General features: G+C 41.7%; 1 non-coding gene and 1 pseudogene across 1 annotated transcript; one reads left to right on the plus strand and one right to left on the minus strand.

Moving 5' to 3' along the window:
- The first annotated feature begins 11,688 nt into the window (after positions 1–11,688).
- LOC119513581 lies at positions 11,689–14,413 on the plus strand (annotated as a pseudogene).
- A 137-nt stretch (positions 14,414–14,550) lies between these two features.
- On the minus strand, positions 14,551–14,635 carry TRNAR-UCU. Its single transcript is given in 2 exon segments — positions 14,551–14,586; positions 14,599–14,635. It is a non-coding gene; the product is annotated as a tRNA-Arg (tRNA).
- Between the last annotated feature and the right edge of the window lie 57,454 nt (positions 14,636–72,089).

Raw genomic sequence — 72,089 nt, forward strand, 5'->3', positions numbered from 1 at the left:
CACATAGAATCAGCTGCAATAACTCAGTTGTATTCAGTTGACAGTTGAGCTGGTATGAATGGTCCAAGACACTTCCCTCACACCTGGTGCCTTAAAATGTTTTCTTTTAAAAGCATGATATCAACTGAAATTTCTCCTCAACTGCTATAAAACCAAAAAACAGCCCTCACACACTTGCATTTCAGTGAAACTGAAAGCCGTAGCATGGTTAAGAGGGCTCAGTGCTTAGTATTTGGGAAGTTCTACTCTTCCCCACTGGCCTTCCTGGTCACCTCTCCTAAGGAAAGAGGAGTTGCTAACCAAATTGATGTGAGCCCATGATATATTCATTGGGCCATATTTTTACAAATGACAGTATTGCTGTATTAACAGGTCAGAAATTATGCAAGTCACTCTTGATTTTCTAGCTGCTGCCTCTAAGCCTAGTAGAGCTTTTCCCGGTTAGGGACAGGCCCATCTCTTCCAAGCAACGTGGGAAATTGGACTCAGCTTCCCTGGAGGAAGGCCTTCTTAAATGTGGGAGATATTGGATGGAGATTATGGGAACATACAGTTGATTGTTGTTACTTGCAGCAGTTACGTTGTATAGAATCTCTGTGTGCCAGTTTGAATGTATTGCGTCCCCCAAATGCCATTATCTTTGTAGTCTTGTGTGGGGCAGAAGTTTCAGTGCTGGTTAGATTTGCTTGGAATGTGCCCCACCCAGCTGTGGGTGATAATTCTGATGAGATGTTCCCATGGAGGCATGGCCCCGCCCATTCGGGGGTGGGCCTTGATTAGTGGAGCCATATAAATGAGCTGACTCAGAGAGAGGGAAGGGAGTGCAGCTGGGAGTGATGTTTTGAAGAGGAGCAAGCTTGCTAGAGAGGAACGTCCTGGGAGAAAGCCGTTTTGAGGCCAGAGCTTTGGAGCAGACGCCAGCTGCCTTCCTAGCTAGCAGAGGTTTTCCGGATGCCATTGGCCATACTCTGGTGAAGGTACCCGATTGCTGGGGTGTTACCTTGGACACTTTGTGGCCTTAAGACTGTAACTGTGTAGTGAAATAAACCCCCATTTTATAAAAGCCTATCCATCTCTGGTGTTTTGCATTCTGCAGCATTAGCAAACTAGAACACTCTGCAAACACTGAATTAGTGAATACTGAACCACTGATCCTAGGAGAAATACAACGGTTAAGTTCCTCTGAGCCTCTGGCCACATTTTTATAATCACTACATAGTTTTGTTTTATGTATCTTTCTGCATAAAGACACCTTACTTAATATATATTTCTTACAAATGACTATATGCAATATTCCTGTTAAAATATATCAATTATAGTATTTTTGTATAATACAATCAACTGTGATCTTACTACTTTAACACTTAGTTGTACACACATACACAGTCCATATATACAGTGCTCACAGTAAACAGTACTTTCAACAATACTGCACACTGTACAGTACAATAATGCAAATAAAGTCCTACATAATTAAAGATTAAGCATTAAAAGTTTTATAAAAGCATTAACTAAAATCTTACTTTTAATGGAGCTGCAGAATGTGCAATGGGGCAGTGCACTGTGTGGTTAAACCTCTCATACTTGGCTTTCCCATAAAAACAGAGGGAGAGATTATTCTATAGAAGAGGAAGATATCAATGAGGGTGGCATGTAGACATCTGGCAGTTCTACCTCAGGAGTTTGATTCTCACAACTTGTTGGCAGTGTCAGTGATTTTCCCTCTGGAACTGGCTTAAAAAATTGCATCAGCTTTTTCTGCTTGGCTTTTTGCCTCAAATCTTTAAGCATCTCAGCATAGGGGGCCAATGCAATGGAGGTCAAGTGCTTAAATTTGAGGCTGCATTCAAGCATAGGGTCACATTCTTCCATGTCATTGAAAATTTTTCCAAGGCTGAATTCCATTTTGATATTTTGGCCACTGTGAGAGGAAAAATTCTTGGAACCTTAGGCCAATTTTCATCACCATCCTCAACATCGTTGACTCTCATGCTTTGTTTTGCCATCTCATCCAGGTCTTCATTGGTGGGTTCTACTGCCCTCTCTGCCAAAATTTCCTCCACATCGTCTTCCTTCATGTCATCAAAGCCTTCTCCACTTATTTGCCATGCAAGATTCATTATGTTTTTGACACTGTTCCTTATATTTTCTGTAACAACTTCAAAGCCTTCAAAATTGTTCACACAGTCTGGCCAAATATTTTTCCAACAATTGTTGAAAGTAACCTGCTTAATGCTGTCCCAGGCTGTGCCAGCATAATCAATAACATTGCGTATAGTGACAGACTTCCAGTATTCCATCATGGTAGTTTCCTTGTTGGTGTTGAGAGCCTCACAAGCCTTACCATAAAGCTCCCTCATATAGTATGCCTTGAAAGCTTTTATTATGCCCTGATCAAGGGGTTGGATAAGAAACAATGTGTTTGGGGGCATGAAAAGAACTTCTACATTGGGGTGGGCATTTTTGAGTTCTTCACGGCAATGGACTGGGGCATTATCCAAAATCAAAAAAACTTTGAAGGCAACGTTTTTGCCTTGGAGATAGCATTTAACTTCTGGGATGAAGCAGTTGTGGAACCAAACCCACAAAATGTCAGGTATCATCCATGCTTTTCTGCTCCACCTCCAATGGACTGGCATATAGTTCAGGTTTTTCCCTTTAAGTGCCATGGATTTTGGGCCCTGTACACCATTAGGAGTTTGCACTTAAAGTCACCTTTGGCATTGGCACACAACAGCAAGGTTACATGGTCTTTAAATGATTTAAAGCCAGGGGCTTTGGAGGCCATTTGTGTTATACAGGTTCACTTGCCAACATCCTTGTAAAATAAGCCTTGTAACGTCAGCATTGAAAACCTGCTCTTCCACATAACCCTTTTCCTGTATTACACTTAACAGGTATTTTTTTAAAATTTTTTATTTATTGAGATTGTTCACATACCATACAATTATCCAAAGATCCAAAGTGTACGATCAATTGCCCCAGAACCATCATACAGCTGTGTATCTATCACTACAATTAATTTTTCAATTTTTAGAACATTTTCATTACTCCAGAAAAGAAATACAGACAAAAAAAAAGGAAACTCAAATCCTCCCATTCCCCTAACTACCCCCCTCCATTGTTGACTCATAGTATTGATATAGTACATTTGTTACTGTTGATGAAAGAACATTAAAATACTACTAACTGTAATTAGTTTGCAATTGGTGTATTTTTCCCTATATGCCCCTCTATTATTTTAAGTTGCAGAATAGTATTTAATTTTCAGATATTTATAGTCATTTTATTTGATATCACAAAATAGTGGCCGTGATATAAATTTTACAGATGAGGATATTGTTGCACTATTCTCACCATACATAGGTTACAGAATAAATCTGAATACAGATCAATACGTCCCCTTCTTCTTCCTTTGTATATTTACAAACATGCCTACACATAACCCTTGCTATTCAAATTATTTTTATCTGAACGAAGGAACTAACTGCACTGAGATAATTTTGTTTTGTTTATAGGAATTCTCACTGTAAACTATACAAGCTTAGGGATCAGAGAGTAATTTTTTTTTTTTCCAAACCCTCTATCTGAACTCAGAAGCTAAAATGGTTCAGTACTTTCCATTAACTATGCAATAAATAGCAAATCTTGGGTCCACAATTAATGTTCCTTTGTTTCAGTGTATGACATAGAAGTTAGTAATTGCCATTTAAATCTAGTGGTTCAATGACTACAATAACAGATGTCTCTCCATATAAAATAGACATTTTTACCAAAACTGCTCCCTATATGCCTTTGCTCTATATATCCCAAGCCTATCTCCAGACAATGGCATCTAATCTACACCAACAAATAAAACATAATTGAGAATACATATTTTTCAATGCTCTCAAAAAGTATAAGAGTACTCTTTTGGATTTTCAAAAGAAGTCCATATTTTCAGACTTAAATGTAATAGTTTTTAATTATTCTTAGCCTAATTCCTGTTTTATCAATTAGGAAACTAAGAGTCATCTTACAAGTTAAGTGAGATGATCATTTACAATCAGCAAGTCAGAAAAGTGAGGCAAGTATCTTCATCTTCTGACTTCTAGTGTTTCAGAAAGAATGCCATACCATAAACCTGAGTTATCCATTTGAAATAGAGTGAAAGAAATGGTAGTATGGAATAGGATGTGATACCAAGTATGTTTTCTCCTCCATAATGTCACCATTCTGCAGCGTCTGTTTATTCCTCTCTGAGATATGGAATTAAAAATAATTTAATATAGGGTTGTGTCTTACGATGACTATGATGATAATAAAGCCAAACTTATATTCATTGGTCACTATATGGCTTAAAAAACACAACTTCATCTAATATTATGGAACCCTGCTCCATCTCTCTCTCTCCTTTCTTTGTTTCTCTGTCGGTAGGGCTCCCTTTAGTATCTCAAGTAGGGCAGGTCTTTTATTAGCAAAATCTCTCAGCATTTGTTTGTGAAAAATTTAAGCTCTCCCTCAAATTTGAAGGACAGCTTTGCTGGATAAAGAATTCTTGGTTGGCAATTTTTCTCTCTCAGAATTTTAAATATGTTGTGCCACTGCCTTCTCGTCTCCATGGTGGCTGCTGAGTAGTCAGTACTTAGTCTTATGTTTTTTCCTTTGTATGTGGTGAATTGCTTTTCTCTTGCTGCTTTCAGAACTCGCTCCTTCTCTTCAGTATTTGACAGTCTGATCAGAATATGTCTTGGAGTAGGTTTATTTGGATTTATTCTATTTGGAGTTCCCTGGGCATTTATGCTTTGTGTATTTATGCTGTGTAGAAGGTTTGGGAAATTTTCCCCAACAATTTCTTTGAATACTCTTTCTAGACCTTTACCCTTCTCTTCCCCTTCTAGGAAACCAATGAGTCTTATATTTGGGTGTTTTATATTATCTATCATATCCCTGAGGTCCATTTCGATTTTTTTTCAATTTTTTCTCCATTCTTTCTTTTGTTCTTTCATTTTCCATTTTGTTGTACTCCAGGTCGCTGATTCATTGTTCAGCTTCCTCTAGTCTTGTATTATGAGTATCCAGAATCTTTTTAATTTGGTTGACAGTTTCGTTTATTTCCATTAGATCATCTTTTTTTTCCTATTTACTCTTGCAATTTCTTCTTTATGCTCTTCTAGGCTCTTCTTCATTCCTTTATATCCTGTGCCATGGTCTCATTGTTTGTCTTTAGTTCTTTGATTAACTGCTCCAAGTACTGCATCTCCTCTAATCTTTTGATTTGGGTGTTTGGGTTTGGGTTATCCATATCATCTGGTTTTTTCATATGCTTTAAAATTTTCTGTTGTTTTTGGCCTCTTGGCGTTTGCTTAACTCGACACGGTTCTTTTAGGATATGTATGCGAATTCAAAGACTTCTCTCTAATTTGTCAGATCTACAGCTTGGTGGCGTGCACTTTAACCAACCAGCAGGTGGTGTCTGCAAGCCACCTATTCCCCTCAAGCCAGTTCTCCCCAACTTTGTCTTTGTGGTGTGTGGGGGGGTGTCTGATTCTTATGGGGTCCAAGTGGTGCACCAGTTTTACATGTGTAGTTGGTGCTGTCCACCCTGAATGTGGGGTATGTGTCTGAGCAGTTAGGGAGCAAGGGCGGCTTTAACAATCAAACCTCCCAGGTGTTCCTGGAGATTTAAGGCTGTTCCAAGAGTCTAAAAATTCAGTTTGGTCTCACCACAGACTGTCTCTGCCTCTGACCCACAAGTCCTTGGTATTGGCGTAGGGACCCTGGGATTTCCATGTGGGTCCCTCTTTCAAGTTGTGCCCTTATTAGGGCCTCTGCTGAAGGAAGGCTGTACTACATCACAAGTGTGTCCCAACCCTCAAGGGAAGTTCTGGGCCACCGGGCCATGTAGGAGCGTTCTCAGCCTGCTGAAAGGATGGCTGAATGGGGCATGTTAATTGCCCCCTTTTCGCACTGCTCTATGTTCCTAGCTCTGGGACAATTAGCTGCGGATGCTCGAAAGGCTACTGTCCACACCCAATATTGTGGCATGTGCATGTGATGCTGGAAACACTTCCCATCACACTGGGTTTTTTGGTGCGGCTCTGGGCTGTGGTGCCGGCACCAGTGCTGGGAAGGAGTGTTCCCAGCCCGCTGGGAAGATGGCTGTAAGGGGAGTGGGTTTTTTTCCCCTTTTGGCTAACCTCTCCCTTCCTAGCTCCAAGAGAATTAGCAGTGGATGCGCGAAAGGCTGTCATCCATGCCAGATATTGAGGCGTAGTCACAGTTGTGGAGACACCGTTCCTGCTGCGCTTCCCTGTGTGGTTCTCGCTGCCATATCCAAAGCCACTTTTGGGTTTTTAAAAAGAACTAGGCCGACTCCAAATGCCAACCCATGGTTTCCTTACACCACAGTGTGGCTGCCGGATATTCAGCTGGCTTACTCACTCATTTCAAAATGAAGACTCCTGGTTTCACCAAGTGCACGGTCCCTGTAGATTTAGCAGACATTGTCCAGCTGGTGCATCGCTGGAACTGGTGTTCTGGGTGACTTTCTGGCTTTTATCTAGTATTTTTCATGAAGATGTTTTTTTGTCCTGTCTCTCCTAACTGCCATCTTCTGGAAGTCCCAACAGGTATTTTTAAAATTCTTCCATAGCCTCCTGATCTGCAGAACCTGCCTCCCCAGGAAGCTTAACATTTTTCACACCATATCGTATTTTGAAATGTGCAAGCCAGCCAGCACTTGCTAAGGAAGGGTTTACCATTTTCCTGACCCTGGGTAACATGACTATAAATTTCCTTGGCTTTCAGACTCACAACAATACTGTCCACTATGCTTTTTTTATCAGCTGTCATCTCATGAATCCACAAATTTAGCTGCTTTTCTATCTTTTCCATAGCTTCATCATGTACTATCGATGTTACTTTAGTGCCTTCAGGAGCAGCCTCACATACAGATTGATGAATTTCTTCTTCCTTTTTCTGTAGGTACTGTATTGTTGATTCATTAACATTAAACTCATGGCCAACAGCACTATAACTCATGCCTGAATGAAGTTTATCTAACACGTATTTTGTCTCTAAGGCACATCACAGACTTCTTGAACTTAGGAACACTAGACAGCACTTCAGCACTACGCTTGAGGGCCATTTTAAATAGTGAAATTAGCAACAAAAAGCTAAAAAATCCAAAAAATGTGGCAGTAAATAGACTGCAAAAAGAATACCTGTTTACAATATGAAAGCTGAAAACAGAAGGTGAAACATTGCCTTGTTCAACCTCAACTGGGAATGTGCACATCAGGTGATTCAAAGTTTTCACCATTCTGCTCATGTCCATAAATGACAGCAAAAGTACTGTGAAAAATGATTTTGGGGATACACATAAATTTTGGCAAAGAGGCAAATTCACAAATACAGAAACCATGAATAATGAGGATCAACTCTATACTGAATTGAAGATAAATGAGGTTATAAAATATTTTTTTAAAAAACATGCTGATAGGTCCCAGTGTCAGGAGAAAGTTGAAATGAAACCACTCCTGGCTCCTGGTCCTTTAGAATCTGTGTTGGCCACAGAGGGCAACATGCTACCTTAAGATGAGAGTGTCTCTATGCTTTGAGGCAACTTCCACTTTTTGTCAATACCATTCTGGGATCCTGGGTATGTGAGGTGGAGCTGTAAAAGAAAGCACAAAGAAAACAGTTCTTCAAGAATGAATACCTTCAACTTTCCCTTCTCTGTTCTCATGCTTTTCCTTATCTCTGCCCTCTTCCTATTTGCCTCTGAAGAGCAGGCACTTTTGTGTCATTCATAAGCTAATCCTTTCACCTTACCGCCAGAACATGTTTGACCTTAAGTTTTTATTTGTAAAATAAAGACAATTCATATGCAATAGGATTTGGGGAAATAATTAAATGGCAAGGATTAAAGTTGCTGGCATAAAGCTGGTGTTCAGAAAAGTGCCTAAATATTTCCCTTTTCCTGTTGACTACTTTCCTGGAAGAAACTTGCTCCATCAATTCTCTGATCTTCTACTCTTGGGAATAACACCTCCTGGTTTTCTTCCTACCTGTGGCTACCTTTTCTTGATCTCTTTGAAGGAGCTGTTCATTCTTTCCCTTTTTCAAATGTCTATGCTCCAGGTTTTTGTTTCAGTCCTCATCTCTTCTTACTATACACTTTCTTTGCATGATCTCATCTACATCCAGAACTTTAATTGCCATGTGTAGGTTAATGAATCTTAAAAGCTCAAGCCTAGATCTCTCTCTGGAACCCCAGAACGTCTCTTCTCTTCCTTCCCTCTCTCCCCATGTACCTTCCTTTAGTTCTTTCCTTCCTTCCTGCATTGTTTCATTCAACAAATACTTATTGAGTGCCTGCTATGTAACTGGCATTGTACATCCAATTGCCAACTGTACATCTCCAGGATCTCACATAGAGACCTCAAATTCAACATATGCATGTCTGAATGGATCCCCCCTCCAAACCACTCATCTCTCCTTTATTTGTTGTCTCAGTAACTATTCCAGCACCCACCCATCGATCCTAAGCAGAAATGGCAGTCACGTGTAACTCTGCCCTCCCTCTCTCCATATATACAGCTCTTAATACATCAAGTCCCATCAGTTCTGCCTCCCTTAAAATCTCACTAATCTGTAACTTGTCCCTCACACCTAACCACCTCCCTAGTGCCAGCATTCAGCATTTCTTACCTATATGACTCCAACTGTCCCTGAACTCGTCTTCCGGACTCCAGTCTTGCGCTATTTCAGCCTGTTATCCATGTTGCAGCCAAAGGGGCAATACAAAACACACATGTAATTATGTTGCTTCCCAGTTAAAAACTATTCAGTGGCTTCCTACTGCCTTTAGAGTAAAGTCTACCCTCCTTAAATTGGCATACAAGACCTCAGGATATGGTCCTTGCTTGAATCACTCTGCAAAGAAATGTTTTGTTTACATTTACACATTTCTCCACTCTAAACAGGAAGAGCTCTTAGAGGTGTCTAACATGTGAACTCCTAAAGGGCTTTTTTATTACTGAGATCCAGCATATAGTAGAATGTTAAATCAAGTTTGGAAAATCCATGAATGTTACATCAAGTTTGGAAAATCTTTACAGGTAAGCAGTGTCAGAGCTGCCTATCTGAAAGTGATCTAAGGAACAGGCACAGACACTGTGTTTTCTTACCTCTTTAGCATTAGGATTTTTTTTTTCTGCTATACCTTTTTTTAAATTAATTTATTACCAGGATAAGAGAGGCTTATTATGGAAAAAAAATCAAATATTACAAAGAGGTATAAAGTAAAAAGGCAAGTCCCCTTCCTTTATAGCACTGCCCTCTTCCACTCCAGTGCTGCCCTGAAATAACCAGTTACCAATTTGTATAACCTTTCAGAAATTTTCTATGTACATAATCATAGTAATAAACATGTTATTACTATTGTTATTACTTAACACAAACAGGAATCATATTAAACATGTTCATTTGCATCTCAGCTTTTCTCATTATAATGAATCTTGGACTTTTTTCTATATCAGTATATATAGGTCTTCCTCATTTTTTAAAGGTCTGCATTGTATTCATTTATATGTCTCTACAACACCTTATTCAAAAGACCCTTATTAATAGACATCTACGTTATTTCCAGTTTGGATCCATTAAACACAGTGCTGCATTTTGCAATTCATTTTATGAGAATTGATCATTATAAGTGATAATAGATAGTTATATGGCAATCTTTCTAAATGTGCAAAAAGTGCAACTAAAATATTCAAATATTGAGATAAATATACACCACAACCAAGTCAGATTCATTTCAGGAATGCAAGAAGAGTTGAAAATTAGAACATCTGTCAATATAATGCACTATATTAATGGATCAAAGGAGAAAAATCACCAAAGATTATTGACAAATAGGAATAAATAGATTTTTGTAATGTGATAAGAATATAAGGATGTATGTGTGTGTATGCCAACCCAAAAGCCATAAATCACATTTAGTGAAACAGTATTCCTATTAATAGTGAGGAAAAAGACAAGGAAGTCCACTATCCCCACTACCATGAAAAACTATTTAACATTTCCTGGAGGTACTAGATGATGCTATTAGACAAGAGAAACAACTGAGGCATAAAAATCAGAAAGGAGAAGGTAAAATTATCTTTATTTGTGGGTGATATATTTCTAGACAATATAACTACGTTAACTGAAAAACTTTTTGAGATATAATTCACACCCCTTAAAGCGTGCAATTCAGTGGCTTCTATCTAATTCCAGAACATTTTCATCACTCCCAAAAGAAACTCTACCCATTACAAGTCACTCCCCATCCCTCTCTCCCCCCAGCATCTGGAACCACCAATCTACTTTCTGTCTCTATAGATTTGCCTATTCTGGACATTTCATATAAATGGAATCACATAATACATAGCCTTCTTTCACTTAGCATAATGTTTTCAGGTTCATCCATGTTTTAGCATGAATCAGTACTTCATTTCTTTTTATTGCCACTGTAAGACATACCATATTTTGCTTATATATCCATCAACTGATGGACCTTTGGGTTGTTTCCACTTTGCAAATATTATGAATAATGCTGCTAACATTCATGTACAAGTTTTTCTTTGGACATATGTTTTCAACCTAGGAGTGGAATTGCTGGGTCATATAGTAACTCTATATTTAGCTTTTTGAGGAACTGCCAAACTATTTTCCAAAGACACTGTACTGTTTTACATTCCCACCAACAATGTATGAGGGTTCTAATTTCTCCACATCCTTGCCAACATTTGTTATTGTCTTTTTTTTAAAAATTATTATAGCCATTCTAGTGGGTGTGAAGTGGTGTCTCATTATAGTTTCAAACTGAAAGATTATTTTGAACAGTAATATAACTCAAAAAGATGGCTGGATATAACATCATTATTTTAAATACCAAGTCTTCTTATATACAAGCCATAACCAGTTAGAAAGAGCTCCACAGAAAAGATAAACTATCTAGGAATAAACTTAAGAAAATGTCAGGATCTCCCCAGATTAGTTTATAAATGTAACATGATCCCAACAAAACTACCTCCAAAGATTAGAGCCACACTAGCTGTAACTAAAGCTCATATGGAAAAGCAACAGAGAATTATGCTTTTCGCCATAGACCCAACTTTCATGGATTCCTTCCCATTACTACTTATTACCTACATATTCTTGGACAAGTTAAACTTTCTGCATCTCAGATGCCTCTTCCTTGAACGGGGACAATAATACATATCTGCTAGGGTCGTCAGAAGGATTAAATGCCTTAAAATGCATAAAGCACTTAGAATAGTACCTGGTACTTAACAAGTGCTATTATTATTATATGGGAAAAATAATAATTCAAAAACAGACAGAAAAAATCTTTTTACAAAAAGTTATGAGGAAAGACTGGCCCTAGTAGATATTACAACAGCACAATTCTAGTGAATCAGAATTAAAACAGTTCTATGGAATAGAACAGAGAATGCAGAAACCCAAATGCAAATGGGACTTTAGAAATTGATAAAGGTGGCATTTCAAATTAATGTAGAAAAGGAGGATTGTTCATTGTCAATGATTCTGGGACAAAACTCCCACTTCATTCCATATACAAAAATACATCTTGGTTCAGTCGGATCTCAGCAGAAGCTGCAGCTTCTCTTTGCTGTATCCCTTTTGCTTCCAAGAAACATGGCCTCTGGTGTGGCTGTCTCTGATGGTGTCATCAGTGTTCAATGACATGAAGGTGCACAAGTCGTCAACACCAGACGCCTGAGCGAGGACAAAAAGAACGTCTTCCTGGAAGAGGGCAAGGAGATCCTGGTAGGTGACGTGGGCCATACTGTCGGCGACCCCTACACCACCTTTGTCAAGATGCTGCCAGACAAGATACTATTCTAAGTGCTATGCCCTTCATGATGCAACCCATGAGACCAAGGAGAGCAAGAAGGAGGACCTGGTGTTTATTTTCTGGGCCCCTGAGTGTGCACCCCTCAACAGCAAAATGATCTATGCTAGTTCTAAGGATGCCATCAAGAAGAAACTGACAGGGATCAAGCATGAAATACAAGCAAACTGCTACAAGGAGGTCAAGGACCGTTGCACCCTGGCAGAGAAGCTGGGGGTGGGGGAGGGGGAAGCGCCGTCATCTCCCTTGAGGGCAAGACCTTTTGAGTCCCTCCAGCCCCCTTGCCTGGAGCATCCAGCAGCCCCAGACCTGTCCATGGGGGTTGCAGGCTGCCCCCTTCCTGCCAGACTGGGGCTGGGGGGATCCCAGCAGGGGGAGGGCAATCCGTTCACCGCAGTTGCCAAACAGCTCCACCCCCACCCCCTGGACCTTCCTTCTCCCTCTATCCCTGAGGGTTCTGGACTCCCCAAACTGCTTTTGATCTTCTGATTCCTCTTGGGGTTAAAGCAGACCAAGTCTCCTTCCAGGCACTCCAGTTTGGGATGGGGGCTGTATTTTTTTTTTTTTTTTTTTTACGACAACCCCTACTTCCCATCTGTTCCTCCCCTTCCCATGCTGCCAACTTCTAACCACAATACTTACTCTGTGTTTGTCCGTTTAGTTCTGTGTATAAATGGAATTTTGTGGAGATGAACCCTCCCTGTGCCCACCAGTCCCTTTCCCCCTTTCCCCTGGTCCTGGCCACTCAGGTGGAAGCAGGACTAGTAAGGAACCCTCAATTAAAAACAAACAAACAAACAAAAATACATCTCAAATGATCCAAAGATTTAAATGTAAAAATAGAGCTATGAAAGCACTAAAATAAAACATGAGGAAATTATTTAATCTGATTGCAATATGATCCCATACCAGAAGTCTTAGAAGACTGATAAATCCAAATAAATGAATTTCTGTAAGACAGGAAAACAAAAACAAAATACCATAAACAAACATCAAAGGACAAATAACTGGGAAAGAATAATTGTACCAGATATTACAAATAAAGGTCTGGTTTCCTTAAAATGTAGAGAACGCCTACAAACTGTAATAATAATAATTAAAAAAATGACCAATGCAATAGAAAAAATGAGCAAAAATCAAGAAGAGATAGATCGCAGAAGAGGAAATACAAATTGTCCTATGTATGAAAAGATGCTCAACTTCACTCAAAAGACATGAATTAAACTAAACAGAAACCATTTTACACCTGTCTGGTAACATGTGAGCTGTGGGAAAATAGACATTCTCATATACTGTTGGTGAAAGTAAAGCAGATATACTTTTTATAAGGGCAATTTGACAATATCTCTAAAAGAATGTACGTAGTAAGAATTCACAAACCTTTGACCCAGTAATTCAACTTCTTAGGGATCTATCCTACAGATATACTTGCACTTACGTACAATAATATAAGAACACGGATATTCACTGAAGCATTGTTTGTAATAGGAAAATATTGGAAGCCTAAATGTCCAACCACTGGGGACTGTGAAATCATCACGACACAAATGTGCTATAGAACAAGGCAGCTCTACATGTATTAATAAGTGAAATAACCATGTATAGCATACTACCAATTGTTTAAAAGATGCATATGTAAAATGCAGACATGTGCATAAAATGAATCTGAAAATATATCCAAAAAAACATTATCACTAATGGCCTGTGGGAGGGAAATGTGAGGATATGGCATAGGAATAACAAGGATGTTCACTTTTCCCTATACCTTTTTGACTATCTGGATTGTGTATCTTCTGCTTGAATTACCTGTTTTTTGCAATGAATTAGAAAAATTCCATTCAGTTACTAATTTATTTATATTTAGTGAGTTGGACCCTAACCTTGTGTACAGATATGAGTTGTCAGGAGAAGAGTACAAGAGAGGTAGTAATTCCTGCCGTCCAGGAAGTGACAGGCAGAGCCTGGTAAAGAATGGACCTCGGACCTCCTTGCACAGTAATCAACGGGCAGGGGAGCTTGCCTATCAGAAATGTAGATTCCTGGGCCCTACCCCAGATCAACAGAATTAGAGCCCCAGGGTGACGCCCAGAAATCTGCATTTTTGACAGGATCCCACTGGACTTTCCAGGTTGTGCTAATCTTGAGGCCCAATGGGCTGGAAGGGCAGTCGGCCTGCACAGCGCATCGCAGATTGTGGGTGCGTTTCTCGTCCCTCCTTTGTCCACGGTCGCGTTCCGGGTGTGGAGGTGTCGACACCCGAGATTCCGGCCTTCCCCACGCTCACCTTTAAGCCGAAACCGCAAGGTGCTGCGGAACTAGACCCCTGCCCGGCATGGAGAAGGCGAGGCCTCGTCTCAGTGTCGCCTCCTTTCCTTTAGTCTCGCCGCCGCCCAGGCCGCTCTGCCCAGGACTCGGATCCGGTTCCCGAGTCGGCGGGCTGCAGGCCCAGACCCTGAATCACGGGGGCCCGCGTTGCTGAGGCAGCGCGAAATCCGCGCGAGGCGCTAAGGACGAAAAAGCCGCGGAGATCGACTGCAGTGGTGAAGGAAGGAACAGGAAATGGAAGCCGATTTAAACCGTTTAGGTAAAGGAGAGGACAGGGAGAAACGGCAAGGGTGGAAAATGGGTTATAGGGAAAAAGAACGCGACTCCGCCGGGACTCGAACCCGGAACCTTTGAATGCCTTCAGCCTCTAGAAGTCCAATGCGCTATCCATTGCGCCACGGAGCCACCTGTTGGAGCCCTCGCGCAGCTGCCACATTAAGCCAGAAACGAAGGCCCAGCGCCCTTCCGACTACTTGCTCTGCTGCCTCTAAAGCCGAGGCCGGGTCGCCGCGCTCAAAGCACTGCGGGCCTGTCCAGCCGCCGCCAAACACACGCAGCAGGCGCCCCTCCTCCCCCACCTACCGCCTCTTAGGTCAGCGACCCCCGCCCCGAGCGAACGGTGGCCGCGAGTCCACCGCATCCTGACTGGCCTGTCTCGGTCAGGGCAGCCGTAGCCGGGTCTCCCGCAGGTTTCGGGCACCGCCGCACCCGGCTTGGCAGTCAAATCACCGCCTCCCTCCTCCCTGGCTCCCTTCCAGCCGCAAGCGCTCCCGCCTACCGGGTCTCTACCGCGGCCGGCCCGCCCTGCCCGGGCCTGGGAGATGCAGAGCGCAGTCCCCTGGCCGGCCGTTGTACCGTTGAGCCGGGCTAATGACGCCGGGCACTTGCGTCGCACCTTTCAGCGGGCGATCACGAGCGGCAGCCTCTCGGGACCTGTTGGGCCGCGGGCTCTTCCCTGGCTGCCTGGGTCCGGCCGCAGCTGCTAGCTCGGGCTGCAGCGACTTGTGTGCGTGCTAGTGCATTTTATTTGCGCGGGGCTCGGGAAAATGGGGTTTGGGTTGCATTTCGCTCCCCACAGACCCAGAGCCGAATTTCTGAGGTATCCGGGCTCTGGTGGCCTGAGGGGGGCGACGCGCCCCACGCCGCACCACCCTCCGACAGGTCGAACGAGGGCTGGGAGCTGCCTTCAAGGGCGCCGCGCAGCCGCCCCCATCCCGCGCACCCGGCGGCACGCGGCTGCGTGGTCAGCGGCGCCGGTGAGTGTGGTGCCGCGCGTGGGAGCGCTGGGAGCATGCGTGTGCCGGGCGCGTGCGGCCGGAGAGCGCGCGCCCGAGCGCCGCGGCAACTCCCGGAGAGGGCAGCCGAGCGCCAAGGTAGCCCAAGGGGTCCGCGCGGCTGTTCGCAAGGGCGCGGTCGCCACGGTGAAGGGGTTGATTTGGGTGGGAGGGGAGGGTTCTCCCGTGCCCCATTAATCCGCATGAGCACGACCCCGGAGCCATTCTAAATAGTCTAAATCAGGGTAGTTACTATGCATCGGCTGGGAATACGAAACCCCTGGCTCCCCGGTCCAATCGGCTATTGGTTTTCCGAACCCCACCCATGAAAAAATTGCGGAGCTGTCTTTGTGCGATCGCTTGCTTAGGTTCTTCCACAACCAGGTCGGCTGCAGTCCACTCTATTCCTCGCTGCCCAGCGTTATCAGACATCAAAGCAAAGTAGTTTCTGACAATATTTGTAAAGAGGGAAAGGGAACGCACAGGAAGAGTCTGGCGTGATAGGGATTTTTACGTTTTTATTTCATTTAACATCTACAACAGCGCTATAAGGAAGGTACCATCGTCCCATTTATAAAGAATGGAAACTGCATCTAGGAGAGTTTAAACAACTTGTGCATGGACACCCAGCTAATAAGTGTCACAAAATGTGAAGAGTCTGAGATTTTACTCTACTTGCAGGGGACGACGAGCCCCGTGCCGAAGCATCTTCCAAGAGCTCAAACGAGAATTTTTAGATTTTCACAGTTTCTTGGTTGCTGACAGAGCACCCAAGACTCCTGGGTCAGAAATGAAAGACTATTACAGCAAAGCAGTAGCCAGAGTGTCAACATATTTCTGTTAGTTCCCTGAGCCCCCGTTCTCACAGATGGGTCCAAATGCTTGTACACAAATTGGGTTGCCTTACAGGAGAGGAGCACTGAGCTTTGGAAACCCACTATTTTCTAGCAAGGAGTAAGCAAGCCTGTTCTTTGTCGTGTAGGGAGACATTACCTCATCCCTCAAGGTTGCTTGCTGCAAACAGAACCCTGAGAAATGGCTGGAGTGAAAGTGTGGTCAGGGCCTTGCATTCTTGGCACACCCAACAAGAACACACATGGATGCTAAGGGCCCATGGTTGAATGCCTTTCCAGACAGTAAATAGCAGAGTCCTGATTAATGCCAGGCCTGTCTGTTTCATTCCACCATAATATAAATGACCATAAGCATTTCATGTATAACATTGTTATGACTTCTTTAAAATTAATAAAATAAAACAAATAAATTAAATGAAATAAAACATTGTACACAAGAGAAATTTTTATATGCAAAAATTTAGCCCTTTAAATAGGATATAATTTTAAATCATATTTATTTAAACAAATCCTTTTTTGAACTCTGCAATATGCATCTCAGAATCTCCACTGGTTCCTGGAGTTGATCACAACCAAATGTGAGAGGAGAGCTTGCTTATCAGAATACCAGGCAGAGGAACTCTAGATGGGGGCACTGGAGCCAAATCTCAAATGAGGAGTCATTGACGTGATTAAATACTACCACCTCATATATAAAAATTCTGGAAAGAGGGAATTGGAAAAGAAACTACCTGGTAAGGGAAGATGTGCCTGTCCTTTATTCCACTTATTGAACCAAACAAAAAAATTTTTTTAGATATTTGATCCCTTCTGCTAGTTGAGACCAAAAACCCCTTTTCTGTGTCTCAGAAAATATTGCCAAGACACAGGTTTAATGGCCAATATGGGAAAACCAGACAGAATTCTGTGAACCACTCCGTTAGCAATCAAGATTGTACTTTTAACCTTCTACAATTAAGAGATTGGAAGTCACTGCAGAACAAGCATTTGTAATTCATTGTTCTCTGACAACTAATAAGCAGTTTATAGTGAATCTGGATTCACAGGCAGCAATATTATCATGTAAAAAGAATGAAATGTATATTTGGTTACTGTCTGGGGAAAAAGATTCAGTGGGTTTTGCCTTTTCTTTTCTCAAGGGAAACAGCACAAGCAGCCATTATACAATCTGTCAAGAATTCTGACAAGTAAAATGTGACCTCTTCCTTCTCGCCAACAGAGGGAGCCAAAGGATGGGCTATAACCACCTGGCAGCAAGCTGAAGGCTACCCATTTGCAATTCGATTTTCCTGGTCAGTAAAGCTCTAAATTAAACACTACTTCAATTTGGTGTTTTAAAGTTCAAATCCATTATACACCTTTGGAAATCTACAATAGCATTTTTGCGTTTGTACAAAAGGATTTTTTTTGAACTTACTATGTTATTATGTTCTATTCCCAGTACACGAGAGTAGTTTCAGCCTTCCACAGATGCTCTAGAAATCTACCAGGCCACTATATTCTCACTAGTTTTGCTCCACTCTGGAGGGGTAAGGTTGGTGAAGTACCAGCTTAATTTCAATTCGGTGAGTATTTAAGGAGGATAAAGTTAGGCTTACTGTGAGAGATAGAACAAGTTTAAGACACAATCCCTACCTTCAAGGAGACTAAATTACTAGGGAAATATCACCTATGAATATGAAGCAGTAAGTAAATAATGCAAGATAGCATGCAAAAAAGTAACAAAATGTGATTGGATATTCCTACTAGTAAAAGTTTTTTGAGTATGCACCTTCAAATAACAAGAATTCACTACTGTACTAATTATAAAACATGCTCCAAAAAGGAATTTTTAAAGAATGAGATTTAAAAACAAACAAACAAATGAAAATCCTCTGGTAGCAGAAGTTAAGTATACAGGCTGTGGTTCAGACTTCTGATGTTCAAATCCTTGTTCCTCCTCTTATTTGCTGGAGAAGATCCTTCAATTCTTTGAGTCTTCTTTTCCTCATCTGAAAGTCATAAAGTTGTGAGGATTGCAGTTCATACTTGTAAGGGTTTACCTCAGTCCTGGCAGAAGGTAAGTCTATAACAACTGTTTGATATTATTAGCAAGAAACTCTCAAAAAAGGAATTCCACATCGGACAGGAACAACCCAAAGTTCAGATACAGCATCAGCTAAATTTGTTGTAACCCAAAAAGCATTCTCCACCTTCCTGCCCCACTTCAACTTAACTATGCATGGTGTCTGTTACCAAACAGAACACTTAGCTTCTCAGACTGAAAATGTCTACATTCAGGTTCATGTTTTCTCCACAATTCTCCCCTCAAGGTTCTTGGGTAGATTCTTGTTTTCATTTGTCCAACCACTTGGTTTTCCCAAAACAAGAGTGTAGTCCTCTAAAGGACTTATGAAGACTTGTCTCTTGCCAGAACAAATCTGCTCACAGTATTTAAATTATGGCCTTTTTTTTAATCCTAAAAAGTCTTAGTACTGAATTTCAGCCAGGCCACTAACCAAACTACACTAGATGGCAAGATGGGAATAGGAGAAGGAAAAGAATGATGTCCAATATATGAAAAACCCACAGCCAGCATAGTACTCAAAGCCTTCCCTCTAAGATCAGGAACAAGACAAGGATGCCCGCTGTCACCAATATTATTCGACATTGTGCTAGAAGTGCTAGCCAGGGCAATCCAGCAAGACAAAGAAATAAAAGTCATTCAAATTGGAAAGGAAGAAGTAAAACTCATTATTTGCAGATGATATGATCTTATATCTGGAAAACCCTGAGAAATCAACAATACAGCTACTAAAGCTAATAAATTTAGCAAAGTAGCAGGATACAAGATTAATGCACATAAGTCAGTAATGTTTCTATATGCTAGAAATGAACAAAGTGAAAAGACACTCAAGAAAAAGATACCATTTTCAATAGCAACTAAAAAAATCAAGTACCTAGGAATAAACTTAATCAAAAATGTAAAAGACAAAGAAAATTACATAACTCTGCTAAAAGAAATAGAAGCAGACCTTAAATAGTCCATCTTCATGGATAGGAAGGCTAAATGTCATTAAGATGTCAATTCCACCCAAACTCATCTACAAATTCAATGTAATCCCAATCAAAATTCTAACAACCTACTTTGCAAACTTGGAAAAGCTAGTTATCAAGTTTATTTGGAAAGGGAAGATGCCTCAAATTGCTAAAAACACTCTAAAAAAGAAAAACGAAATGGGAGGACTTACACTTCCTGACTTTGAAGCTTATTATAAAGCCATAGTAGTCAAAACAGCATAGTACTGGCACAAAGACAGAGATATTGATCAATGGAATAGAATTGAGAATTCGGAGATAACCCCCAGATCTATGGCCGACTGATCTTTGATAAGGCCCCCAAAGCCACTGAACTGGGACATAACAGTCTTTTCAACAAACGGGGCTGGGAGAGTTGGATAACCATATCCAAAAGAATGAAAGAGGACCCCTACCTCACACCCTACACAACAATTAACTCAAAGTGGATCAAAGACCTAAATGTAAAAGACAGTACCACAAAACTCCTAGAAGATAATGTAGGAAAACATCTCCAAGACCTTGTATTAGGCGGCCACTTCCCGGACCTTACACCCAAAGCACAAGCAACAAAAGAAAAAACAGATAAATGGGAACTCCTCAAGCTTAGAAGTTTCTGTACCTCAAAGAAATTTGTCAAAAAAGGTGAAGAGGCAGCCAACTCAATGGGAAAAAATTTGGGAAACCATGTATCTGACAAAAGACTGAAATCTTGCATATATAAAGAAATCCTACAACTCAATGACATTAGTACAGACAGCCCAGTTATAAAATGGGCAATAAATATGAAAAGACAGTTCTCTGAAGAGGAAATACAAATAGCCAAGAAACACATGAAAAAATGTTCAGCTTCACTAGCTATTAGAGAGATGCAAATTAAGACCACAATGAGATACCGTCTCACACCAATTAGAATGGCTGTCGTTAAACAAACAGAAAACTACAAATGCTGGAGAGGATGTGGAGAAATTGGAACTCTTATTCATTGTTGGTGGGACTGTATAATGGTTCAGCCACTCTGGAAGTCAGTCTGGCAGTTCCTTAGAAAACTAGATATAGAGCTACCATTCGATCCAGCGATTGCACTTCTCGGTATATACCCGGAAGGTCGGAAAGCAGTGACACGAACAGATATCTGCACGCCAATGTTCATAGCAGCATTATTCACAATTGCCAAGAGATGGAAACAACCCAAATGTCCTTCAACAGATGAGTGGATAAATAAATGTGGTATATACACACGATGGAATACTACATGGCAGTAAGAAGGAACGATGTCGTGAAACATATGACAAGTTGGATGAACCTTGAAGACATAATGCTGAATGAAATAAGCCAGGCACAAAAAGAGAACTATTATATGCTACCACTAATGTGAACTTTGAAAAATGTAAAATCAATGGTTTATAATGTAGAATGTAGGGGAACTAGTGATAGAGAGCAATTAATGGAGGGGGAATGATAACCCAATAACAACAGATAAGCTATCGTGGGTAAATTTAACGTTCTGGGAATGCCCAGAAATAACTATGGTTTGTTAATTTCTGATGAGTATGGTAGGAAGAAGTTCACAGAAATGTTGCTATATTAGGTTATTTTCTTGGGGTAGAGTAGGAACATGTTGAAAGTAAAGTAGTTATTTTATGTTAGTTGTCTTTTTTTTACTCACTTGTTATGTTATGATTTGTTTGAAATGTTTTTTTATTGTATGTTTTTTTAAATTTTTTTTTGCTATAGTTAATTTTTTTGAAAAGAGTTAATTAAAAAAAAATGAACAATATGCATATGCAGAGCCCCCTTGAGGAGCTGGTGGAGAATTCAAGGGTGTTGGGCTTCCCCACCTCGATGGTTGCTGATGTGGTCACAGACATAGGGGACTGGTGGTTGGATGGGCTGATCCCTCTACCACGGGACCTGCCCTTGGCAAGATTGGTGCTGCAAGGGAGAGGCTAGGCCTGCGTATAATTGTGCCTAAGTGCCTACTCCCGAATGCCTCTTTGTTGCTCAGATGTGGCCCTCTCTCTCTAGCTAAGCTAACTTGGCAGGTGAAATCACTGCCCTCCCCCCATGTGGGATCAGACACCCAGGGGAGTGAATCTCCCTGGCAACGTGGAATATGACTCCCGGGGAGGAATGTAGACCCAGCATCGTGGGATGGAGAACATCTTCTTGACCAAAAGGGGGAAATGAAAGGAAATGAAATAAGCTTCAGTGGCAGAGAGATTCCAAAAGGAGCCGAGAGGTCACTCTGGTGGGCACTCTTACACACAATATAAACAACCCTTTTTAGGTTCTAACGAATTGGAATAGCTAGCAGTAAATACCTGAAACTATCAAACTACAACCCAGAACCCATGAATCTTGAAGACGATTGTATAAAAATGTAGCTTATGAGGGGTGACAATGTGATTGGGAAAGCCTTATGGACCACACACACCTTTGTCCAGTGTATGGATGAATGAGTAGAAAAATGGGGGCAAAAAAAAAAGGGCACCCAGTGTTCTTTTCTCCTTGAATTGTTCTTTTTCACTTTAATTTTTATTCTTATTATTTTTGTGTGTGTGGTGTTGAAAATGTTCAAAAATTAATTTTAGTGATGAACGCACAACTATATAATGGTACTGTGAACAATTGTACGCTTTGTATGACTGCATGGTATGTGAATATACCTCAATAAAAATGAATTTAAAAAAAAAAAAACTGAAGAGGAAAAAAAAAAAAGAATGACGTCCAGGAGAAAGACAGAAAAGGACGAAGAGGTCCTGATGGAAGTTCAGTTGAGGACAAGGGCAAGAAGTGTCAGAGTTAATGTTGGGCAGATGGATTGAGGTCAGATGTGGCAAAAAGGAGAGGGGGCAAGCTTCATTCGGGATAAGGAATTGAATTTAATGTGACAGGCACTGGGGAGCTACAAGTTTCTTTTGGTGTGAGAAAGACTGTGCTTTAGAATGATTAATATGGGAGCAATCTGCAGGCTGAATGGAATGGGGCCTCAGGATCAGGGAGACTCCCACATCTGCTTAATTTGTTCTTGATGTTTTCCTATGACTTCTGCATCCCTTCTGCAAGCAGTGATTGTTGTGACCTTGGGGTCATTCAAGGATGAAAAAAAACGTGCCTGGCTTGTAGCCTAATAGAAATAATGATAAGTACAAAATAACTGTGATGCAAGGTAAAAAGTTTTCTTAGTGAGGTACAGGTGCCATGGTATGGCACTTCAGAGGAGAGAGACATTATATCCTGAGAGAGGGAATTAGAGAGCAAGGCTGCATTCAAAATGGACTGCCTAACCTAGGGCAGATTTGCATGCAAGGAATGCTGGGAGGTCAGCAAACAGACCGGGAGGATATACAGCAGGAAAGATAAGGCTGGGAAAATGGTGGAGGCTGAAAAGAGTGTCTAAAGGAGTAGAGCAAACTTGGTCTTGTTTTCCGCAGGTGCCAATGGAGAAGGTCAGTAGGCCCAGGACAGTGTTGACAAAGTCAGTCAAACATCAATCAGTTCCATGGTTCTCTGCCATCAGCCAATTCACAAGAGGACAAGAATCTCCGCTGAGAATTAAGGGAACACACTCCAGGCACCAAGAAGGGAAGAGCTGGGCAGGCTGAAAGTCTCAGATTAGTAGGCTGGTGTTCAGAGAAGGGGTCTAGTCACAAAGGGAAACTGAGGCAGAAACTGCTATATCATGTCTGAGGCAGGCAGCACCCCCCCTTCCAGGCCCTGTGACTGGTTTGCTGGAGCTGCTGACCAGGCTTTCAAGTCTAGTAGGGCTCAGGAAGGATAAAGGACTGTCCTGTAGGTGGCAGTTGCCTGTCTCTGCTGCCGTGACGGCTGGACCAAGGCTGTTCTAGTTTGCTAATGCTGCCAGGATGCAAAACACCAGAAATGGATCAGCTTTTATAAAGGGGATTTATTTGGTTACACAGTGACAGTCTAAAGGCCATAAAGTATCCAAGGTAACACATCAGCAATCAGGTGTCTTCACTGGAGGATGGCCAATGGTGTCCGGAAAACCTCTGTTAGATGGGAAGGCACGTGTCTGGCATCTGGTTCTGGTTTCAAAATGGCTTTCTCCCAGGATGTTCCTCTCCAGGCTGCAGTTCCTCAAAAATGTCACTCTTAGTTGTACTTAGGGTATTTGTCCTCTCTTAGCTTCTCCAGGGCAAGAGTCTGCTTTCAACGGCCGCCTTCAAAATGTCTCTCATCTGCAGCTCCTGTGCTTTCTTCAAAGCATCTCTCTTGGATGTAGCGCCTCTTCAAAACGTCCCTCACAGCTGCACTGAGTTCCCTCTCCCCGTCAGCTCATTTATGTGGCTCCACTGATCAAGTCCCACCCAATGGGCGGGCCAACACTCCATGGAAATTATCCAATTAGAGTCATCACCCACATTTGGGTGGGGCACAAAGAATAACAATCTAATTAACACTGATAGGTATACCCTCACAAGGTTACATCAAAGATAATGGCATTTGGGGGGACATAATACATTCAAACTGGCACAAAGGCCAAACTCAATCTAGGTCCCTAGGGCTGGACAGGTTTTGAGCCTGTCCAAATATTAATCATTAATGCTAGGCACTTTGCTAGTCTCTGGGGACATAGTGGTCAAGAAGACAAACACTGTCCTTGCTCTCACATACCTTAGAATCTTGAGGAAAATCACAGAGAAGGAGAGGCTGGGGTGGGTATAAGAAATGGGCTTGACTGACCCCATGGAAAGGAAGGGGCATGTTAGGAGGTAAGGCTGAGAGAGTTGATGGGGTGAAGATCCCAAAGCACTTCAAATGCAAGGCTAAGAAGCCTGAGGTTGACCAGCCCCTGCTGCCTTCTCCAACTACTTTCCCAGATATCCTTCTCTAGATTAGTCTGGTGGGGAGACAGTTTAGAGCCCCTATTCTGGGTCCCCAAAGCATCTTCAAAGCGCTTAATTTTGTTAGGTTTTCTATCTCCTTTCCCAGACTATAAGCATCTTGGGAGAAGGAACCATGTCTTCTCCCCCTCCTTCTTCATCTTTGCTACCTCAGTTGTAGCATTGTGTATAGCTCACAGTAAGCTTCTTTACATGTTTGATGAATGAATGAATGAATCCCGTAGGCAATAAAGAAACTATTTGGCCAATGCCTGGTTTATCATCAGCATTAGACTGGAAGCTCTTGAAAGCTAAACATCATTGCCTTCTAGTCCTTTTGTAATTCTACCCAAGGCTTAGAACAATGCCCTGTACAGAGTGAGCACTCCATAAATGTTGTTTGCATGACCTTGTGGAAGCAAAAGTTTCTCTTCAGTGCCCTAATTCCTGCCCAGTTAGGGGCGGAGTGTCTTAAAATCCACCTGCTCAGATATACCTCTCTTCCTTAAAAGTTGTCAACAAACTACTAGGATGACTCCTTCTGGCTATTGTGTTACAGGAAAAGGCATCCTGAGCCCCACTCCTGGCCTCACAACAGATAACATCTACTGAAGTTGAACTAGTCTTAATTCATTAGGAATTGAGAATAATAATGGTGTAATTAACATTGCACCAGGCATTATTCTGAGTTCTCCATTTATATGTGAACTCAACCCTTCCAACAACCCTCTGAGGTTGTCAGAACCATAATCCCAGGCTCCAAATGGGGAAGCAAGCTACAGGGAGAGCAGCGGGGTTGAATCCAGGCGACTGTCCTCAAGTTCGCAGTTACCCCACACTGCAGCTGTTTCTTTGAGGGAAGACGTTAGGAGAGAATCAGCCAGCAACTGGAAATGGGCTTGTTAGGCAAGTGGTTCTAAACCTTGTTGCAGACAGATGAACCCCAAGACCAGTTAAATCAGAATTTCTCAGAATGGGACCCTGGCATTATTATTTTTTAAACTTTCTGGTGATTTCATGTACAACCAAGGTTGGGAATGAGGACTTTCAGCCCTACCTACTAAGGTGCAGACCATGGGCCAGGAGCATCAGGATCACCTGGGAGCAGGTTAGAAATGCAGGATCTCAGACACCTGCTTAATGCAAATCTTACTGGTAATAGTATCCTCAGGTGATTAATGGGCTTTGTAGTTCGAGGAGTACTGGTTTAAGGTTTAGGTATTTACACTCTCATTCTTCTGAGTTTTCAGGCTTACATTATTAACATTAAATTAAGTCCTGATAAACAGAGCTCAGAACTCCATCAGAAAGCTCAGAACCAAAAAGTTCAGGTTTATTGATCAAGAAAATGACCTCAGAATTCATTTATTTGAATGGTTGTGGGGTCACCAGGACTTTTTCCTCCGCCCAGAAAAGAAAGGTCTAGTTAATATCAAGTTCTCTAATACTAACAATGGGAAGGAATAAAGAGATAAAGGGAAGAGCCAGCCCTTCACCCTTTTTCTCTGGGTGATCCTACTTGGTAGCCAAGGGTTTGACATGTTTAAGCCTGTGGCAAACAAAAATGATAAATGAAAAGACCTCCAGGATTTTGCCATTCCAGAACATATCAGCCTGGAAAGTGACTCAAACAGATGTTGAATAGATGAGTGAATTGGTTAATTAACTCTCTTTAGGTACACTATGAATAGGGCTGATACTTAGCTGGTAGGTGCCTGTGTGGCATAAGGACCAGGATTCAGTCCCATTGATCAGACTCCCACTTTGCTGGGCTGGCATCCACACTGTATTAGTCATTGCATATTTATGGAAACTAAACTGTCTGTGAGAATATGGTTCCAGGTTACAAACTGAGTTACAAAGGAAGATTTAGGAGCCAACCTGATGTGGCTCACTCATAGGACTCGATGGAGGAAGAGGGAATAGAGCCTGATTGGCTGGGAATCTGGGAGAAACCACTCGCTAGTGCAGAACCTGGCAGTCTCAAAACAGCAACAAGATGGAGGGGGACTGTATCTTGGAGAAGGAATCAAAATTAATAATAGATCAAACTGAGAGTGTGTGCATATAGCTGTCACATAAATATGGCGGCATAAATCTGGAAGCAAGACTGGGCTAAGCTACAACAGAAGAGTGCAAAGGGAAGGGAGACCAGGAGCAGGAGTTGGGTAGGCAGAGACTCATTGAAGTTGGGGAGTAGAGATGGAAGAAGAGGAATGAAAGTATACCAGTTAGGATTAGGTTCAGCTGAAAGCACCAGAAAACCCAAAACAACAGAGGCTTAGAACTTTATTCCCTTTCAGGAAACAAAGTCTGGATGTTAAGTTTTCCATAGCTGGTATGGCAGTTCCAGGATTATCAGGGACCCAGACTCCCTCTATCTTGTTATTACACCATCCTCAACATGTGGCTTCCATCTCATGGTCAAGATGGCAGCTCAAACTCCAGCCATCATGTCTACACTCTAGTCAGTAGTAAAGAGAAAGTAACAACTTAAGCACGTTCCCTTCCTTTAAGGCAGGGTTTCTCATCCTTGGTATCATTGACATTTTGGATCAGATAATTCTTTGTCATGGCAGGCTGTCTTAAGCATTGTAAGATGTTTAGCAGCAAGCCAACTTGGCAGATGAAATCACTGCCCTCCCCACTACATGGGATCTGACACCCAGGGGTGTAAATACCCCTGACAACGTGGAATATGACTCCCAGGGAGGAATCTGGACCCGGCATTGTGGGATGGAGAACATCTTCTTGACCAAAAGAGTGATGTGAAATGAAATGAAATAAGTTTCAGTGGCTGAGAGATTCCAAAAGGAGCTGAGAGGTCACTCTGGTGGGCACTCTTACGCATAATATGAAAAACCCTTTTTAGGTTCTAATGAATTGGAATAGCTAGCAGTAAATGCCTGAAACTATCAAAATACAACCCAGAACCCTTGAATCTTGAAGACAATTGTATAAAAATATAGCTTATGAGGAGTGACAATGTGATTGGGAAAGCCATGTGGATCACACTCCCCTTTGTCCGGTGTACAGATGGATGAGTAGAAAAACAGGGGCACAAAAAAAAAAAAAAGCACCCAGTGGTCTTTTTTACTTTAATTGTTCTTTTTCACTTTAATTTTTATTCTTATTACTTTTGTGTATGTGGTAATGAAAATGTTAAAAAATTAATTTTGGTGATGGATGCACAACTATATGGTGGTACTGTGAACAATTGTATGACTGTATGGTATGTGAATATATCTCAATAAAATTGAATTTTATATATATATATATTAAAAAAAGATGTTTAGCAGCATCCCTGGCCTCTACCCACTAGATGCTGGTGTAACCTCTCCAGGTGTGTGCTCTGACCACCTCCTATTCATCCTGTAGATGAAGGAGGGATCCTCCTACCCTAAATTGGGTGAATAGTCAAACACATGATGTCTGGCACTGGACAGATGAGATTGGCAGAGGTTTATTAGTCACACAGACTCACAACCTGAGGGAGGAGGACGCCATGCCATGCAGGGTCACAGAGTGATTGCACCCAGGAATAGAGTGAGTGAGAAGGGGTTGTGGGAGGCAGGCTGTTAGTAACAAGACAGTGAAGGCCTCCTGGTTCCTGTGGAAGAATGTGATTGGCTTGTTTGAATAAGTCCATGGGCTGGTATGAGATGAAGGTGAAATCTATTAGGTTGAGGACCAGATGGAGTGCAGCTGGCCTGGCTAAAAGGGGAACTCGTCAGGTGGGGATCCTTTCCCACTGGCTGGGGGGCAAATCTCACAAGAACAGAGGAGCTCATGGTTGGGCCTTTGGAGCCCTGTGAGACTCAAAAACATCAAGCTAGCACTCGAAATTCTAGGTCTTACAATACAGCATGACAACCAAAAATGTCTCCCGACATTGCCAGATATCCCCGGGAAACAAAATAACCCCAGGTTGAGAACCTCTGCTTTTAGTTGGTTTCACTGAGGTTGTGCATGATCCCTCTGCTTACATGCCATTGATCAGAACTTAGTCACAGAGCCAACTCCTACCCACAGGGAGACTTGGAAATGTAATCTTTCTTCCCGTCAGCAATGTACCCAGCTGAAAGTCAGGAGTTCTATTACTAGAAAGAATGTTAGAAGAGATATTGGGAGATGATACAAGTGCAAGGATTCAGAAAAATGTGGTAATTTTTTTGGGGGGCGGGGACAGTTCCTGCAGTCACATCCCAGATAATGGTTGAGGTCATTGGCAACATGGATCTATGAAGCAGGGGCTCTCCTCCCAGAGACTGAGACTTCCTCTGAGAAAGATGAGCATTTTGTTCTTGCTCAGTGGTTGCCTTTCAACATGTGGCCTTCACTCAGGTTAAGAGCATGTTACACACTCTGGTGGGCACTGTTACATACAATATAGACAACCCTTTTTATGTTCTAATGAATTGGAATAGCTAGCAGTAAATACCTGAAACTATCAAACTGCAACCCAGAACCCATGAATCTTGAAGATGATTGTATAAAAATGTAGCTTATGAGGGGTAGCAATGTGTTTGGGAAAGCCTTAGGGACCACACTCCCCTTGGTCTAGTTTATGGATGGATGAATAGAAAAATGGGGGAAGAAAAAAAAAAAAAAAAAACAGAAAGAAAGAAAAAAAAGGCACCCAGTGTTTTTTTTTTTACTTTAATTGTTCTTTTTCACTTTGATTTTTATTCTTATTATTTGTGTGTGTGTGGTGATGAAAATGTCAAAAATTAATTTTGGTGATAAATGCACTAACTATATAATGGTACTGTAAACAATTGAACGTATGCTTTGTTTTGTATGACTGCATGGTATGTGAATATATCTCAATAAAAATGAATTTGAAAAAAGAAAAGTATATTACAGGTACAGTATTCCCTAGCCATCCTTGGATATGGAGATCTTCTCTTTAGTTTTAAATGTATAGTTCCCAAGAGATAGCAACATGTTTCCTCCCCGCCTCCTTTATTTCCTTTATAACAGCCCTGCATATGGGCTCTCAGGAGACCTAGAGACCTAGCCTGGTTCTACCATTAACTTAGGGTAGGTCACTGAACCACTCTGAGCCTTGGCATCCTCATCTGCAAAATCAGGGACTGACCGGGTGTCTCTAAGATCCTTCCGGGTCTGAAATGCTTCAGTTCTCTGAAAGCCACGAGACCACAGAGGGTAACAGAGAAAGCCCCTCTCTGATGACTGGCATCAAGAAAGCCCCTGGCTGAGTCTCTGTCTAGCCAGACTGCCCTGCTGTGCAATGTTCCAGCCAGGCAGATGTCACTTAGATTTCCCCCATGGGCTCCAGAGAGTCCTGCTTTGGATAAATGACACACTTGTCTCACTAGATCTGACCAACTCAAATCACGCCATATGTGCCTCATTACAAACCTGTCCCTGTGCCAGCCAGATGGATGTGGAACTTCCTGGGCTCCTGACTAAAGGTTGTCAGGGCCTCATGGTGGCGCAGCTGGCCCTTGAGAAGTGGTTTTGTTTCAGTCATCACACCCCATGTCCTGTTTAAGTTCTGTTTCTCTGGTTTAAATGTTTTCTTTTCTTTAATTTTTCAGTTATCACTTCTTGGGCACCTGGTATGTGCCAGGCACTCCGCAGAGCCCCAGGAATATAAAAACCGATATGTAACAGTCCCCCCTTTTCTGGAGCTGGCATTGAACCAGGCCTTCCTGGTGTTCCAAGATCTCTTCCTACCTAGCTCTGCAGCCTCTTTCCCTCCACTTGCCACATTGCTCTGCTTTTGTTCTTCCTGCCTGTCTTGTGTCTCTTTCTCTATGGAGGTCTTGCACATGCACATGCTCAGACTGAACACAGACACCCCCCGCACCTCCCTCCACATACATGCACACGCATGCACTTACGTGCACACACATGCACGCATGCACACTCCTCCCTCCCTGGTTTTGGCTTCCTCATTCTTCAGGTTTCAGCTTAAATGTTCCTTCCTTAGGGAGACCATCTCCCCAAACCCAAACAAGTATGCCCCTTTCTTATATACTCCCATACACCCTGTTTTCCCTTTTCAAAATATTCTCCATTATTCTAATTGCCTTTTAAGTCTTCTCCCTTGCTGGACTGTCAACTACCTGACGGCACTCAAGAGCTGAGTTTCTCCTGATCACTGCTAGATCAATTTCTGTCACAAAGCAGGCCCTCGATAAATGAAGAATGAATGAATACATTGATGAATGAAGCTACAACAGGGAGAGACTTTAGACAAATATACTCTGGGCTTGAAGAAGGAGTATAAATTAGCAAAGCAAAGAGACAAGCAAAAAACATCCCAGGTGGGAAGAAAAAGTATGCATAAAGACAAGAGGCAGGGGCCTCCGGTATGTCCAGGGCCAGCGTTGAAGTTCAGTAGGGCCGATGTGCAGTGTCCAGGGCTGGCACTTCCTGTCGCCTGCCTGCTTGCTCCCTGGGCCACTGGCCAGCTCCTCCCTTATGCTTTGTCTTTCCTCACCTGCCCTCCACTGGCCCCAGAAACCTTGCTTAAGAGCTTTCAGAAGCTGTTGCTCTGGAGTCCCTAAAGTAGTGTTCCTCCCTCCCTCTCTTCCTTTCCCAAACCATCATGTATTTATTGAGCTCCTTCTATTTGTCGAGAGTTGGAGAGAGAATTTCCTTCCCCCTCTCTGCTTTGGAAGATGAATCCAGCCAAAAAAAAAGAGCAGAAATGCTTCCACTGGCTTGGAACTGTGCCTGGGAAACAGATGAGGGCTGGAGTGCAGGCAAATAAGGGCAGAAAGGGGCTCTTGTTGGATCTTGAAGTAGGCACAGATTTAGAGGGCCAGCTTAGGTGAATTGCCCAGAACAGAAACGTGGCACAGAAAGATCAGAAAAACCTCTCTCCTCTTATGTGCCCTTTAAATGACACCTTCTCTTCTGTTCCTCATGGTTCGGGGGCTGGTTGTCAGGTGTCCAGCCAGTGGCTACTGACTCAGAAGTTACACTTTGTCCTGGATCCAACTTGTCCACTCAGGCACACTCAATATCAAGAGTGGAGTAAAGGGGTAGAGTAAAGGGGCCTCTTGATTCCCCACAGAAGGGGCAGGCAGAAAATGCAGGAAGTCAGGGAGTATGACTTTGTTTGCCTTCCACCAAAGAAATGTTAATTTCTCTTGCCAAGCTGACCCCTGGTTTTCTCCGTGAAGAGACACTGTCTTAGTTTCCTAGCTGCTAAAACAAATATCATACAGTGGGTTTGCTTAACAACAGGATTTTTTTTGGCTCATTTTTGAGGCTAGACAAAACCTAAAATCCAGGCATCAGCAATATGGTATTTTCTCCCTGAAGACTGTGGCATTCTGGGGCTGGCTGCTGGTGATCCTTGGGTCCTTGGCCTTTCCATTACATGGCAATGCATATGACAGTGTCTTCTCTTTTCTCTTCCAGTTTCTTTCCCACGTGGCCTTCTTTATAAGGCCTCCAGTAATAGGATTGAGACCCATCCTGATTCAGTTAGCCACATCTTAACTAAAAATGACATCTTCACATGTTCCTATTTACAATGGGGTCACAGACACAGGAATGGGTCAAGATTAAGATCTTTTTTTCTGGGGTACCTCACTCAAAGCCACCACAGATACTGCCTTTGAAATATCTTAGTTGCTTTTCTCTACTGGGGAGGAACTTAAACCTGCAAAATGCATTACCTTCCTGCAGACAGGAGGGAGAATACACCAAGGAAGCTGCTCAGAGCTGCTGAAAGCAAAGCAAAGAGGGGTAGGATGAGTGCAAGCATTAACCGTGCACTAACCATGCACTGCCCACAGTTAACACACTGCAGGCTTCATGTGTGCTGGGGAGCTGCCAGCTAAGGTGGAGGCTCAGAGAAAACAAACTCCTGGAAATGAGACATAGACTTAGCATGCAAATGTTTTATCTTGTGTTACTGAGTGGGGTTTCGTGTCTACTCCCTAACTTGATTGCCAGCTCCTTGGGAGCAGAGACAATGTCATATACTTTTGTGTCACCCAAAGAATCCATTCCAGAGCTGACAAACCATTGATGGGTCTCAGGACATATTTGCGAGTTCCTTGATGGATGGATGGAGAGCTGAGGAAAGGCATGGCTTGGAACAAAACCCAGGTGCATGGCTCATAGCCAAGCCTGACAAGGCTGCCCACAGAGAGGGCTGTCCCTCAGCTCACCTGGGCACACAGAACAAAGTGCCCAGAAGTAAACTTGTTTAAATCCAGATTAAGTGCATGTTTTTGATGAGACAGAAGTTAGGAGGAAAGTCCCTTTGGCCTTACAGAGGGCACAAAAAAAATATATCATCTGAGGAATGGGGAGAGGAGACAAAGAGGTTAGTGAGACAGGAAGACTGGGAAAAATAGAGCCAGGAAACAGAGTAGGAGGGAAAGAGGCTGGAAGAAAGAAGGAGGACCTTTGCCAGGAGGAGGTGGAGGAACAAAGAGGAGATGAGTGCTGCATCCAAGCACATGGTGGGGTGACAGTAAGCGAGGCAGAGGATGCCCAGAAATATTTGCCATATTCCTGGTCTGCATTTCTCCTCTACACTGAGAGTTGTCATCTGAGGCCTGTAGATTATAAAGACCCTTAGCCTACATCTTGGAGGGGTACAACCCAGCCCAGGCCCCCTCGGATGGATTTTCCCTGCACAGAAAAAATGAGGGGCCCCCTCAGCTGAAGGAGTGCCTGCCAGCCATGGATGAGCTCCTGCTCCCAGCCCCTGACCTGCGTGTACAACTGTCAAACAGCACTTTAAAGTGGGGCAGCAGCATTGAAAATTCTTCCAAGGAAAAACGTATAGAGAAATTTTTTTGTCCATATGTTTTATTCTTTGGGAATCCTACACCTGTTGGCAGGAACAGTTCACAGGGCTAATGCAGGGGGCACTTTAGGCAGAGTCTCAGAGGGAGTGGGTGGGGTTGGCCAGGCCATGTGGGCCAGGCCTGGGGTTTTGGAGTAGGCCCAGGATCATTTGTTCATTCAACAAACATTTGTTGAATGTCTATTAGGAATAGAGCAAACAAGACCGACAAAGTCCCTGATCTCTTGGAGCTTACATTCCAGTTAGGGGTGATAGATAATAGACAAATAAGACACTTTTTATGTATGCTAATTTGTTACTCTTTGCTCCCCAACTAGCCTGAGACTGCTTGGGACCAGGTCTTCTCAACTCTGATGACAACAGCACAAAGCAGAAACACACTGAATACTTTTGTGTGTCAATATAAATTTGACTTTAAAAAAAAAAATTATTGTGGTAACATATATACAGCTTAGTATTTTAACCACTTTCAAGTATGCAATTCAGTGCTGTTAATTACATTCACGATGTTGTGCCACCATCACCACCATCCATTACCAAAACTTTTCCATCAACCTAAACCTAACTTGACTTTGAACAACAACCTTTTTGCCTCTTTTCCTTTCACCATTTCCAAAATAGTCAATCATCCCTTCAGGCGTGGGAGGGAAAGGAAGACTTCCTAGGTTAGAACCCTTTAGAAGGAGAGAAAGCTGTCTCCTTACTAGTAACCCTTCTGCTAGCTTCTTCCTCTAATCCACCTTCCTTCACAACTGGAAGATCTTTGTAACATGCCAGTGTTCTCATGAGAATCCCTGCTTAAAATGTTTTGACAATGAAGTGGTTGGGGTGCTTTTGACTTGCAAGAAATAGAAAGCCCTGGCTCAGCAGGTACAACTATAAGGACATTTATCATTTCACCCAAGTAACCTGGATAAGGTGGCTCTCAGTTGGCTGATTCCGTAATTTCAATGTCTCTACCAGGAGCCCAAGTTCTTCCCTCTTTCTGTTCTGTTATTCTCAGGCTGGATCCCTTCAGGCTGGCTAGATGATTGCTGCATCCAGATACCAAAACCCCCATCAAAAGAAGTGATCCTCTTTTTGCCCCGTGTATCTCTATAAGAATAAGGAAGCCTATTCCCAGGGACTCCAGCAGAGTCATCCTCATGACTCATGGGCCAGAATTGAGCTGACATCCCTTCCTAAATCACTGGCAAGGGAATAGGATTTCCATGGTTGTCTCTAAGAAGTACAGGGCCATGCAGAGGTCAATTTCCTGATCCAATAAAAGGGCTCTGTTAGTCAAGGAGGCAGGGGTGAGTGGGTGACAACTTGATGGGTAGACAACCACACGTATCTGTTACAGATGACTTCCTCTCACCTTCAGGAAGAAACTCAAACTCTGCAGCAGGACATCAAAGGCCCTTCATGAACAGGTCCCTGCCTGCTACAGCCAACTGCCTTTCTCTAGCCATATCAAAGTGTTTGCAATTACCTGAACCCTCTTTGTTCTGTAATGCCTCCATGGCTTTGCCTATCCTGGCCCTGGCCCCTCCCACTGTGTTCTCCCAGACAACACTTTCTCACTACCACTCTGCTCAAGTGCACTGCACCTTCCCAGAAGCCTTCCTTGACTCCTGTCTCCAGATTGAGTTAGGAGCTGCTCCTTGACAAGAGACTCAATTATAGCAGACTGGTACAATGGTTAAACACACAGGCTCTGAAGTCAGACTGCCTAGTTCAAATCCAGCTCTGACACTTACTAGCTAGATGACATCAGACAAGATATTTAAACTCTCTGAAGAAACAGACTGATTCTTCTTCTGTAAAATGGACCTAATGATGGTACAAACAGGCCTTGTAATACTACATACTTCACTGGGTTGTTGAGAGTATGACAAGGTATGTAAAGTGCTTAGCACAGGACCTACACATAAAAAAAGCTCAATAAATGCTATCATTAAAAAACAGAAAACAACAGGTATTGGAGAGGATGGAGAAAATGGAACTCTAATGCATTGTTGATGGGAAGGTAAAATGGTGCAGCCACTGTGGAGAACAATATGGTAACTCCTTAAAAAGTTAAATATGGAATTTCCAAAAGACCCAGCAATTCCACTTCTGGGTATATAGCCAAAGAAAGTGAAAACAGGGTCTCATACAGATACTCATACGCCAATGTTTATAGCAGCATTATTCACACTAGCCAAAACGTGGTAACAACCCAAGTGTCCATCAATAAATGAATGGATCAACAAAATGTGGTCCATACACACAATGGAATATTATTCAGCCATAAGAAAGAATGAAGTTCTGAGACTGCTGCAACATGAAAGAAACTTGGAAACATTAGGCTCAATGAAATAATCAAGGCACCTAAGAACAAATATTGTATGATATCACTTATAAGAGATGACTAGAAATAGCAAATTTGCATATAGAAAGTAAATTGGGGGGGAATACTTGCTGGAAAAATTTTTTAACATTTAAATAAAAATTTTAACCTTCCCCCATCCTCCAATGTTAATTCTTGTTATTCGGTGGTGGTTATTAGCATGCCTCAAGGAGGAGCATCTGTTGATACACTCAAATGTAGCAGCCTAGTGCCTCAATGTGATTCTGAGATACTTGATCACTTTGCAAATGGCTTTAATATTTCACTACCCAGTTTCTTCATCTTCAAAGATAGGCCTCTGTAGTCTTTTGGGCAGTGGTCTTCAGTGCAGACAGACAGATAGCTTGCTGTGTATGGCAGATGTTTTTGAAGCTCCCCTCACCGCCATTGCCTGGGTTCTCTCTGCATTGGAGGACTATCTCTGAAGAGGAATTCAAGGTACCTGCCCCCACCTTCTCAGAGCTCTCTCTCTTATCAGTTATCTCCTGAGTAAGGAGATTCCTGGTTCCTACAGATCCTGACTCCCTCATCTTTAAACTTCAAAGGGTTATGAATTACAAGACGCTCAGGGGAAGTCTGAGGGTAGGAAGGTAGAATCACCCACTCCAGACCCCTCACAGTTGGAGAAAAACCTCCAAAAGGCAAGATGATGATTGACGTTTCAGTAGGGCCAGACCCCGTAGGTACCCTGACTGATTTCTGCAGAGCCTGGGGTCCTGAGGAACTCTGGGTACACAAGCTATATTTGTGCATCTGTTTTCTGGGCTTTGGGTTGACCCGTTAAAGACCTGGCGAAGTTATGGTATTTGTGGTGGGTGAAAAGATGCTCGCACCTAGCAGCAAAAAATATGCTTTCAAAAGACTGACTTTTCTGCATCTGTCTAAATTTCTTTTATAATGTGCAAAGGCCCATTAATTAATACAGATTATATTTTAGGATTAGGGGTTTAAACCTCTCTCCAGAAGTCAGCTTATTCCTGCAAAAAAAGATACAGAAATGAGCCAAGAGTAGCAAATAACCTATGCACCTTTCACTAGGGCCCAAATATTTTCATAGGTAAATGCAGGGTGGGCCTTAGTAAGAAAGTGAGAGGAATGATCTGGGAAGGTGCTTTCTGCCCCAAAGTATCTCCCCCTCTGGCTTGAGCCTTTGCCTGAAGTGTCACCATTACAGATTCATACTTAAGGTTAGCACGTTGTCACTATTCAAAATCAGTCACAGGCATATGAATTGGTGAGCAGAGCCATTCCAACATGGACAACCCAGGGAGGATATAATTATAATAATAATTTAATTGGTGTTTTTCTGTTTAAAAGTTATTATAACAAACATTTAATTGATGCTTTTTTGCTTGGAAAAAAAAAACTCACCTATCTTGATAATACCCAATATCTAACAATTATTCATTTTGGTTTTGTTTGAAATGTTGTTGTTCTTGTTTTTTATTGTTTGTTTTTTAATTTTTTGATTAAGTTAAAAAGAACAATAAATGAGTATTTAAAAAAGTAAATAAGTAATTGAACAATGTGGGGAGGAGGGGAATGGAATGTTTTGGGTGTTCTTTTTTACTTTAATTTTAATTTTATTTTTTGGAGTAATGAAAATGTTCAAAGATTTTGGTGATGAATGCACAATTATATAGATGATACTATGAACAACTGTACACTTTGGAGGATTGTATGTTATGTGACTATATGTCAATAAAATTGCATTTTAAAAAAAGATAAACAAACAGACAAAAAAAACCCACAATTATTCAGCATTTACTATGTGCCAGGAACTGTTTTAAGTGCTTACATTAGTTTACTCATTCAGTCATCTGAATAGCAACCCTATTGGTCTGTGCTCCAATGTCACCTTATCATGCTATTTCAAACCACAGTTCTTCAGCCACCCATTTTATCCTCCACCACTGCACTTACCACTCTAACATTCTATTTGTTTACTTGATTATTTGTTGTTGTCTGTGTCTCTCCACTAGAATGTAAGCTCCCGTGAGGGTGAGGCTTTGTTGTATGCCCTGCACCTGGAACAATGCTTGGCATATAATAGACCTTCAACACATAATTGGTGAATGATTTAAAGTACTACTATCCCCCATTTTACAGATGAGGAAACTGAGGCCCAGAATAGTTAAGTAGTTTACCCAGATCACCGCTAGGAAGTAGCAGAGCTAGGATACAAACCCAGGCAGTTTGACTCTGGAGACAACATACACAGCTCCTACAGTGGACTGCCTCAAGATCCCCTGGAACAGGGATGAGGAAGGGCGTTGCTAGCCCAGGTACACGGCACCAGTCACGGGCCAGCCTGAGTTGGGGAGCTTGTGCAGCAGGGGTAGGTCAGGGTATTCAGCTCATGGGAGGGAAAGGAAGGCCCTGAGAATATGATGGGCACTGATTATTAACTTCAGCTTTTTGCCACTTGTGCTATAGTCCCACCCTGGTGAACAGTGCTAGGTATCAACCTGGCATGAACATAATCACACAGAAACCAACAGATATTTACCAAACCCCTTTTGTATACAAAGCACTAGCTAGGTGCCAAGAGAAATAGCACACGGTATTAAAAAAGACACTTGGCACTCAAGGAGCTTACAACCTAATTATAGAGGCAAAGCACTAGCACATGAAAAATTAAATAACACAGTAGTAGTATTAAGGGTGTCGTAAAACAACACATGGTTAAGAGCCATACCAGGGAGCCAGAGAACCAGTGCTTGACCTTAAAGGAGGTCACTGTATGTTTGGGAGGACTTGGAAGCTTCATGGAGGGAGTGAGGCTTCGCTGGGCCTGGCAGAGCCAGGAGGGCTTTGGAGGCTTAGGGGGAGTTGAATACGAAAGATGAGAAAATAGGGAGGAAGTCTGGGGAGCAAAACTCAGGCAGTGAGTGCTGTGAAGCAAACTGCTACAGAGATACTGGGCAGAGGCAGGGAGGATAAATGGAGCCATTTAGCTGCATTTGAGCTTGGGAGTGGTGGAATATGGAGTAAAATGGTGAAGTAGCATCAAATTGTGGAGGGCTTTGAAAGCCAGGATGAAGAATGTAAAATGTGGCTTATGGATAGATGACTACCTTGAGTTGGGGAGTAATCCGGAGACAGAAAGGGAAGGAAAATAGAAAGGGAGTAAAATTGGGAATGCTGCTAGAGAAGACCTGGGAGTTAAAGGTAAGGCTGAAGAACCTAATGACTAAAGGCACAGGCTTTGGAGTCAACCTGAGTTCAAATTCCACCTCTGCCCCTTCTGAGCCTTGTGAAAGGCCAGGTTGCTTAACCTTTCCGAGACTCATTTCCTTACCTGTAAAATGAGAATAAAAATACCTATCTCCTGGGGTGGCTGTGAGGGTTAAGTTAAGGAGATAAGATGATAACACATGCAAAGCACTTTGTACAGAGCTCTATACATGGTAGCTTTCAAAAGCTGTGGAAGAGGCCCACTAGGAATGCTGCGCTCTCAGCTCCAAGAATCACAAAGCCACATCAGACTACACCGGCCTCCCTTGGGGGCGACCCCTTTCAGCTCCTGCTCTGACGCCCTGACACTCATTCCCTCCTTCATACACACAAGTGCACACTCACAGACATGGCTAAATGAAACTCCAGAAGAAACATGACAGGAAGCTGAAATGATACCATAAAGCTGCAGCAAGAATAGCTGTTATCACGACAGTGTTGGTTTAACAGGATGTGGACCAGGGAAACAGATGGCTGGAGGGTAAATGTTGTAGAACACTCTAGGAGGATATTGCCCTCCCGGGCTCCTGGCTTAGGACAGACAGCCTGGTTCTAATATTATAGCTTTTTTTGTTGTTGTTGTTTCTCAATACACTATTCTCTCACCTGCCCCTGGAGGCGGTTTCAAAACCTCAGCAAAATACAAGTTGGCACCTGTTTTTATAATTACAGCAAAGATAGTTTAGGGGGGTTTTGTTTTGTTCTGGCTTCTTTTTTGTTGCATTCTTGAATATCTCAGACGTAGATATGATGGTTGTTTTGACATTGTCATTCAAAACTCAGTGGATAATAGCTTAAATGCCTTCAATATTACCATCAATTGCTTGTGTAAAGAGTTTTAATTTTGAAAGGATTTCATGAATTACTCATCAATTAAAGCAAAGGTAGAAGTTGCAACATAATTTTTAAGTATTGCTTAGGCGATACGGTCACAAGAAAACAAATTCTATCCTCCTGTCAATCCCTGAGCAGAGGTTATACTGTAGTAATAGAATATACTAGGTCACAGTGAGCTTCGACTATGGCTAATTTATTTTATGTGCCTACTGTGTGCCAGGCATGGTACCAGGTTCTGCATGTAGCAGGTGAACAAGATTACCATAGTACTTGCCCTCAAGGAATTTTCTAGCATACTTTCCTAAAAAGCATTCAGCCCTTTGCATTGCATGATGACCTAATTACCCACCTGCTTGCACTCTGAGAAGTAATGAGGAAATTGTGCATGCTCCATTCACATGCTTCTCCAGCATCCCTTGTGTATGGAGTATACAACACAGGCCTGGACCATGGCGGCTTCACCAGCACTCTGTTCTAACCTCGCGGCCTAACTAGCTAGAGACTGGCTATCTAATAAACCACTGTAAAATTGCATTATAATGTCACTTGTTATTAACATTTCTGGCCCAGACATGTTCTCCACACATGTTGGTGGATAGGGCATCTCCACACAAATGGACCATGGTTCTACCCTGTGTTTTATTTCATTTTCCCCAGGGGGCAGACTGGATCAGGCATTGGTATCCCACACAGAGATGAGAAGTGACTTCCCTGCAGTCCGGGAGATAGGAAGCTGGACAGGCATCCGTCATTCTTTCCTGATCAGGGTGGTTTCCCCATCCTGCCAAGGCCTCTCACCTGCCCTCTCACAGCCCTAAATCATCAGCTTTAGAGGGAGGTGCACTTGGTAATTCAGCATTTATGAGCACCAGAACATGCTCACAATTCCATTTGTCGAGCCATCAATTCTCAAGAATCCCAGGATCCCCCAAAGATGATGACCCCACAGATACTCCAGAGAATGACTCAAGTTCACTGTGGCAGAGGCCTCTGCTCTGAAGAGTAAATTTTAGCAAGAAAAGAAACAACTAATTATTTTCATGCTGAGAAATGTTTCCTCTCTTCCTTTCTCCATCTACTTACTTCTCATATTTATGCCACTCTGGACTTCTCCTTGGGGCCTACAAATGTATCTCTCTGGTGTCCTGGAAGTCCCCTAAATAAATACAGAGCACTAATGAGCAGGCTCTGGGGCCTGTGGGAGGTATTAAGTGTGGCTAAGAGTCATGGCAGGACATGAAATGCCTGCCTCAGAAGGCACAGGGATCTCATTCGTAAAGTAATTGCCGCTCTGCGTGTGTCCATCGCCCAATAAGCTAGAAGCTCTGTGGGGCAGTTCTGCCTCCTGCTCTCCATGTGACACGAGTAACGGTTGGTGCTCAGTAAATATTTACTAAAGTAGGAAAAAAAGGCAGGCAGGCAGGAAGATACATGTTTTGAGTACCTAACCTTCTGAGAAGGGGCAAAGGAAGAGAGACCAAAGGGCTGAGTAAGAACCGAGTTGGCATAAAATCTTTGATAACAGAAGAACCCCTGTTAGCGCCAGTGAGAAGTCCTACAGCCAGAGCAAATCATAAAGCCAGGCGCACCCTGTATGGTGCGAGTCCAAGAGCGCATGCGCCTTGTCCAGCCGCCCGGAGAAGTGAGTGCTCGGTTCCACAGGCAGAGTCCCCGGCCCTGGGGGCAGTAGTGAGGCAGTAACCCCAACGGTGCCAGACACAGACCAGTGGTGACCCCCAGATGGACTCAGAGGGCAGAAACACTGAAGGCCAGGCCTCCTTCTTCCTGGGGGCTGCCTCGGGCTCCTTCGCAAACAGCGACAAATAGGAGCCGTGGAAGCCTCAGGCAAGGAGGCAGCTCTGCCCTGACGCCACAGAAGCGAGTTTTGCAGGTAGGTAGTAGATGTGAGTCCCAAAAGCAGCTTTGAGGGGTGCGTTGGCATTCCAGGGACATTAGCATTTAGCGTGGACATTAGCTTAGAGTATCAACACACAATCATCTTTGTAGTACTCAACCACCCTGTGAGCCAAGCAGGGCAGGGACTGTCATCCCCATTTTACAGATAAGGACACTGAGATTCAGTAAGGCTGAATAATTTTCCCAAGGCCACTTAACCAATAAAGTGCCAGAGTCTGTGCTTCAGGGCTTCTGTCTTCCTTACAAGCAGTGGCACGGCAGCCGCAGTGTTAGAAACAGCCAGCAGAGGGCAGCCTTCACAAAAAAGGCCGTCTCCCGCCTTAAGAGCTCAAAGCTAAAACATCAGTATTGGGTCAGACCGAATCCTGGGCCCCTTGATTAAATGCACTGAGCAGGACACAACATCACCTCTGTGGTTTTTTCTGCCCCCCAAAAAGCTTACCTTAATCTAATATTAAACGCCAGATAAACTTAACTTCAGAGGCATTCTCCTAAATGACTGGCCAGTGCACTTAAAGAATGTCAAGGTCAAAAAAGTCTGAGAAAGATTGAGGAACTGCTCCCAGATAAAGGAGACTAAAGAGACGTGACAACTCAATATAATATATGATTGAGCTTCGATTGGCTCTTGGGCTGGAAAGAAAGCAATAGATGTAAAGGACATTATTGGGACAATTGATGAAAATCGAATTTGGTTGATATAATACTATTATGAATTCATAATAGTATTATGTCAATGTTAATTTGCTGAAGTTAACAATTGTGCTGTATTTCTATAAAAGAATGTCCTTGTTCTTAGAAATGTGTAAAGGTAAAAGGGCACAAGATCTCCAACTTGCTCTTAAGTGGTTCAGGAAAAAACGCAGTAAGAAAATGATAAAACAATAAAGGAAATGGAACAAAATCTAAGTGACTAGTGAATCTGGATAAAGGATAAACTCTGTTTTTTATACTACACTTGCAATTTTTCTGTAACTTTAAAATTATATCCAAATACAAAGTTACACGTGCACACAGAGAGTCTGTCCTAACTCTGCAGGGGTTGGGCCTTGTGATAGCCACGCCCTAGAGGAGGCAGAGAGAGATTCCCCAGTGGCTGTGGGGGGTGCACAGAGAGGCTTGTTGCTAACTGTGGCTGCAGCCCACTGTGGAGCCCTGACCTTGCCCTGGGCTGGCCAGAGTGGCTGCAAACAAGGCTTACATGATAACAGAATTACTTGACCTAGGAGGTGGCCTTTGCTGCAGATGTTTTTGAGAGTGCGAATCGAAGTCATGTCTGTTCATGGAAGGGGAATGGATGACCTAGTTGAGTGCAGAATGTACCTGTAGGTTCCACATCTTGTGGCTGGAGACACAGGGAGTGTTCCGGAACCAGTGAAATTCAGAAAAGGAATATGACTTGGGGTTTGAGAATTTACATTTCAAACAGACTCTCAGACCATTCTTTGAGTTGCAGTGGTGGAGCAGATAGTTGGAGCCATGGCTGTGAAGGACATATGAGAGTCATAACCAAAGTCCAAGGGTTACTGTGGTCACTTCTGGCTAGGAAACAGGGACAGAGAGTGTTATGGTTGAAATGCCGCCTGAGGATGGTTTCAGAGGAGATGGGGTGGAGGAGAGCTTTCTAGGGAGAGGGAACTAACTGCACATGTGCAGAGACCCAGAAGCAGGAAAGTCCAGTCTAAGTTCATCATGTGGGTCCCCTTAAGGAATCATGGGCGGAAAGGCAGGTCAGGAACTGGGCGCCAGGTCAGGAGTCTGAACCCTGTTTGACAGAGTGGAGTTCTAGCGGGAGGCAGGGGCCTTCAAAAGACTGATGCTGTAGAGCTGTGGGGAAACCAGATAGGAGGTCCAGCAATAGAATCCATGAGAGGAGATAAGGGCCTGAGATAAGGGGATGATAATGAGTGTGGAAAAGAAAGGAATCTTAAACCTTATAGCTAAGTAGGGAGATGAGTTACACAAAGAATTTGTTTGTTTCTTCAGGCTTTTTGCCTTGAGTTACCACTGAAATTAATATGAAGCCTTCAAGTTTGCAGCAATATGAAAATATGTATCAATCTACTAAGTATTTTTAAAGGACAGTCACCACTGGAAATTAAATGTGAGCTTACATACATTATAGTGGCACCTTCTGCTTTCTGTTGCTTCTTCATGGTCATAATTACAAACAAAATTATAAGAAGCTTGGCCCATGATACAGGACAAAGTTTATCTAGCATCCAGCACTCTACTTTTCTAAGGAGCTACAATGTTTATTTCAGAAAATTTTGTGAGAGTTCCTCATTAAAGATTTTAGTTAATAATGTATGCAAACACATTAAGATCAAATGATACCAAAGACCTTATAATGAAAAGCAATAGTCTCTTGCCCTCTGCCCCCTTCCACCCATAGTCCTGCTCCCCCGAGAGAAATTTTAAGCATTTCTCTTTAGAGTTCATTTGGTGGCTACCTCCATATTTCTAAATAATATGCTGTTTATTAATTTAGCAACTTTAGTACTGTCTGTTGACTTCCTGCTGTGATAGATAAGGAGTCAACTCATTTATATCCCACTCCTCCCACTTCCCTCCACTCCTCTAAATATAGTTAAATCACTATTCTCAGATCTTTCCTTGGTGTTTGCTGCAACTTCAAAGAACACACTTAAACCCGTTTCCTGTTCCATCAACTATAGATAGTATCTCTTTACTCCTCCCTGTAAGATAAGGATGTTGGCACTTCCATCTTCTCCACACACACCCCACTCCCCCACCCCCCACAAAACTTCTGTCGCCCAGTTCTATAATTTTACACTTTATTCTGAAATCATTGTTGAGTTTTTTGTTTGCCTAAGGTTGATTCTTAGGGTTGCAAGCCTGAAAATAATGTTTATTTTATTTTGACTATGTAAATATAATTCACAGCAGATCAAAATAATGAACTAGGATTACATTTCTCTATGGGACCATTCCTACTCAATGGAGAATATTTCTGGAACAAATAGTAAGTTATTCTCTTTTTTTTTTTTAATGTTCTACCAATTTTCTTCATCTTATCTTGTTTCATGTTTTCAATCATGCATTTTTCTATTGATTCCTCTCCTTTTTACCACCACCCCCCAAAACAAAACAAAAATAAAAACCTTTCCCTGTAGCTCTGTGTTGTTCTCTGACTTCTGTTCTTATGTTCTCTCTGGGTCTGCAGCAAAGTGGTCATACTGTTGTTTCCCTTCACTGCTTTTCATGATTAGAGTCACTCTCTTCTAGACCCCTTCAGCTTCCTCTTTCTTAGTTTATACCCTCATTTTGCTGGAGTATGTCCTTGGGAATATGTATCTAGGAAAAGTTATATAGGAGGTAAAATCTATACTCTTTCATATCTGACAATGCCTTTATTTCTGCTTTTCACTTTATTAACAAATTAGCTGGGTATAAAATTCTAGGTCAAATATCATATCCCTCAAACCTTGGAGGCTTTTCTCCATTGTCTTTTAGCATACAGTGTTGCTGATAAGAAGTCTCATCACAGTCTGATTCTTATTTTTTGTAGAGTTGGGACTCCTTTTTTTCCTCTTGAAGCTTTTAGCATCTGCTCTTTATCTTTGATATTCTGAAATTTTTCAGTGATGCGTCCAGATGTGAATCCCTTTTTTATTCATTATGCTGGACATTCGCTGTGCCCTATCAATCAAAGACACATGCTGTCATGGTTTGGAGCTGTATGAACCCCAGAAAAACATGTTCTTAACCTTAATCCATTCCAGTGGGTGTGAGCCTGTTGTAAATAGGGTCTTTTCATGAGGTTGCTTCAGTTAAGGTGTGGCCCAACCAAATGAGGGGCCATTACTGGAGTCCTTTATAAGCAGAATGAAATTCAGACACAGAAAGTCAGAGGGAGCAGCCAGAAGCTGAAAGTCAATGGAACCCAGAAAAGAAGAGAAGCCAGGAGAGGCCTCCATGTGCATTCCCATGTGACAGAAAAGCCAAGCACCAAGGGTCACTGGCAGCCAGTCTGAGAATGAATGCCACAGTCTTCTGGGAGAAGGCATCACCTTGATGATGCCTTGATTTTGGACTTCTGGACTAAAACTGTGACCCAATAAATTCCCATCATTTAAGTCAACCCATTGCATGGTATTTGTTTGAGCAGCGGGAAACTAAAACACATGCTCTGCTTCATTTTAGGAAATTATCTTCCTATTTTAATTTCATAACTTCCTTCTGTTTTAACTTTTTTCTCTTTTTGAAAATTCTATTATTTAGATCTCAAACCTCTTGATCTCCCCTTTATGTCTTTTGTCTTTCCTGTCATATTTTACATTTCTTTAAAATCTATACGTGGGAAATTTCTTCAATGTATCATCTAACCCACTACTGAAATTATTATTTTGGCAAACATTTTTAATTTCAAAAAGTTCTTTCTTGCTCCTTTTTTCTTAATTGTTCCTTTTTCATAACATCCTGTTTTTGTTTTATGACTATTATATATTTTCCCAGTTCTCTCTAAAGTTTTTAGAAGTTTTTTTATTTGTTTAAGTATCTTCTCTTCCATGAATTATCCCTGTTTCTTCTAGAATTACTTATTCCTGTTGGTTTATCTTTTCATTTTTGTATTGCACACTTGTCAGTTTTCCCTTGGTGTTTCATTTCTCTTTAATATTGAGGCAATAAGGAAACTAACTGATAGGAAGTTTTAGGAACATAGGCAGGGTCTGTCAATTGTCAGGTTTTTCTCTAGGGAAAGTTGGCAGGCAGCCATTCATTTTGATGGTGGTCAGGGATGCAGGGGGCTCTAATCTGGACTTCCAAAACCCTTAGTTCTCCCCCAGACAGTTTGTACAATTTCTTTAGAGCAGAGCTCTTCAGTGTTTTTACTGACAGGTAATTAATTGGCTACTGTCTAATTTAGGTAAGCATAAGTGTTGGCTGCTGCATATATAGAACTTCAGTGATTTTCAGCCCCATTTTCCATTCCCACTATCTGTGATCCTTTTCATTTCCAGACTGGAACCTTCTCAGTATCTGAGGACAGACCTGAACCCTCACTGACTACAGTCTATGCCACCCTGCTTTATCAGTCACTATTCATCCAACCTCTTTCTGTTAGAAGAAATTTGTTGAAATCTCTGTCTGCTGATGGTCCCTTTCCTATTCTCATTATTGCAAGTTTATGACATTTAAATTATTTTATTATTGTTTTAATGGAAGTCTCAGAAGATAAATACATATACTGAATCTATCAACCTAAACTATAAGCCTGAACTATCAATTCATATTTCCATGTGGTATTCCATAATATGGTTGTAGCATGAAGTATAGCAAATATGTAAACAATACTGTGATGAAGATCCTGATAGCTTAATCTTTGCATATGTGTATGATTATGTATTTAAAATAAATTGTAAGAAGAATTGGTCAATCAAAATGTAAGCATCTGGATAGTTTGTATGGCATGTGAATATATGTCAATAAAATTGCATTAAAAAATGTAAGCACCTTTTTTTTATAAAGTTAAATACACGTTTACCTTAGAACCCAGCAATTCCATTCCTAGGTATTTACCCAAGAGAAATGAAAACATATGTTCACACAAATACTTGTACAAAAATGTTCATAACGACTTTATTCATGACAGCCCAAATCTGGAAATAACCCAACCAACCCATCAACAGGTGACTAAATAATCAAATTGTTATATATTTATACATTAAAATACTACTTGTAAATAAAAAGGAACAAGCAACTCATATCATGAGTTGAATCTCAGAAACATACTGAGTGAAAGAAACTAGACACAAAAGAAAACCTAATGTAGTATTCAATTTATATGAACTCTAAAATTAGAAGGAAAAAAAAAAACCTATAGTGACAGAAAGCAGATGAATGGTTGCCTGGGGCATGGGTGAAGAGATTAAAAAAAATTGGATAGGGAGGGTGATGTAAGTGCTCTGTATCCTCATTTGGGTGGTGGTTATATGGGTGTATATAACCCATCAAACTATGCCTTTAAAGTAGGTGCATTTTTGTACATAAATTATACTTCTATAAATATGGTTTTTAAAGTAAAAGAAAATGTAGGAACTCTAAAAAGTAATCTTACAGTTTTTTCTTATTACAGATTTAATATATTTTCATCATCAAAAAAGAGAAACTTTTCAGAAAATTTTAATTTAGAAAATGAAATTTCACCGTAATCTCACACTGCACCCTCAACCTCACCCCAGTTACAACCACAATTATCGGTTTGATGTTTATGCTTCCAGATTATTTAATAAACCTACTAATATATATTTAAATTTGTGAATTTTGCTGAAATGGGATGGTACGATATACATCCTCTTGCAACTTGCATGTAATGCTTAAGGCTTTTGTCCAATTCAAAGGGCCAAATTGCTTTCCCCTAAAGGGCCTAGCATAGTGCCCTGCACTTAGTAGACCTTTGAGTGTTAGATTCAGTGTCTTCATTTGCTGGAGAGCATTTCCTCTTGCTTCAAAAAAAGTATTTTAACCAATAATTTATGTTATTATTTCTCCTAAAATCATGCACTGTGTAACTTATAGCTTAAGTTCTTATAGTCTATTCTCTGTCTACTCCTGAAGGGCAGACAGGTCTAGGTGGGGCCCTGAGAGGTGGTTGGAACTGAGCAGGTGACTTAGTGTAGACTAAGAAGGTAATAAGTGGTGAGGAGTGAATGGGAAAAGCCTTTCCCAGCTGGAAGAGGCTCTGGCCTCCACAACCATCTCTGACTCTGTTACAATTTAAGTTTTCACCCACATCTTCCTTGGATGTCCCCTTTCCTCCACCTCTTCAAGCTTAACTCCAAAGCCCACCATGTACAGACACTGGATGTGGGGCCTCTGTGCCAGCTGAGGAATGAAGCACCAGCTTCTTCTCCTGACAAAGCCATGGGCTACTTAAGTACTAAGTGACGAGCATTTTTCTAAGAAAATAAGGAATAGAAACAAAAATGAGCCCAAGAGAATATCTGAAAGGGCTACTTGGGAGATGGGTGGTGTGATGGTTTGAAGCTGTATATACCCCACAAAAGCAGGTTCTTAAAGCTAATCTATATCCATGGGTATGGGCCCACTGTAAGTAAGATCTTTGGTGAGTACAATCTTAAGTTGAGATGAGACCCACCTCATTCAGGGTGGGTCTTAATCCTCCTACAGGGGTCCTTTATAAGAGGGTAAAAGACAGAGAGAAGAAAAAAGCCCCACAGAAACTAAGAGAGACAGAAGCTAAAAGAGAGAAACACCCAGAAGCTCAGAAAGAAAGCCACGGATGGAGCAGCCAGCAGCTGAAAGCAACGAAACCCAGGAGAGAAGGAACACAGATGCTGCCGTATGCGTTCTCATGTGACAGAGGAGTACTAGATCACCAGCAGCCTTTCTTCAGGAAGAAGGTATCCTGTTGATGCCTTGATTTGGACATTTTCACAGCCTCTGAGCTGTAAACTTGTAAGCAAATAAATCCCCATTCTAAAAGCCAACCCATTTCTTGTAAATTGCATTTTGGCAACTAAACAGGTGGGGTACAGGTTCTTAAATTAGTACAGAAGAATCTTCTAGAAAGTAGTTGAAAATGCAGCTTCCCCTGCCTTACTCTAAGAAAGTTGGATTTGGGGAATAGAGTGAGGATCCCACTGTCTCATACTGGAAGGGTCATAAACTCTTCCTCAGCCCCATTCTTACCTTGAATTAGGCCTCTTCCCTTCCCCCCCCCATTATTTGTCTCTGGTCCTGTCTCAGCCTTGGCAATCTGGAAGGAAAAGACCTTTTCCTTTTGGCTCCCCAGATTTTGCTTCTGGGTTTAGGAGTTTCTGAATTCAGCTTGGGTCTCTTTCTTTGCTCTTCCAAGAGGTGTCTCTGACTAAAATTTCAATGTTTGACCTTTGTGCCAGTTTGAATGTATTATGTCCACCCAAACGCCATTATTTTTTATGCAGTCTTGTGTGAGCAGACATATTAGTGTTGATTAGATTGTAATTCTTTGATTGAGTGTTTCTATGGAGATGTGACCCACCCAACTGTAGGTGATAACTCTGATTAGATAATTTCCATGGAGATATGGCCCAGCGCATTCAGATGGGCCTTGATTAGTTTACTAGAGCATTATATAAGCTCAGACAGAAGGAGCGAGCTTGCTACAGCCAAGAGGGACACTTTGAAGAACGCACAGGAGCTGAGAGAGGAGCTGCAGCTTACAGAGACATTTTGGAGATGGCCTTTGAAAGCAGACTTTTGCTCTGGAGAAGCTAAGAGAGCACAAATGCCCCAAGAGCAACTATGAGTGACATTTTTGAGGAACTGCAGCCTAGAGAGGAACGTCCTGGGAGAAACCCATTTTGAAACCAGAACTCTGGAGCAGTTGCCAGCCACGTGCCTTCCCAGCTAACAGAGGTTTTCCGGATGCCATTGGCCATCCTCCAGTGAAGGTACCTGATTAGTGATGACTTACCTTGGACACTTTATGGCCTTAAGACTGTGACTTTGTAACCAAATAAATCCCCTTTATAAAAGCTGATCCATTTCTGGTGTTTTGTGAAAAGGCAGCATTAGCAAAATGGAACAACCTTGTTCAGTTATCTAGTGCTGTGCAACAAACCGCCTCCAAGCTTAGTGGCTTAAAGTAGCAGCATCCCATGTTTTGCTTATGAGCCTGCAGTTTGGGCAGAACTAATTAGGGATGGCTTGTCTCTGCTCTACATGGTCTCAACTGGGTCAGCTCAGGTAGGAGCTGGAGGATCCACTTTCAGGATGGCAAGTTGGTGCTTGCTGTTGTCGAGGAGCCCTGCTGTTTCAGTGAGTGGGCAACTTCAGTTCCTCTCAACATGACATTTTTATGGCATCAGAAGTCACACAGTGTCACTTCTACCATACACTATTGGTTCAGGAAGTCATAAAGTCCCACACAAGTTCAAGGGAAGGAGATGTAAGCCCCACCATTTGGTGGAAGAAGTGTCAGCTCACATGATAAAAATAGCATGTGAGATGGGAATTATTGTTGTAACCATCTTTGGAAAATACAATCTGTCAGCAGACCTTGACCTATATTGTGCTATGTTTATAGGTTTTTCTGATGCATATTTGCTAGTTAATTATTGTTGGTTCCTCTCTATCTCATTTCATCCTCTTAAACCTGTGAGGTAGTTAATAATATCCCTGTTTTACATACCTAAATGTGGCTCATATACATTTTTGATTTAGCTGGCACATTATTTTAGAAGTTGGGACCTTTTACATAAGAATCTGGATCTCTGGCTTCTCTTCGTAATCAGAAGACTGGGTAAATCTAGGCCAGGCTTTCCTCATTTCAGCAGTGGGCTGGTGCTGAGCAGTGGCTGCCTCCTTAGCAAAGGCCTTGTCATGGCCCAAGTGGGCCTTTGCTGCCGAGAGACCAAAGAAGACGCCGGCCGTGTTCAGAGGCATGAACTTTTTATTTAGGGCTTACTTACAAGGAAAAATGGAAGCTGGTCACATTGCCTTGACTTAGGAGATACTCTGAGTGGATTCAGGAGCTGCTCTGAATGGAGGCGGGTTCAGAGCTCAACAGAAAGATACTCTGCCCTTTGTGGGGGCCTGAATAAGCTGGTTATAAGGGCTCGACATGCCAATGGGTATGAGAGCATAAGGCGAGAGTGTGAGGGGGGTCTTGCAACTAAGGAGGGATTGATTGTAATCAACAGGGAGGAGGGGAGGATTATAGATAATCTTGTAGATAACAGTATCTCAGGGAGTCTCAGGGAGAAGGTAGTTTCAGGTATAGATTACATTTAGCACCCGATTTTACAAGGAGAACAGGGCAAACCTTAACTGAGCTAGGTCACACAAGCTGCTGTGTAAAGTCTTCAAGGCTCTTGGGGAATGCCTTGGGCCTGGGGTTCCCACAGGGCAGTTCTCCATCCATTTGCCATCATCCTCACTGCTCACTCTCACCATTTCCCTCATTCCATTTTATGCCTTACAGTCCTTTGAGTTTGAGGCTTCCTAATTTAGAAAAAATAGGCCTAGATTCTACCATTGTTCTGGTTTGCTAATGCTGCCATTTTGCAAAACACCAGAAATGGATTGACTTTTGTAAAGGAGGTTTTTTGCTTACAAAGCTACAGTCTTAAGGCCATAAAAGTGTCCAAGACATAAATATGAGTACACCCTCCCTGAAGAATGGCCAATGGCATCTGGAACACCTCTGTTGTCTGGGAAGGCACATGGCTGGCATCTTCTTCCTTTACTGCCAGATTGTGTTTCAAAATGGCTTTTGCCCTGGACATTTCTCTCTAGGTGTCTGGGGGTATTCTCTTAGTTTCTCCCAGGCAAACTCTGGAGTAGCAAAAGTCTACTTTCAATGGCTGTCTTCAAAATGTCTCTGTTGCCTACAGCTGCCCTGTGGTCCTTTTGTTTGTGAGCTTTTATCGGGCTCCAGTGAACTAATCAACACCCACGCTGAATGGGCAGGTCCACACCTACATGGAAATAATCTAATCAAAGGATTACCCCCAGTTGGGTAGGTCACATCTCCATGGAAACAGCCTAATCCAAAGATTCCAACCTAATCAACACTGATACATCTGCCCTCACAAGACTGCATTAAAGAACATGGCATTTTGGGGGACGTAATACATCCAAACCGGCACAACCATAGAAAAATAACAAATAATTCAATACCTTTCATTAGGATTTTTCAAAGTACTGTCTATAGAAACCAACATTTGGGATTTCTTTCTGTTTTTAAGTTGCTCTCTCTTTTGATAGACCACCAGGTCGCTGTTTCTTATTGAAAGGGCACCTTCAGCTGTCTGCGCATTTGAAGAATAGAAATGAATGATGTTCCCCAGCTCCCAGAATGGTCCAGTTGTTCAGTTCCAAGCCCACCCCTTCCAGGCTGGCTCTCTGGGAAATCCCCTAGATGGAGCACAGCTCTCCATCAGGCCTCTAATTTGCCATCTTCACCACCTGATAAATGATGGATCCACAGAACTTGGAATTCTCAATGGGAGTCAGGGAAACTCTTACAGAGAGCTCTAGCATTGACGTTTTCCGACACCACAGTCTCTCCTAGAGCCAAGTCTGTACACAAAGACCTTCTCTCTGGAAGATAAATGTCCAGTGTTCCCTCTGCTGTTCAGAACCAGTTCTGAATATTCCTCCCGGTTCAGAGACACAATGCTCGCTTTGTCCTATCAAGAGTTCAGGGTTTTGTTTCCAAAATGTCAACAGATAACTGTTAAGTGTTGATTAAACAACCGAAAGAGATTGCCCAAGTGCAGTCTTCTAGCCCTTCAGGAAAGCTTGAGTCTGTGCCGAAAGGAGCAGCAAGTAGGTTGGGCCTAGCTGTGCTGACTCTATCTAATCAGGACACTTACTTCTCCTTTGGGGCTTGGCATTTTCTTCAGCTCTTTAATGCTAGAAAGAGCTGCTCTCCCTCAGCACATCAGGTGCTTAGGAGTGGGAAAAGTCTATGGTTCCACTCATCTAACTATCAGAGCAGGCTCTGCCATCATGCTAAAAGAACTCCTTTGGCAGGTAGTCTTCACGAGTCCCCATTAGATCATATTTCCCTTCCCTCCCCCGATCAGTAACCATTATCTTAAGTTTTATATTTTTGATTCCTTTGCTGTTGATTAGAGTTTTTACAGCTATTCTGGATACCTGTTTTAGTTTTTCAGAGCTGCTATCATAAATACCACAAACTGGTTTCAGCTTAAACAACAGGAATTTATTGGCTCATGGTTTTGAGGCTAGAAGTAGTCCAAAATCAAGGACTCAGCAAAGCAATGTTTTTCCCTCAAAGTCTATTGTCTTCTGATGGTGGCTTCTGGCAATCCTTGGGTACTTTGGCTTGTATTTCTGCCTCCTGTCACATAGCAATGTCCTCCTCTTTCTTGCTTCTGTGACTTCTGCCCCTCTCTCCATTTTTTTCTTCTGGGTTCTTTTTATAAGGCCACCAGTAATCTGGACTAAAACCACCCTTAGTGGGCCACACTTTAACCAAAAATAATATATTCAAGAGGTCCTATTGCAATGGGTTCACACCCACAGGGATGTGGATTAAGATTAAGAACATGTTTTTCTTGGGGTACATAATTCAACTTATCACAATACATATTGATGTATTATGATACAACAAACCATGCCAAAAGTTAGTGGTTTAAAACAACACCAATCTTACAATCTCTTTTTTCCCTCACAAATCTGCAATTTGGGTAGAATTCTGTGGGGAAGGCTCATATCTGCTTTATACCTTGACTGAGAGCTGGAGGATCCACTTCCAAGATGGCTTACTCACACAGTTGGCTTTCAAAGCTGGTCTGAGTCCTAGTAGCCTTGGTTCTTCTCTTCATGGACCTCTACATGTGGTCTAGGCTTCATCTCACCATGGTGGCTGAGTTCTAAAGATGAGCATCCCAAGAGAGAAAACCAAGCATAGGCCTTTTGTGACCTACCTTCAGAAGTCACATTGTATCACTTTCACCACACTCTATTAGTGGAGCAGTCACACAGTCCTTCCAGGTACAAGAGAAGGGACGCTGACTCCACCTCTTGATAGGGGAGTTGAAAGGTTCAGGAAGAGCAAGGGAGACCAGAAAGATTGTTCCAGCCATTTTTGGAAATTACAGTCTACCACCCCACCTATGTATGTACCCTATGCATGCTTATAGGAGGGGACTCCCAAGATGAGCTGTCTTCTCTGGTTGCTCACCTCCAAGCCAGTCCCACCTGCCCAGTGCCCCTTGAGGCTGACCACTGTTAAAGGACAGCCTTGAACCTCTCTGTTCCACCCAGGGCAACCATACAGGACTTTCCTCTGCTTCCCTCCCTTTCCATTACAGCTCTGTCCACATCCTGACTTTTGACATCCTCTTTCATCTGGATCCTCCTGCCACCTTTTAGACTTCACATTGGTCTGGTTTCCCTGACTTTGACACTTGGTACTTTATAAGGGCTTTTGGATAAAACTTGCCTTTGGCTTTGTGATGGTTTGCAGCTATATGTACTCCAGAAAAGTGTATTCTTAAAGTTAATCCATTCCTGTGGGTGTGGACCCATTGTAAGTAGGATCTTTTGGTGAGTAGGATCTTATTTTTAAAATTCAGTTTTATTGAGATATATTCACATACCATACAATCATCCATGGTGTACAATCATACCATCATATAGTTGTGCATTCATCACCCAATCCATTTTTGAACATTTTCCTTACAACATAAGAATAAAAATAAGAATAAAAAACAAAAATAGAAGAGAACACCTGAACCTTCACCCCCATCCCACCCCAATCTTCATTTAGTCCCTGTCCCCATTTTTCTACTCATCCATCTATACACTGGGTAAAGGGAGCGTGATCCACGAGGTCTTCACAATCATACTGTCGCCCCTTGTAAGCTATATATTCATACAATTGTCTTCAAGAGTCAAGGCCACTGGGTTGGAGTTTGACAATTTCAGGTATTTACTTCTAGCCACTCCAATTCACTAAAATCTAGAAAGGGATACCTATGTAGTACATAAGAATGCCCACCAGAGTGACCTCTCAACTCCATTTGAAATCTCTCAGCCATTGAAACTTTATTTTGCTCCATTCCACTTCCCTCTTCTCAATCCCACAATGCCAGGTCCAGGCTCGTTCCCGGAAGTCATATCCTGTGTTGCCAGGGAGGTTTACGGTGAGTAGGATCTTAACTTAAGATGTGACCCATCTTATGTACGGTGGGTCTTAATCCTCTTACTGGAGTCCTTTGTAAGAGAATGAAACTCAGACAGAGAGAAAGACAGAAGCCAGAAGCTAAAGGCAAAAACCTGGAAGAGAATGGAGAGACCAGCAGATGCTGTCATGTGTCTTTCCATGTGACAGAGGAGTCCAGGATTACCAGCAGCCAGTCTTCAGAGAGAAAGTCACCTGATGGCTTGATTTGGACATTTTCATGGCTTCAAAACTGTAAGCTTGTAAACTAATAAGTCCCCATTGTTAAAAGCCAACCCTTTTCTGGTAAATTGTATTTCAGCAGCCTAGCAGACTAAGACAGGCTCCAACAGCTCTTCTCTTTTTGAAGAAAGTCACCTTATCCTGGCTCAGGCCTCCATTGCCCAAGCCCATGAATTTGGAATAAGTTGAAGAGATAGGTTTCCAGGTGTCTGCTTGAATAAATGTCAGGCCAGGGAGTAGCTCAACCTTGGACTGAAATAAAGAGAAGATGAAAGTAACAGACATAAAAAGTCAAACAGCAAGAAGAGAGAAGGATGGAGAGGGTGAGGGGACTTGAAACCTGAAAATGATGCACACAGTGGCGAGCTGGCATGGGAGGCATTGTAGCATAAAGGTTAAGAGCACAGGCTTTGTAGACAGTGAGGATCTCCTAACCTTATTAATTGTATGATCTCAGGCAGGTTAATCACCCTCCCAGAGCCCTGGTTTCATCATCTGTAAACTGGGATGATATAGAAAATTACAGCATTGTATGAAGAATAAATCATTAATATGTAAATCATTTGCATGGTATTTGACACAGAGTAAGTGTTCAAAAAATATTAGTTCATGAACAGGATGCCAGCTGTCAACTTCCTTTTGGGTGTGTTGGCATAAAACAAGGGTTGGCGAGCTGTGATCAGGCTCACTGGTTGTTTTTTGTATGGCCTGTGAGATAAAATGGTTTTTACATTTGTAAATGGTCAAAAAAAAAAATAAAATCAAGAGTAACATTTCATGATGCATGAAAATTGTATGAAATTCAAATTTCAGTGTTCATAAATCAAGTTTTATTGGAACACAGCCATGCTCTTTTTTTTTTTTTTCATTGTCTCTGGTTCCTTTTGCAGAGTTGAGTAGTTACAAAAGAGACTACATGGCCTGCAAAGTTGAAAATATTTACCTTCCTCCTCTTTACAGAGAAAGTTTGCTGACCCCTGGCATAGACCCACCAGACTAGGGGCAGGTGCTTAAGTCAGCAGAGCCTTGCAGAAGTGGGCCATCTTCACCACTCCACAACTCTGTGCATGGTGGCGACCCTTTTCTCCCTGCTGGCCCTCCCCTGGGATCCCAAAGTACCTTGTGGTCAAGCCAGCCTCAGTTGATCCAATGCACTGATAACTGGATTTCTGAACAATGAGCCTGAGTCATTGCAGGGGATGCCAAAGAACAGAGCCAATATGGAGTTAAAATGAGATAAATGTACAAAAGTGCTCTGTAAATGCAAGAGATGTTACTATTTAGCGAATAGTGGTTAAATGATATTCAGTGAGGTTTTTGTGCATTTTATTCTGCTATGCATATTTAGTAATGCGTGTATGGTCACTTTCTTTAAACAAAATGTTTTTCTCACCAGAATGCTCTAATTTCTTACCAAACCAAGTAAGTTTTAAACCAAGTTAAGCCCCCCATAAAACATGCCAAAACCACTCACAAAATGGAGTCTTGAGCTTCCCAGTCCTGTTCATAGAGAAACTCCTGAGTCTTCACCCCTTGTTTTTGCCTCCCCTTTGCTTCCGGTTACAGTCCTGGGGTTACCAATCTCCATTTCTCCTGTCTTTGCGCCTGTGGTTTGGACTACATGATTGCTTTGTGTGGCTGACGTAGAGGGCAGACGAAGGTCATTGTGTTTGAAGAGGCCTAGGAATTTTGAGGCCAGGGTTTTAAGAGAATCATCAGCCAGATGTTCACATTTCCCAAGGTGATGGTAAGAATTGGAGTGGAAGGAACTCTAAGAGCCAATTTCTCAATAAATATTAAGCAAGACCCAGAAGTTGGAGGAAGACATTGATGAGGAAAGGCAGAGGGGAAAAGAGATGGGTGTCATGGGAGTTGAAGGACACTTTCATAAAGGGGGGGATCAGGCCATATTTAACCGTCAGGGGAGCTGGGATGATGCTGTGGGAAATGAGCAGCCTTCCCTGGAAACTTGGTGAAGGAGAGAGGTCTGTCTTCACGGGAGGAGCAGAGAAGCATGGGGGTTAGGGGGACTTAGGTCTGGAGCCTCATTTACCTTCAATACTGGGGTAGGGTGGGAAGAAAGCCCAGGAGCAGTGGGGGAGGGGGAGGGCAGTTTTGAGGTCAGTGGGAAGGACCTTGGAAACTCACTGGGGTTCAGAGTGAGGGAGAAATGTCCTGAGGAGTTTGCATTTTGGATGGAGGCCAAGGGCAGCAGGAACCGGAGTCATGCTGGGATTAGGTGGCCCAAATTCTGGAGGAAACACGGGGGTAAGGTTGTTCCTGTCCTGAGGGCAGCAGAGGAGAGAGCGAGGGGTAGGCGTGAGAAGCCTGATGACTCTGGGAGGGCTGGAGATGGGTACTGCAGCTGTCACAAGCCATTCCCTTCATGGAAGATGCTTAGCAAAGTGCCTGCTACCCAGTAGTACACACACTTGCAAGTTTGTCCAAATTTCTGGGCAACCTGAATACAAAGCAGTTACTTGAAGGAGCTGATGGAAGAGGCCCAGGTTTCTTATAACATTCCGTCAACATGACTCATTCTATCCTGAGATGCCCTTCCCCTAGGTATCTGCATGGCTCATTCTCTTCTTCACCCCTTTTCTCTCAAAGGGAGGACTTCTCTGACCTCTGTACCCAAAACAGCCCACCTCATCACTTGCTATCATCTTTCCCTGCCTTATTTCTCTTCATTCCATTTATGTTTACCTGTTACAATCTATATTTGCTTATGTGTTGTTAATTGCCATCCCAACTAGAATGTGAGTTTTATGAAGGCAGGGTCTTCCTTTTGCTCTCTCTTCTATTCCCAGTGCCTAGAACCATGCTTGATATAGGACAGTGCTTAATATATTTTTGTGAATGAATGAATGAATGGGTGAAGGGGATTGGTTAACATGGGCAGCCTCACCTTCTGGCCATACGCATGGTGCTCTGAGAACTCATTGATGTGGTTGCTACTCTAATGGTTCTGTTAAATCAACCATTGGTTAGGCTCTCCACCATGACTTTTAAACAAAAATGAATTGGTTAAAATTCAATACCCACAATGTCTCTCTCAAAGTTTTATACCGTTAAATCTGACCACTAGAAACTCAGCCACTTGCCTTGACCATTTCCTTGCTCTCCCCCATCTTGTGCTCCATCTTTAATTGCTTTCTCTGATGTTGGCCAAGATATCAGAACCTGTGTTTAGAGTCAGAAAATTGGACACTTACCATGACCCCATACCAAAGCTCTATGTTGTCAACAACTGAAACTGTCAGAAACATGTCTTTCCACAAGAGCCTATAGGTTGTAGGAGGTCAATATTAAACATGTAATTATAAGACAGTATGATAAGGTAAACAACAGAGTACGTGCTACTTGTGGAAAAGTTTCCCTGAGGAATGATACCTGATTAGGAAGCTGAAAGATGAGTAGGATTCAGTTGAACAAAGAAGAGGTGGAGAAAAGCAAGTTGAGTGCAGGGACCATCCCTGAGGCTAAAGAAATGGGGCCTGTTGGAAGAACCCAAAAAAGTGCTAGATGGTTGGAAACCAAGTGGGAGGCAAGGAAATAGTAAAACTAGATCTGTGGCAGGAGACAGTATCAGATTGGAATCCCAGCTCCAACACTAACTAGCTATGTGACCCTGGGCAAGTTAATTATCCCATTTGGGGATCAATTTCCATATTGGAAAACATGGATAATAGTAATATCTAGGGAGGCTATGAGGATGAGGCAATGTATGTAAAATGCTTATCAAAGTACCTGTCATAGAGTAAATATTCAGTGAATGGTGGCTGTTACAACTAATAGTAGTAGAGTACCCTGGTGTTCAACAGATGTTCGGATGAACTGCAAGCTCCAAAAGGTAGCATTTCTCTCTATATCTCTCCAACTCTTTACCACCAAGAAACCTACTCTCTTTGCTAGGGTCTCAGTCATTTCCTGGACCCCAAATATCAGAGAAGCTGCTTCATACCAGACAGGCATATTCCAGTAAATAATGAAGAAAGAATGTCATCATTTTGCAAGTCCTTAAAGAAATAATGGACCAAGACAGCAGAATGAGATGTTCCGGAGTTCCAGTCCCCCTCTCCCCACAACAGAATTTTTGAACAAGCAAAAACTTTCAGAAACAAATTTTTTCCTGGGGTAAGAAGGGAATCCAGGGGTAATCTAATCTGTACAGAAATGATAATGAGGGTGATCTTCATGGTATGGGAATGGTCAGTTGTTACTATGGTTCGTTAATGGGATTATAAGTATCAGTGATGCATTGAAGGCGAACATGTTTGTAAATGGTTGTTTAAAGGCAAGTAAGGCACAGAGTAGCACACAAACCTAAATAAGTGTTAGCATGATATACTTATAAGGTATGACACTAGTGCAGAGGGTTAACAACAGAGTGTTATGGAAAAACTGCCCATTACATAATAAAGACTATATTTATTAGGAATATCTTACCAACTCTACATTAATACTAGGGATGAATAATTAGCAGCTGATAAGAGCTCTGGGATGTATTATGTTAGGATAATTGTTTAAAGTTGCAAGTGATGATAATAGTACAACTAAGTGAAGATAAGGTAAGAAACTGACTGTTTGTCTTGGGATAAAATATATATTAAGTGAAGTTAGGAACCCACTACTTAATAAATCAAGCCCTCAACTTAAGTCTTGCTCTTGCAAAATTTAGGATTGTAAATAAGAGGCTGAGCCCTCCTATAATTATGCTGAAGGGGCACCTCCAGGGAACCTCTTTGGTTGCTCAGATGTGGCCTTTCTCTCTCTAAGCCCAACTTGGCAAGTAAATTCGTTAACCACCACCATCACCACCACCACCACCACCCCCGCCATGAGGGACATGACTCCCAGGGGACTGAACCTCCCTGGCAATGTGGGACATGATTCCCAGGAATGAGCCTGGTCCTGGCAGTGAGGGACTGAAATGCCTACTTGACCAAAAAGGGAAAAAAAGAAAAGTAACAAGCTGAGGTCACAGTGGCTGAGAGATCCCACATAGAGTTGAGAGGCTATTCTGGAGGTTTCTCTTCTGCAAGCTCCAGCTAGACATCCCAAATGGCCACAGTATGCCAGGCCCTTACCAAAAGGAGTCCCCAGATACCTAAGCCCCTTCCTGAGGTTCTATAAAAGATTCACCCACTAAGTTTTATCTCTCAGAAACATAAATCCATCAGAGTGTTCCTATGCCAGACAAGTCCTAAAACCCAGAGGCAATAGCCTCTTTAAGATCAACAATCAGGTGCAACCCCCTTCCCCATACTGTCAACACCCCCTTTCAATGTGAACAAATTAGGGTGCTCACTGCCTAGGCACCCCTGAAGATGGAGAAAGAGATTAAGTGAGAGGAAGGGGTAGCAGCAAACAAGATAAGATTGAACAAAGGTCTATGAATACTGAAACTTATATAATTATATATATATTTTTGGATGCTGGGGTGTGGAATGGCTGGAAGGAGGTAAATGACATCGTGGAACTGTAGCCTATAGCATCCTTTGGAAATTGCTCTATAGCTGCTCATTAAATTGTGCCTTGAAGGTCTTCACCTTTCTGTATATATCGCTTATTACATAATAGGGAAGGGACTGAGACTGTGGAACTATAATCCATAAAAATTTTTGAAATTACCTATATAACTGTTTGTTGAGCTGTAAATCAAAAGTTAACACCTTTCTGTATGTATGTTATATTTTACAATAAGGGAAATAGCCTAATTTGTGGAACTGTGATCCATGATATTCTTTGAAATTTGCTAACTACTTGTTAAATTGTACTTTGAAAGTTATCGCTGTTATGTATATATATTAAAGTTCACAATTTTAAAAATGCATTTAAAAAAAGAATTAAAGAAACAAATAAAATATCAAAAAATAAAATGAAAAAAAAATTAAAAAAAGAAGGGAATCCAGGGGAATTTATAACACCACAAGCATGCCCAGGAAAAGATGCATGATGAGAATATCAGAGAGAACTTAATGCTTTCACTTCAGGCTCTTCTTTAGACTCATTATAAGGCCGGCTAAGCTCTGAAGGAGAGCATGTACCCAGAGCTAATCTGCAAAGACTGGGGAAGGCGTTATCTTTCAATTTGGGGGAATTTGTGTGTGTGTATGTGTGCGTGTATGTTTATAAGAACAGTTGTAGATTTACAAAAAAATCATGAATAAAGTACAGAGTTCCCATATATACCTTTTGCACACACACACAGTTTTCACTATTATTAACCTATTGCACTAGTGTGGTAACTTTGTCACAATTGATGAAACATTGTTATTATAATTATACTATTAACTATAACCCATAGTTTACCTTAGGGATCAAACTTTGTTCTATACAGTTCTATGGGTTTTGTGTGTGTGTGTTTGTGTGTGTGGTAACTTATATACAACCTAAAATTTCCCATCTTATCCACTTTCAAATATACAATTTAGTGATATTAATTACATTCACAAAGTTGTGCCTCCATCACCATCATCAATTGCCAACACTCTTCCATTACCCCAAACAGAAACTCTATATCAAGTAACATAAACTCCTCAATCCCTACTCCCATCTGGCCCCCAGTAACCTATATTCTAGTTACTGAACTTATGAATTTGCATATTCCACTCAATTCATATAGTCATATCATTTTTCCTTTTGTGTCTGGCTTATTTCACTCAACATGATGTCTTCAAGATTCACCCATGTTGTCATATGTATTAGAACTTCTTTCCTTTTTGTGGTGCAGCCACTGTGGAAAACAGTTCCTCAAAAATAGCTACCATATGACCTGGCAATCCCTCTTCTAGGTACATACCCCGAAAGTATTGAAAGCAGGGACTTGAACAGGTATTTGTGCATAAGTGATCATAGCAGCTTTATTTGCCAAATGGTGGAATCAACCCAGATGTCCAACAGATGAGTGGATAAACATAATGCCGTGTGCACTTACTGTGGAATATTATTCAGCCATGAAAGGAAGAAGGTCTGATATATACTACAAATAGATGAACTGTGAAGATATCATATTGAGTGAAATAACCTAGGCATGAAAGGACAAATATTGTATGATTTCACTTGTATGAAATAACTAGAATATGCAAATTCATAGAGTTTACTTGGGGCAGAAGAGTGAGGAATAAGGAGTTAATGCTGAATGGGTACACAGCTTCTGTTTGGGATGATGGATAAGTTTGGTATGGATGGTGGGATTGCAGCTCAACATCATGAATATAATTAATACCACTAATTGTACACCTGAGGGAAGGCAGGGCAAGATGGCGGACTGGTGAGCTGTATGTTTTAGTTACTCCTCCAGGAAAGTAGGTAGAAAGCCAGGAACTGCGTGGACTGGACACCACAGAGCAATCTGACTTTGGGCATACTTCATACAACACTCATGAAAACATGGAACTGCTCAGATCAGCGAAATCTGTAAGTTTTTGTGGCCAGAGGACCCGCACCCCTCCCTGCCAGGATCAGTCCCGTGGGAGGAGGGGCTGTCAGCTCCGGGAAGGAGAAGGGAGAACTGCAGTGGCAGCCCTTATCAGAAACTCATTCTACTGATCCAAACTCCAACCATAGATAGACTGAGACCAGACACCAGAGAATCTGAGAGCAGCCAGCCCAGCAGAGAGGAGACAGACATAGAAAAAAATAACACGAAAAACTCCAAAATAAAAGCAGAGGATTTTTGGAGCTCTGGTGAACATAGAAAGGGGAAGGGCAGAGCTCAGGCCCTGAGGCTCATATGCAAATCCCGAAGAAAATCTGATCTCTCTGCCCTGTGGACCTTTCCTTAATGGCCCTAATTGCTTTGTCTCTTAACATTTCAATAACCCATTAGATCTCTGAGGAGGGCCCTTTTTTTTTTTTTTTAATCCTTTTTTCTTTTTCTAAAACAATTACTCTAAGAAGCCCAATACAGAAAGCTTCAAAGACTTGCAATTTGGGCAGGTCAAGACAAGAGCAGAACTAAGAGAGCTCTGAGACAAAAGGCAATAATCCAGTGGCTGAGAAAATTCACTAAACACCACAACTTCCAAAGAAAAGGGGGGTGACTGCTCACAGCCATCATCCTCGTGGACAGGAAACACTCCTGCCCGTCGCCAGCCCCATAGCCGAGAGCTGCCCCAGACAACCCAGTGTGACCGAAGCGCTTCAAATAACAGGTACACACCATAAAACTGGGTGTGGACATTAGCCTTCCCTGCAACCTCAGCTGATTGTCCCAGAGTTGGGAAGGTGGAGCAGTGTGAATTAACAAAGCCCCATTCAGCCATCATTTCAGCAGACTGGGAGCCTCCCTACACAGCCCAGCAGCCCAGAACTGCCCTGGGGGGACGGCACTCACCTGTGACATAGCACAGTCATCCTTCAACAGAGGACCCGGGGTGCACAGCCTGAAAGATGGGCCCACTTGCAAGTCTCAGGAGCCATACGCCAATACCAAGGACTTGTGGGTCAGTAGCAGAGACAAACTGTGGCAGGACTGAACTGAAGGATTAGACTATTGCAGCAGCTTTAAAACTCTAGGATCACCAGGGAGATTTGATTGTTAGAGCCACCCCCCCTCCCTGACTGCCCAGAAACACGCCCCATATACAGGGCAGGCAACACCAACTACACACGCAAGTTAGGTACACCAATTGGACCCCACAAGACTCACTCCCCCACTCACCACAAAGGCTAAGCAGGGGAGAACTGGCTTGTGGAGAACAGGTGGCTCGTGGACGCCACCTGCTGGTTAGTTAAAGTGTACTCCACGAAGCTGTAGATCTGATAAATTAGAGATAAGGACTTCAATTGGTCTACAAATCCTAAAAGAACCCTATCAAGTTCAGCAAATGCCAAGAGGCCAAACACAACAGAAAATTATAAAGCATATGAAAAAACCAGACGATATGGATAACCCAAGCCCAAGCACCCAAATCAAAAGACCAGAAGAGACACAGCACCTAGAGCAGCTACTCAAAGAACTAAAGATGAACAATGAGATCATAGTACGGGATACAAAGAAGATCAAGAAGACCCTAGAAGAGCATAAAGAAGACATTGCAAGACTAAATAAAAAAATGGATGCTCTTATGGAAATTAAAGAAACTGTTGACCAAATTAAAAAGAATCTGGACACTCATAGTACAAGACTAGAGGAAGTTGAACAACGAATCAGTGACCTGGAAGATGACAGAATGGAAAATGAAAGCATAAAAGAAAGAATGGGGGAAAAATTGAAAAAATCGAAATGGACCTCAGGGATATGATAGATAATATGAAACGTCCGAATATAAGACTCATTGGTGTTCCAGAAGGGGAAGAAAAGGGTAAAGGTCTAGGAAGAGTATTCAAAGAAATTGTTGGGGAAAACTTCCCAAATCTTCTAAACAACATAAATACACAAATCATAAATGCTCAGCGAACTCCAAATAGAATAAATCCAAATAAACCCACTCCGAGACATATTCTGATCACACTGTCAAACACAGAAGAGAAGGAGCAAGTCCTGAAAGCAGCAAGAGAAAAGCAATACACCACATACAAAGGAAACAGCATAAGACTAAGTAGTGACTACTCAGCAGCCACCATGGAGGCGAGAAGGCAGTGGCACGATATATTTAAAATTCTGAGTGAGAAAAATTTCCAACCAAGAATACTTTATCCAGCAAAGCTCTCCTTCAAATTTGAGGGAGAGCTTAAATTTTTCACAGTCAAACAAATGCTGAGAGAATTTGCTAACAAGAGACCTGCCCTACTGGAGATACTAAAGGGAGCCCTACAGACAGAGAAACAAAGACAGGACAGAGAGACTTGGAGAAAGGTTCAGTACTAAAGAGATTCGGTATGGGTACAATAAAGGATATTAATAGACAGAGGGGAAAAATATGACAAACATAAACCAAAGGATAAGATGGCTGATTCAAGAAATGCCTTCACGGTTATAACGTTGAATGTAAATGGATTAAACTCCCCAATTAAACGATAAAGATTCGCAGAATGGATCAAAAAAAATGAACCATCAATATGTTGCATACAAGAGACTCATCTTAGACACAGGGACACAAAGAAATTGAAAGTGAAAGGATGGAAAAAAATATTTCATGCAAGCTACAGCCAAAAGAAAGCAGGTGTAGCAATATTAATCTCAGATAAAATAGACTTTAAATGCAGGGATGTTTTGAGAGAGACAAAGAAGGCCACTACATACTAATAAAAGGGGCAATTCAACAAGAAGAAATAACAATTGTAAATGTCTATGCACCCAATCAAGGTGCCACAAAATACATGAGAGAAACACTGGCAAAACTAAAGGAAGCAATTGATGTTTCCACAATAATTGTGGGAGACTTCAACACATCACTCTCTCCTATAGATGATCAACCAGACAGAAGACCAATAAGGAAATTGAAAACCTAAACAATCTGATAAATGAATTAGATTAACAGACATATACAGGACATTACATCCCAAATCACCAGGATACACATACTTTTCTAGTGCTCATGGAACTTTCTCCAGAATAGATCATGTGCTGGGACATAAAACAAGCCTCAATAAATTTAAAAAGATTGAAATTATTCACAGCACATTCTATGACCACAATGGAATACAATTAGAAGTCAATAACCATCAGAGACTTAGAAAATTCACAAATACCTGGAGGTTAAACAACACACTCCTAAACAATCAGTGGGTTAAAGAAGAAATAGCAAGAGAAATTGCTAAATATATAGAGACGAATGAAAATGAGAACACAACATACCAAAACCTATGGGATGCAGCAAAAGCAGTGCTGAGGGGGAAATTTATAGCACTAAATGCATATATTAAAAAGGAAGAAAGAGCCAAAAATCAAAGAACTAATGGATCAACTGAAGAAGCTAGAAAATGAACAGCAAACCATCCTAAACCAAGTAGAAGAAAAGAAATAACAAGGATTAAAACAGAATAAATGACATAGAGAACAAAAAACAATAGAGAGGATAAATATCACCAAAAGTTGGTTCTTTGAGAAGATCAACAAGATTGACAAGAGCCCCTAGCTAGACTGACGAAATCAAAAAGAGAGAAGACCCATATAAACAAAATAATGAATGAAAAGGTGACATAACTGCAGATCCTGAAGAAATTTAAAAAATTATAAGAGGATACTATGAACAACTGTATGGCAACAAACTGGATAATGTAGAGGAAATGGACAATTTCCTGGAAACATATGAACAACCTAGACTGACCAGAGAAGAAATAGAAGACCTCAACCAACCCATCACAAGCAAAGAGATCCAATCAGTCATCAAAAATCTTCCCACAAATAAATGCCCGGGGCCAGATGGCTTCACAGGGAATTCTACCAAACTTTCCAGAAAGAACTGACACCAATCTTACTCAAACTCTTTCAAAACATTGAAGAAAATGGAACACTACCTAACTCATTTATGAAGCTAACACCAATCTAATACCAAAAACCAGGCAAAGATGCTACAAAAAAGGAAAACTACCGGCCAATCTCCCTAATGAATATAGATGCAAAAATCCTCAACAAAATACTTGCAAATCGAATCCAAAGACACATTAAAAAAATCATACACCATGACCAAGTGGGGTTCATTCCAGGCATGCAAGGATGGTTCAACATAAGAAAATCAATCAATGTATCACAACACATTAACAAGTGAAAAGTGAAAAATCAATGATCATCCTAATAGATGCTGAAAAAGCATTTGACAAAATCCAACATCCCTTTTGATAAAACACTTCAAAAGGTAGGAATTGAAGGAAACTTCCTCAACATGATAAAGAGCATATATGAAAAACCCACAGCCAGCATAGTACTCAACGGGTGAGAGACTGAAAGCCTTCCCTCTAAGATCAGGAACAAGGACAAGGATGCCGGGCTGTCACCAACTGTTATTCAACATTGTGCTGGAAGTGCTAGCCAGGGCAATCTGCAAGACAAAGAAATAAAAGGCATCCAATTGGAAAAGAAGAAGTAAAACTGTCATTGTTTGCAGATGATATGATCTTATATCTAGAAAACCCTGAGAAATCGATCATACAGCTACTAGAGCTAATAAACAAATTTAGCAAAGTAGCGGGATACAAGATTAATGCACATAAGTCAGTAATGTTTCTATATGCTAGAAATGAACAAACTGAAGAGACACTCAAGAAAAAGAGACCATTTTCAATAGCAACTAAAAAAATCAAGTACCCTAGGAATAAACTTAACCAAAGATGTGAAAGACCTATACAAAGAAAACTACATAACTCTACTAAAAGAAATAGAAGGGGACCTTAAAAGATGGAAAAATATTCCATGTTCATGGATAGGAAGACTAAATGTCATTAAGATGTCAGTTCTACCCAAACTCATCTACAGATTTAATGCAATCCCAATCAAAATTCCAACAACCTACTTTGCAGACTTGGAAAAGCTAGTTATCAAATTTATTTGGAAAGGGAAGATGCCTCGAATTGCTAAAGACACTCTAAAAAAGAAAAACGAAGTGGGAGGACTTACACTCCCTGACTTTGAAGCTTATTATAAAGCCACAGTTGCCAAAACAGCATGGTACTGGCACAAAGATAGACATATAGATCAATGGAATCGAATTGAAAATTCAGAGATAGACCCTCAGATCTATGGCCGACTGATCTTTGATAAGGCCCCCCAAAGTCACTGAACTGAATCATAATGGTCTTTCAACAAATGGGCTGGGAGAGTTGGATATCCATATCCAAAAGAATGAAGAGGACCCCTACCTCACACCCTACACTAAAATTAACTCAAAATGGACCAAAGATCTCAATATAAAAGAAAGTACCATAAAACTCCTAGAAGATAATGTAGGAAAACATCTTCAAGACCTTGTATTAGGTGGCCACTTCCTAGACTTTACACCGAAAGCACAAGCAATAAAAGAAAAAATAGATAAATGGGAACTCCTCAAGCTTAGAAGTTTCTGCACCTCAAAGGAATTTCTCAAAAAGGTAAAGAGGCAGCCAACTCAATGGGAAAAAATTTTTGGAAACCATGTATCTGACAAAAGACTGATATCTTGCATATATAAAGAAATCCTACAACTCAATGACAATAGTACAGACAGCCCAATTATAAAATGGGCAAAAGATATGAAAAGACAGTTCTCCGAAGAGGAAATACAGATGGCCAAGAAACACATGAAAAAATGTTCAGCTTCACTAGCTATTAGAGAGATGCAAATTAAGACCACAATGAGATACCATCTAATACCGATTAGAATGGCTGCCATTAAACAAACAGGAAACTACAAATGCTGGAGGGGATGTGGAGAAATTGGGACTCTTATTCATTGTTGGTGGGACTGTATAATGGTTCAGCCACTCTGGAAGTCAGTCTGGCAGTTCCTTAGAAAACTAGATATAGAGTTGCCATTCGATCCAGCGATGGCACTTCTCGGTATATACCCGGAAGGTTGGAAAGCAGTGACACGAACAGATATCTGCACGCCAATGTTCATAGCAGCATTATTCACAATTGCCAAGAGATGGAAACAACCCAAATGTCCTTCAACAGATGAGTGGATAAATAAAATGTGGTATATACACACGATGGAATACTACACGGCAGTAAGAAGGAACGATCTCGTGAAACATATGACAACATGGATGAACCTTGAAGACATAATGCTGAGCGAAATAAGGCAGGCACAAAAAGAGAAATATTATATGCTACCACTAATGTGAACTTTGAAAAATGTAAAACAAATGGTTTATAATGTAGAGTGTAGGGGAACTAGCAATAGAGAGCAATTAAGGAAGGGGGGGGAACAATAATCCAAGAAGAACAGATAAGCTATTTAACGTTCTGGGGATGCCCAGGAATGACTATGGTCTGTTTAATTTCTGATGGATATAGTAGGAACAAGTTCACAGAAATGTTGCTATATTAGGTAACTTTCTTGGGGTAAAGTAGGACCATGTTGGAAGTTAAGCAGTTATCTTAGGTTAGTTGTCTTTTTCTTACTCCCTTGTTATGGTCTCTTTGAAATGTTCTTTATTGTATGTTTGTTTTCTTTTACTTTTTTTTCATACAGTTGATTTAAAAAAGAAGGGAAAGTTTAAAAAAAAAAAAAAAGAAAAACAAGGAAAAAAAAGATGTATTGCTCCTTTGAGGAGCCTGTGGAGAATGCAGGGGTATTTGCCTACCCCACCTGATGGTTGCTAACATGACCACAGATATAGGGGACTGGTGGGTTTGATGGGTTGAGTCCTCTACCATAGGTTTTACCCTGGTGGAAGACGGTTTGCTGCAAAGGAGAGGCTAGGCCTCCCTATAATTGTGCCTAAGAGAGCCTCCTCCCGAATGCCTCTTGTTGCTCAGATGTGGCCCTCTCTCTCTGGCTAAGCCAACTTGAAAGGTGAAATCACTGCCCTCCCCCCTACGTGGGATCAGACACCCAGGGAGTGAATCTCCCTGGCAACGTGGAATATGGACTCCCGGGAGGAATGTAGACCTGGCATCGTGGGACGGAGAACATCTTCTTGACCAAAAGGGAGATGTGAAAGGAAATGAAATAAGCTTCAGTAGCACAGAGATTCCAAAAGGAAGCCGAGAGGGTCACTCTGGTGGGCACTCTTACGCACATATAGACAACCCTTTTTAGGTTCTAAAGAATTGGGGGTAGCTGGTGGTGGGATACCTGAAACTATCAAACTACAACCCAGAAACCCATGAATCTCGAAGACAGTTGTATAAAAATGTAGCTTATGAGGGGTGACAATGGGATTGGGAAAGCCATAAGGACCACACTCCACTTTGTCTAGTTTATGGATGGATGAGTAGAAAAATAGGGGAAGAAAACAAACAGACAAAGGTACCCAGTGTTCTTTTTACTTCAATTGCTCTTTTTCACTCTAATTATTATTCTTGTTATTTTTGTGTGTGTGCTAATGAAGGTGTCAGGGATTGATTTAGGTGATGAATGTACCACTATGTAATGGTACTGTGAACAATCGAAAGTGCGATTTGTTTTGTATGACTGCGTGGTATGTGAATATATCTGAATAAAATGAAGATAAAAAAAATAAAAAAAATAATTGTATACCTGAAAGTGGTTAACATGGAGAAAATTTATGATGTATACTTGTTACTACAAGAAAAATTTTTAATAAAAGAATGAATCTAGGCAATAATCATCCAAGGCAGCTAAAATCACAAACAGAAAGACACAGGACATTATATGTTTCCTGATGGAGGTACCATCAACAATATCCAGAATTTGGCAAACTCTACAGGACAAATGAATTGGTTCTTCAACAAATTGCAATTAAAAAAAAAATAGAGGGAGGGAAACCTATAAATTAAAATAGATATAATAGACATCAAACAAATGCAATTTATAGATCTTGTTTGGAAATTTGAATACTTACTCGATATGTTTGATGATACAAAGAATTATTGATGATATTTAAAAATGTATGTATATTAATTGTGGTCATGTTTCAAAAAGAGAGAGTCCTTAACTTTTAGGAATGCATACCCTCAGATAACAGTGATAGGTTGTTTGGGGTTGGCTTTAATTGATGGGAAGAGTTGGGGCTGGGTTTTGTATGAAACAAGATTGGACATGAGTTGTTAATTATTGAAAGTTTGGTGATGGGTACATGGAGTTCATTATACAATTCTCTATACTTTATATGCTGATATTTTCTAGCATATAAACTTAAGAAATATGTAGTATAAGCCAATGGTTGTCAACTTGAGGCAGTATCAGAATCTACCTGCTGAGAACACCTTCCACCCCAGGCCCAGTGAGATCTCCTGTTCTACATACTTCTCTAGAAAATTGGCATATGTCTTTCTAAGATCCTCTACTGCACTTGATTGCTGATGGTGAAATTTGTTGGAAGCTCCTGGATAGGGGGACAAGAATATTTTCATTGTGCAAGAAAGGAATGTTTAAAAACTCTTTTTATAATAAAAGTGCTATGTACGTAGACAAAGTTAAAAAGAAAATTCATAAAGTGCAGAAAAAGTAAAATCATTCCTACTGCCCCAGTTTTACTCCCAGAATCTCCACTGTTACAAGTTTCTTGTGAATATCTCCAGGCATTTTTCTAAACATCTACAAAAATAAACATGATTCAACTTTGTTTGCAACTTGCTCTTTTTTCTTTTTCTTTTTCTTTTTTCTTTTTTCTTTTTCACTCAGTATATCTATTAGAGAACTTTCATAGCAGCAACTACAGATTCCTCCTCTATCTAATTCATTGTATGGAATGCCATAATTTATTTCAAATCAGTCCCAGTTGGCAGGCATTTTTTTTCCAGTTATTTCCTCTTACACACAATGTTGCAATGCACCACCTTGTACATACATAGGAAAGGAATTTTTTTTGAAAATCTGCATCTCCTAAGAAAAATCCTCCTTCATTCTTTCAGTCTGGGACAGGAAATGCCCTGTGGCATGAAGCAATCACATAGCAAATCTCCTGGACCTGACCACATTAGTGTCTGACTCACCAACCACTGAGGGCCGGACAGCTGGAGGCTGAGCGGTCAGCAGTGTGCCTGGGTCCCCAAGTCTGGATCTAGGAGCGCGTTACCCCTGGGCTGAGGGTCATTGAGGGGACCCTGGATATACAGCGCTCCTGCCTGGGAGACTTAAAACATCTGCACCAAGAGATTTCACCTGCCAACTGTCATTAGGTGAGTCCGCTGGCTTTAAAGGATCCTGGGGCTGAGGGATGGTTTTGAACTCAGATTTACCTGGATACA

Source organism: Choloepus didactylus, chromosome 2, assembly GCF_015220235.1.
Source record: "Choloepus didactylus isolate mChoDid1 chromosome 2, mChoDid1.pri, whole genome shotgun sequence".
NCBI lineage: Eukaryota > Metazoa > Chordata > Mammalia > Pilosa > Megalonychidae > Choloepus > Choloepus didactylus.